We start from the raw sequence: 71,045 nt of genomic DNA, 5'->3' as shown, positions 1-71,045 counted from the left end.
GCCCGCTTTTTTGCACTGGTCAGTGCCCTGGAATGGGACAGAGATTCACCTCCAGTCAGAGACCTGTTCTGGGAGGGATTGAGCAGCGCAGTTAAAGACGAAATTGCGAGGGGGGAGAGACCCCGGAGCACGCAGGAGATCGTTCAGAGGGCGCTGACTGTTGGGGTGCGTCTGGAAGAACATCCGTGGAGCAGGGACGAAGGGCGTGGAGGGCGCGAAGCAGCAAGAGGGTTCTCCTTCGTTCCCAGGGAAGCAGCGCGTGTGCAATCCACGCCTCCGCCAGGAGGGGGAGCGGAACCTATGGAGGTGGGAGGTGCCAGGGCTCAGTCAGCAACCAGAGCCCTAGCGCCGGGAGCAGTCAAAACTAAGCCTCCTAGAGGGAACCGGAAGTGCTACATCTGCGACAGCCCTCAGCACATGGCGAAGGAGTGTCCCCAGAGGAACCACAAGCACACTGCAGCCTCTGCAATGCTGACTGCAGCTACGCAGCACAGAGAACCACAGCAGGGAGACGACGAAGTCTGGCTGGAGACAGAGGTACTGGGGCCCAGCCAGACGAGTCAGTGAAGCAGTCCCCAGAGATTTTGCAACCCACAGACCCCCTCCCGCCCAAACCAGTGGTGCAGCTCACCGCATCGCTCCAGCTACCCAATGGCCTCACAATGGACGTGCCAGTTACTGTGGATTCAGGAAGCAATGCTGACTTTATAGGGCAAGATTTTGTGGAGCGGCACGCTATACAGCTGCTACCTGCCACGATGCCCCTGCAAGTCGTCACAGTGGATGGCAGGGAGTTGCTCGGGGGGCAAGTGGTGAAGCAAACGCCACCGATGGTGATGCGACTTGGGAATCACAGGGAAGTCATCAGTTTTAATGTCACCCAACTGTCGGACACACCCATTGTCTTGGGCATGAGTTGGCTGGACAGACACAGTCCGACGCTGGCGTGGTACCAGCGGCAGCTGATCTTCGGCTCTTCTTATTGCGCAGAACACTGCATCCTGCCCAGGCAGGAAGGGGAAGAAGAGGAATCACAGCTGCAGTTGGGAATGCTGCAAGCGGTCCCCCACAAATACGCAGACTTTTTGGAGGTCTTCTGCGAGAAGGAGGCGGACAAGCTACCGCCACACAGGCCTTATGACTGCAAGATTGACCTCCTGCCAGGGGCGACACTGCCGAAAGGGAAGCTGTACTCCATGTCTGAGGACGAGCTACAGGAACTCAAACAGTTCATAGATCAGAATTTGGAGCGCGGTTTCATCCGAGAGTCCAAGGCAGTGGGGGGCAGTCCAGTATTCTTCGTGAAGAAGAAAGACACGCCCCAAAAAAGGCTCGTGGTTGACTATCGCATCTTGAACAAGATGACCAAGCCCTCGGATTTCCCCATGCCCAGGATCGACGACCTCCTCGCGACGGTGCGCAAGGGACGCGTGTTCACCAAGTTGGACCTGCGAGGGGCGTACAACCTCATTCGCATGCGGGAAGGCGATGAGTGGAAGACAGCCATGTTCACGCCACTGGGCACCTACGAATACAGAGTCATGCCGTTTGGATTGCAAAATGGCTCCCACTGTTTTCAAGCTTTCATGCATCACGTGTTGGCGGGGCTCCTCTACAAGAAGTGCGTCTGCTTCTTGGATAACATCCTCATATTTTCTGAATCGCAGCAGGCACACGACCAAGACGTCCGGGAGGTGCTGCGCAGGCTGCAGCAGCATAGACTGTACGCCAAGCTGGAAAAGTGCCAGTTCGACACGACTGAGGTGGATTTCCTGGGCTACAAGTTGTCGGACAAGGGGCTCGCCATGGACAGCGCCAAGGTTCGCGCGGTGTTGGATTGGAAAAGCCCGCGCAACCGGAAGGAGGTCCAGCGGTTTGTCGGCTTTGCGAACTTCTATCGCAAGTTTATCAGGGGGTTCGCAATGCAGACGGCGGCCATTACAGACACGCTCAGCTCCAAGAAAAAGAAGTTCATTTGGACGGAGCAGGCGGAGCAGTCCTTTCAAGCGCTCAAGCGTCTCTTTGCGTCGGAAGAGCAACTGCTACATGTCGACCCCAGCAGACCGATGCGGGTAGAGACGGACGCGTCAGACAGAGCCGTGGGAGCCGTCCTGCTGCAGCGAGACCCGCAGGGGGCTTGGAGGCCGGGAGCGTTCTACTCCAGGAAGCTCAGCAAGTCGGAACAGAACTACACCATCTGGGACAGGGAGTTGCTTGCCATTCATGCAGCGTTCAAGGCGTGGAGGCACTTCCTGATCGGCGCCAAGCACACAGTGCAGGTCTGCACGGACCACAAGAATCTGGAACACTGGCGCACGGCGCGGTTCCTGAACCAGAGGCAGATACGTTGGGCAGAGTTCTTTGCGGACTTTGACTTCCGAATAGAGTACGTCCCCGGCGACACCAACGTCATGGCGGATGCACTGTCCCGTAAACCGCAATACCTCGAGGAGGAGGCGCCAGCGGCGGCCATGCACATCTTCGCACCGACAGCGTGGGCATGCGCCTCAGCAACGGTGGACCTGGATGCGGTGCGGCGAGCGTTGCAGGACGACTCATTCGCGTAAGCAAAGATGGCAGAGGTGCACAGGGGCACGGCGAACAGCGACGAGTTCCAGGTACGCGATGGATTGCTCATCCGTAAAGGGGCCATCTATGTGCCGGGGGACGAACTTCGCGCTAAGGTACTGCAGCAGCTGCACGACGCACCCACGGCCGGACACTTCGGCACGGAGAAAACGGTGGAATTAGTTGCTAGAGACTTCTGGTGGCCCAGGATGCGAGGGGAAGTCGCGGACTACGTCGCGAGGTGCGACACCTGCCAGAGGGCCAAGCCAGTGCACAAACCGCCGGCGGGACTGCTGGAACCGCTGCAAACACCGTTTGAACCATGGGAGAGAGTGGCCCTGGACTTTGTCACTGATCTACCCAGCTCAAGAGGCAAGACAGCAGTGCTAGTAGTGGTGGACTTGTTCACCAAGATGGCACATTTCATTCCGTGTGCGAAGGTGGCCACGGCGGAACAAACCGCCAAACTGTTCATAGATCACGTGTTCAGAGTGCACGGTCTGCCGCGGTCCATACTGTCTGACCGGGGGCGGCAGTTCATCTCGAACTTCTGGCAGAAGCTGATGGGTTTCCTAAACGTCAAGATCAACCTGGCGTCAGCGAGACACCCGCAGACCAACGGGCAGGCGGAGCGAGTCAATGCCATCATGCAGCAGTACCTGAGATGTTACGCAAATCAACAGCCTGCAACGTGGGTGGATTACCTGCCGCTCGCTGAGTTCGCATACAACAACACGAAGCACGTGTCCACAGGGGTGACGCCGTTCTTTGCCAACAATGGGAGGCATCCCAGAACCTTCCCAGGACTGGAGAGAGTGGGGGAGGGGGAGCCGCAGGCGGCAGACGCCTTCGCGTCAGAGTTGCAAGAGATCCACGATCAACTCCGACGGCAGCTGGAGCTAGCTAAGCACGCGTACAAGGTGCAAGCTGACAGACACAGGCGGGTGGGCGAAGAAATCCAAGTAGGAGACTGGGTCTAGTTGGCAGCCCACGCAGTGCCGACCAGATCGTTAGCTAAGAAGAAGCTAGGGCATAAGCAACTCGGACCCTACCAAGTCGAAGCACAGGTCAACCCGGTGGCTTTCCGGCTGCAGCTTCCGGAGGGTTCCAGAATGCATCCGGTGTTCCACAGATCGGTGCTCACTCCCTACAGGGCACCTCACAGATTCCAGGAGCCGGGAACGGCACCGAGTCCGCTCCGGGAGAGGACCGAGCAGAGGGGGTTGCCACCGGAGGATCCTATCAACGAGGTCACAGAGATTTTGGACTCCAGATGGGGGGAAGAGGGAGTAGAATACCTTCTAGCCAGAGAGGGCACCCGGGCCAGTACCAATAGCTGGGTGCACGACTACACTTTAGAGGAACCTCTGCTCAAGGACGAATTTCATGCCCTCTTCCCACACAGACCCATGCCAGCCAACTTTTTCGACGACTGGCTTTTCACACCCACGCTTTCATCAAGCACATTCCACGGGTTTGACTCGGACGGGGAACCCACATTGGGCGCACGTTCCCCGGAAGGGTCACCCGAGGGATCGGCATCGGACACCTCGTACTGGTGGGACGATCGACCGGAGGAGCAGTGGCGCAGGAAGTGGCTGCAGATGCCAGACCGAGCGACGGACCCAAGAGAGACCGAGGCAGAGACTGACATGGACGTGTTCGGCGAGGATCTTGGGTTCGAGCACGGCGGCACAGAAATGGAAGCGGAGCTGATCAACGTCGACGAACGCGAGGAGGAAGAACAGGACGTCTTCAGTTGGACGCCCGCCATGGGAAGCGAGCTGTATCCGGCGTTCCATCCCATGACAATGGAGCACCCAGCACCCACACCTGAGGGAAGGGAGGGGGGAAGGGGGGCTTCGAGGGGGGGTGGATGTCAGGGGTTCAGGAGCAGAGGCGCGGGAAAGGGAGGAAACAGAGAGCGAGGGGGAGGAGTCCGAAGGGAAGATGAGTGATGACGACGACCCGAGATCCCCGAGTCTATCCAGTGAATCGGAAGATTCGCAGAAAGGAGCGCCAGTGGCTAGACCAAGGGGGAAACCGAGGGGAACTCCCCAGGGAGAAGGAACCAGAGGGGGTTCAGAGAGCAGCAGTTGGAGATCGGGGCCAACGTTCCCAGCAGAGCGTAGTGGGGAGGAAGGGCACCAGGCATGGGGATCCGGCAGCTCACCGCAGGAGGGAGGGCATGAGTCAGGAGTGGCCACACCTCCATCGGGGAGCGAAGAAACGGTTAAGCGAAAGGTGGAAGGTTGGGCGCGCGCGCCAAGTTCAAATACACAGGAAGGCGGCACAGTAAGCAGCCCGGAAAGGGAGCCAGGTCCTAAAGCCCGCCGCAAGGAGGCAGAAGGGTCCGGGGGGTCGTCAGCGTCAGAAGAGTCTAGGAAGGAGGGGACCTCGGGGGGCAGAGGGACCCAGAGGAGGAAGGAAAGACGCAAGAGGTGGAGCAAGGCAAGGGTATTAAGTTGGTGTGCAGGAGGCGGAGAATCAGACAGGACTTCGTCGGTCTAGCTTATAAGACGTAGAGCTGCACACTGCAGTTCGGAAATGGAATCTGTAACTCAATAAAGACTTTTATAAAGTGAACGCTGGCTAGCGTGGTCCTATGTGAGCTGGGATCTGGAAGCAGCTCTGACACATCTGATGGGAGGGCGTTCTACAGGGCGGGCGCCACCACCGAGAAGGCCCTCTGCCTGGTTCTGACTTGGCTTCTCGCAGCGAGGGAACCACCAGAAGGCCCTCAGCTCTGTACCTCAGTGTCTGGGTAGAACGATGGGGGTGGAGACGCTCCTTCAGATATACTGGACCGAGGCCCAAGCAGTTTTCCTCTGCCGAGGCGAAGCTTAAACAACACACACGCTGCTCAGGATTGGCTCCAGGCTACTGCTAAATAATGCTCAAATGTGGGCCAGTCTTTTGTCTTGGCTCTGTCTTTTATCTTGCAATGACCTCAGTGAGCTGTCTGTGGTCCTGATCACCGGCACCTGAACACCCTGCAGGCTTCAGCCAGGAACAAGAGACCTCCCCGATATCAGCATCCCCTGGCAACTGACCCGTGCGGTCTAGGGCTTCTGGTGTTACCTACACAGCTGCACTGCAAGACCTCCATCACCATGAATGCAACATGAAACGGGGTGCTCAGATTGGCACACGTGAAAGACACATTTAAACAATGTTCCCTACTATGAAGGGGCAACTATGGGTGTCCCCAGATCTGTGCTGGTGCTCAAGGTAGCATTTTAAGCTACAATGGGCACCATTAGAAAGCCATTAGAGTAAGCACAATACATTGTTGATTTGGTGCTTTATCACAAAGTTCAAAGACCTTCAAGCAACACTCTGAATTCCACATGAAGGTCACTTTTCTGTCTTTCATCCTTAAAATAAAATTACTGGTTTCTCCTCTCACTAGAAGCAGTGCACATTTGTTCACAATCTGTATCAATAGCTCGCAACCTAAAGTGCTTTAAAAGGTGCCTGTTCTGTGGCATTTGCAGATTTGCAGCTGCCTGAAAGGTTATCATCAAGATTGTGGCGCTCATAGCAACTGAAGCCATTCTACCTGAATAGCTTTTTCCCCAATGAATCCCTTTAAATAGCAGGGGAGTGTGTTATGAAGCCTGGGTAGCAAAAAGTTTCATATTCAATCTAGAGGCAGGCAGTAGCTCTTGACAATGAAGATGATTACTGGTAAGTGTTGGAGGGAACACGCGGAGTTATCTGACCAATGCACGGAGGAGGGCCTTGAACACAATTCTTCAATTCCAGCAATTCTCTTGCATATCCATCTGGATACTTGTCCAGTCATTACAGGTCAAGTTTATAGATTCATAGAATAATAGCATCAGAAGGGGCATTGTAGTTAATCCTATCCAATTCTCTATTTCAGAGGTCAACAAACTTTTTCAACACAGGACCGATCCACTGTCCCTCAGACCTTTTGGGGGGCCAGACTATATTTTGAAGAAAAAATATGAACAAATTCCTATGCCCCTCAAATCACCCAGAGATGCATTTTAAATAAAAGGACACATTCTACTAACACGCTGATTCCCGGACCGGCCACAGACCGGATTTAGAAGGCGATTGGGCCGGATCCAGCCCCCAGGCCTTAGTTTGCCTACCCATGCTCTATTCAATGTTGTTGTTGTTGTTGTTTTTTCCAAAAGATATTTATTAAAGTTTTTTAAAAATATAACAATGAAAAAAATAAAAAGTAAAAAGAAACAAAATACAACATAAAAACAGTTAAAAAACAAATAATTTTCCATACCATATCTTCCTTACGCTTATTTCCCCAGACCTCCTCATACCTCCCTTCTTTGTATTCCACTTCAATTTGTTAGTTCAGCAAATCCTTACCATTAAGCTTTTACCCATTTATAAACCTTTTTTTCGTATCTCCTAAAGCATTACAGCTGGAAACCCCTTAGTTTCTATCCAACATCCTTCTAACATTCATTAATTTTACAATATTTCTGTAAATAGTCTTTAAATTTCTTCCAGTCTTCTTTCCCCAACTCTTCTCCCTGGTCTCAAATTCTGCCAGTCATTTCTGCCAATTTCATCAATGTTGTTGTTGTTGTTTAGTCATGTCCAACTCTTCGTGACCCCATGGACCAGAGCATGCCAGGCACTCCTGTCTTCCACTGCCTCCCACAGTTTGGTCAAACTCATGCTGGCAGCTTTGAGAACACTGTCTAACCATCTCATCCTCTATCGTCCCCTTCTCCTTGTGCCCTCCATCTTTCCCAACATCAGGGTCTTTTCCAGGGAGTCTTCTCTTCTCATGAGATGGCCAAAGTATTGGAGCCTCAGCTTCACGATCTGTCCTTCCAGTGAGCACTCAGGGCTGATTTCCTTCAGAATGGAGAGGTTTGATCTTCTTGCAGTCCATGGGACTCTCAAGAGTCTCCTCCAGCACCATAATTCAAAAGCATCAATTCTTCAGCGATCAAGCCTTCTTTATGGTCCAGCTCTCACTTCCATACATCACTACTGGGAAAACCATAGCTTTAACTATACAGATCTGCAATACAGGATGCAACTGCAATCTCCCTAAGAGATGAACATCACACCATTGAAATGCCTCTTGATGCAATCTGTTCCACTGTTGAACAGCTTTTGCCTTTATGAAGGAGCTCCAAATTTTTAGCTGAAATCTGCCTCCCTGCAACTCCTACCCATTGGTCCTAGTCCTGCCCTTCAGATATTTGAAGAGTGCTATCATGTCTCCCCCTTAATCTTCTCTTCTCCTTACTAAACGTATCCAACCTTTTCAACTTTTCTTCATAGGACTTGGTTTTCCTCACTGTCCTGGGGATTCAAATCACCCCTTACTCAGAATTTTTTCAATTCCACAAAGCACAGTGGTTCTCAAGGTTTTTCCACCATGGACCACTTGAGAATTGCTATTGGTGCTGGCAGACAACTTAATGATTTTTCTGCCTGTTGTAGCCAATCACAATATGCCATGCTCGGTGTAATTGTATTGTTCTTCTTTTATTTCTTACCTTGCATTCCATTGCATTGCATTTCCATAGAATTCAAATTGTAATACAACAAAATGCAATGTAAGAGATAAAAGATGCAATTAAAAATACGACTGAATGAGAACATGCCATGGGTCACCTGAATTAGGCTTGCAGAACACTGGTGGCCCATGAACCACAGTTTAGGAACCCCTGTTCTAAAGGAAGGAAGTAAAATTGATCAAAAGTTATCTTGCACCCCTAGTTTGGACTTGGTGTAACTGTCCTGATTTCCCACAAGTGATTCCTTTCAGACTGATATTGGAGATCTGGTACAGCACAGAAAAGGATGCCCTTCCAGTGGTACACACCCCACCCTCAGCAGAGAGGAAGAGTTGGCAGATTAATGTTCCGTTGCCATGGCAACTTGGCCCAGGAAGCCTTTTCAATGAGAAACTGATGTGACTGGCAAGGCAACTGCGGGGAAAGAAATCCATCCCTTTCCTTGTGCACATCTCTGCCCAGGTGTTTTTAGCTAGGTGTTGTGACCTGTCTGTTTCCAGATCTTCTCCCATTAATTTATGTTAATCCTAAAAAGGAAATTGCTAGGCTGCCGTGCTGCACACTTCTCAGGTGCCAGTTTGAATTCTCAAGAACTATTTATAATAATAAATAATAATAATAGTAAAAGCACCATCCAGCTTCTTTCTCCCCATCCCCTTTAAAATTGCTATGCATTACAGATGTTTGTGTCTTCTGTTTGCGGCAATACACTAAGAAAGGGTACCTGATTAGCCAGGCTATTTTGAGGTAGGGCACAAGGAAAGTATAATACTTCTTTTTAGTGATGGCCCTATAGCTTTGATGGACTTAAAAGTCCCAAAATGTCCTCATGTTGTGATCCATGAACATAACTGATAAAGATGGGCCAGTAGCATAATGTATCTCCATCTCCCCAACACTTGGCGGGTGTCAATCACTTATGGGGCTGCAGAAGGAAACCCCTAGGTCTATATAGACAGGTCTGGGGAACCCATGGCTCTTCAGATGTAATTGGACTACAACTCCCATCATCCCTGCCTAACTCTATCTGCTGGTGCTTCTTTGCCACTACACTTCCCCTGATGATGATGGCTGCTTCCTCCTTCCTGAATTAACCGGAAGGGATCTAGACTATTAGGGATCACATGGTAGATGAAATGATATCACAGTATTGCGGAGTCAGCTAGAGATGGTTTCTTGGGGGCAAATGTGTGAGAGGACAACCAAGGGCAAACTGAATGAAGAAGTAAACAATATCAGGATCCCAGTGCATAGTAACTCAGAGCAGGGCTTTCAGTGGGGCTGCCACCATTTTGTAGGGAAACATCCCTGTTGAGATATTACAGTTGCCTGGTGGTTATAAAGATGTTCTTGCTATGACAAGCTTTCCGAGCTGTGAGGTGGGGCAGCAGGAATTAGATCTTGGCAGTTTATTATTATTATTATTACTACTACTACTACTACTATTTTATTTTTATTATTTTATTTTAAAACATAGCTGATTTATTGTATCATTGTAAATCACCTTGAAATTTATATTGAAGGTGATTAATTAATTAGTTGGTTGGTTTGTTGATGGATTATAAAGCCACTTCCGAGCTAGGGAGGAGGTGGGGTTGCGGGCCCACGCACGTGGGGGCTGGCTCACAGCCCCCGCGAGAGAATGAGGGAATCCTTGGGCGCGTCATCGCCCCGACCAGCCAATCGGCTGGTTGGGGAGGCGTGGCCTAGGACATTTAAGGCTTTCCTCTCTTTCCCGTTCCAGCTGCTAGTTGACGTACTTCAGCAGGACTCCCCCATTGGTGGTTAACCCTTACAGGTCTTCATGCAATTGGGCTGAAGCCGATTAGTCAATAGGAGCCAATACCTCTCAATTCCTGTACTCAATAAAGTTGTGGCCTTTTACGCCCATTAACCTTAAATAAAGTGTCCTGTGTCTTTATTTCACAAGGGGGGAGGGGGACTTGCCACACAATAAATTTCACCATGCCCTTTTGGCTGAACAATTGCTGCAAAGGGCAGAAACCTTTCAGCATGAAAAACTGCTAAGTCATTTAAGCTCAGCTCTATTTTGTATGTATTAGATTTTGAAATAAAATTGGAAGTGAACTATGGTTGGTTTTATTTCCTACCCGTGCCCAGCTGATTTGTGCTGAGGGTTCACTTCTATACATAGTTGTAACTAAAATGCAATTAAATACAAACATTTGAAAAGGGTGCTTTCCATATGTTCAGCTTATAGAAGAGCTCTGTGTGTGTGCATTTTGCTTCCTCTCACCACGTAGCAAATATGTAGTTTTGTGGGAAACTTTTCATCAATATGTAGGAAAGCTCCCGATTTTGCACATAGGAGACTGACTCCGCTTTGGCTATGTGTAGTATAAAACCGAAAACTCTATAGAGTAAAACGCTTCTCTCTCCTCATCCACTTTTCATGCTCTACAGAGAAATGTTTTTTATGCATGGAGTATTATAGCATCAGACAGGAAACTGTAGCCTCTCCAGACAAAAGTTATATTCTATTAACCTCAAATGCACCATGCTGGCAAAGAAACAGCAGCGCAGTCCCCACAAACAGAATATTTCCCTGTTATTGTCAAAGATGCACTGGTAACAAGGAATATGGAACCACCTCCAAGCAGCTGCTGCCTGGTAGCTCTGCTCCAACATGACCTCTTGAAGCACAACTGCCTCACGTACTGCCTCCCACTATGTACTGCCTCCCAGTAAGTTTCTGAGCACAATTCAAAGTATTGGTGCTGACCTTTAAAGCCCTAATCCTGGGGTCGGCAACCTGTGGCCCATGGGTCACAAGCAGCCCACAGGGGTCATTTAAATGGCCCATGAGCCACCCCCAAACCGGCTGCCCACTAGGTGAGTCCCACAGTGCGGACTCGCTTCCACGGTGTCGAAAATCTGGCCCACGGAGTGATATCCGTGGGAGTGAACTGGCCCAGGCAAGGTAAACCTTGCCGACCCCTGCCCTAAACAGCCTTGGCCCAGTATACCTGAAGGAGCATCTCTACACTCATCGTTCTGCCCGGACACTGAGGTCCAGCTCCGAGGGCCTTCTGGCGATTCCCTCCCTGCGAGAAGTGAGGTTACAGGGAACCAGGCAGAGGGCCTTCTCGGTGGTGGTGCGCACCCTGTGGAACGTCCTCCCATCAGATGTCAAGGAAATAAACAACTACCTGACTTTTAGAAGACATCTGAAGGCAGCCCTATTTAGGGAAGTTTTTAATGTTTGACGTTTTATTGTTTTTTAAATACTTTGTTGGAAGCGCCCAGGGTGGCTAGGGAAACCCAGCCAGATGGGTGGGGTATAATTATTGTTATTACTGCCTGTGCAAAAGAATGCACACCTAATCTGTTCCAGCCGTTTAAATGAATGAGGAAGTCCTTGCTCCCATCCCTCCAGTGGCGTAGCGTGGGGGTGCAGGGGGGGGCCGGCCGCACCGGGCGCAACATCTGGGGGTTAGGGTTAGGGGGCGCAAATCCACAGGTTAGGGGGCGCAAATTACTTGCCTTGCCCCGGGTGCTGACAACCCACGCTATGCTACTGCATCCCCCCATCTTTTCCCACACTCATATGGGGGGAAAGTCGCTGAGTTTGAGTTTTGTTTTTGAGCTGAACATCCTCTTTTGGTGGCCATGGGGAGGGTGTCCTACCTCCTCCCACAAAATGAGAAGATTTCTGTATTAACATATCGTGTAGCTATGGTGCTTCCCCATAAAAAGGGCCATGTATATCTGTATCAGGAGTTACTGGTATCTGTGGAAAGGAATGGGGCTCAGCAACCACGGCTCACTCAGTCCAAGATGGAGGCAAGACTTTCTTGACAGCCAGTTGGCAGTTGCTAGGCAACAGATGTCCCCAATGTCCTCAGAGGCAAGGCAGTGGACGCAAGCAGTTGGCTCTTGTTCAGCCCAGAACGGAAGTATTATAAATAACCCTTTTAAAAAAATGGTGCCATTTCATTTTGAAAACTTTTAAATTGAAAAGTGGATTACATAGCATTAGAATTTGGTGGCCTCCTCCTCTCCAACAGCCACAGTGTCCAATGTTTTGCCTTCCTTCAACTGGACCTCGTAAATCTCTTTCTTCAAAACGTACAATCTTCCTCAAAGAAAAAACTCTATTAGAGAGTAACAAAGAGCAGAGACTGTGTATAATCTTCTTCTGTATTTCATTGAGAAATTAAAGAAAAAAGTGAGACGTTTAATGGTTTGAGGCAGATTCAATTTAGATTTCCTACCATGATTGAAAAAGTAAGTTTTTAAAAAAGAAAAAAAGAATAACAGTAATAGGAGTCAAATTAATTATCTCTTGAAATGACATTTTAAAAATACACTTTTGCTATTTGTTCCTGACTACAGGAGCAGTTTATTACAGTCTATGAGGGAGCATTAGAGAGTAACAGTCTATTTGAGAGTATTAGAGAGTGTTAAAGCATACAGACTCTCTATAATTTAGCTTTCTCATCCATAATTTATTTTTATATTTTAAATGAGACTTGTAAAGATTTGGGGTAGGTTCAGATTAGATTATCTACCACGATGGGGAAAGTAAGATGTTTTGATGGTGGTTATGATTGTCTCTTGAAATAACATTTTAAAAATATGCTTGTGCTATTTGCCCCTGACTGAAGTAATATTGTCTCCCAGCTGACAACGAAACACCGATCACAGATGTTTTACGGGCAAAAGTGGCGAGGCGTATCCGTGCAAAAGTTCTTTCCTACAAGAACCGAGTGGAGCTGCTTTGATTTCAGCACACAATCTGATTTTCCGGGCCTGTTGTTTCCCCCCAGGAGCTGTGGCCTGGTTTTCTTTCCTTTTTACACTTCGTTTCTTGACCCACAAAGCCTCTAGTGGTCAGTAACGTCACTGAAAGCTGTTTCCCCCCTCCATTCTGCAGTCCTTCGTCAACCTCACTTTACCTCAACTAACCAAAGTAACTGGGTCGAGAAAAACTTTCCACAGAACACTGCAGGCTGTTTTGCTGCTGGGTTTATTAACGGCTGGGCCCGATACAACATTTAGGGGTGTATTTAATTCGTTTATTTTGTAAGGTAGATGCTCAAGGGGACAAGAAGTCTTGTGGAACCAGTTCTGGCCAAGCTGTGCTGGTTACCAGTTTGTTTCCATGCCCAAACAACGTACGAAATTGCCACACATTGAGCATAGATACTACCTCCCTGGGGCACCCACAAAATTCCCCATGAAGAGGCCAGGCACCCACAAATTTCATTGGCAGGGCCATGCACACTGCATAGCACCCACAGCCCTGGGCACCCACTGTTGGCAATCTTGACATTGAGTAAGGCCATTGGTCTATCTAGCACATTACAGCGGTACCTCAGGCTAAGTACTTAATTCGTTCCGGAGGTCCGTACTTAACCTGAAACTGTTCTTAACCTGAAGCACCACTTTAGCTAATGGGGTCTCCTGCTGCCCCTGCACCGCCGGAGCACAGTTTCTGTTCTCATCCTGAAGCAAAGTTCTTAACCTGAAGCACCATTTCTGGGTTAGCGGAGTCTGTAACCTGAAGCGTATGTAACCTGAAGCATATGTAACCAGAGGTACCACTGTATTGACTGCACCAGGCATGTCCAAAATTTGTTTCGGGGGCCTAATCCAGCCCGCCGGTCAATGTGATCCAGCCCCTGTGGCTGTATATGTCCTAGGGTAAAATCCTAAAAAACGCTCAACAACTTCAATCCTAAAAAAAGCTCATGTGTGTTCACTTCATCAAATCTGGCCCTCTTTGAAAAAAGTTTGGGCATCCCTGGTACACTGACTGGCAGCAGCTGTCCAAGGTTTCAGAAAAGGAACTTTCTCAGCCCTAACTGGAGATACCGAGAATTGAACCTGGAACTTTCCGCATCCAAGGCAGGAGCTTTTCCACTGAGCCACTTCACAGTGCTAGTTTGGAAAGTTTAAGCATTATATGGGTCAAGGCCACCTAAGGACCACTTTTCTCCATATGAACCTGCCCAGAACTGCCAGGTTTCCCAAAGACATTGTCTTCCCAGGTTTTGAAAATTCATGTCACAGATGTGTTCCATTAACCTTTTTGTAAAAATAATCTTATCAATCCAGGTCTCTCACGGTTAGTGGCAAAGAAAATAATCTGGTCAACATGGTACAAAAACCAAAAGGGAAGAAGCAAAAAGAACCATCATCCATTCTTCTTCATAAATGTACCCAAGACTGTTATGAAATCGGTCAAGCTTCAAAAAATACTGTTCTTAAAAAAAAGTTAATATGCATAGATTAAATAAGTAAAGTAGATGTGAGAATATGAATATATGCCTAGTAAGTATAGATTAAAGGTAAAGCAGAGATGAAAATGAAATCAGGAATGGTTGTAAGAGATGAAGATTATTAGAAATGCAATTAAATAATCAAATCAAGATTTAAGGAAGTCAAGCTGTGGTAGAGGAGGGAGGTCACCGGGGGGGCGGGGGGGTAAGGTGTGTTGCTTGAGTTTGTAGGGACTATATGTATTATATTTATATTTTGTTTTGCGGCGTATATGTGCTATTTGTATGTATTATTATTTTTCTCAATATAATTATAAAAAAACAGTAAATAGGAAATCGGTCAAGCTTCTTTGCACCCAAAACGGCTTTCGGGTGAATATTCCAGAATTTTCCAGAAGGCCACCTCCACCGCAGCTTTTGCATACATCCTTGGAAAGGCGTGAGATGAAGTCCTTTCCACATGTTCTGATTCTGGAAGATTGAGACATGTAGGCAAGGGAGAGAATCACTTCAGTCCTGAACCCTGATCACCCAACGATCACAATGTCTGAAAAGGTCTCGTGCGTAACTATATTGAGCGCCTTCTGGAAAATTCCGGAACATGCTCTCCAGAAACCCAAAGAAGAAATGGGCTTGGTTGCTGCGAGGCACCGCCTGGTTATATGAAACATGATTAGCATGTGATAATTTATCATAATTGGGTGAAGGCAAACATAATCCTCACTCCCCGGGGGGAAATTATCTCTCAGATTAGATCTATCTGTTACTTTTATATAGAGCCATTACTGTATCATGGGGTGGGGGGAGCTTAACAAGCTCCAAAAACTGCAGCACAGAATGGTAAAAGTCGGGACTGAAAGAAAAGTACTGCAGGGTTTACATAGATTAATCAAGCCCTGTGGAATATATTCATCAACCGTGCGGAAAGCTGTTCCAGCCTCATTATTTTTCAGATGTTAACAAAATAAGCTGCTTAGTCCTGTGGTGATCTGCTCGTTAATATGTTCCTCTTTCCTAATGAAATTAAAGTAGATTTCTTTCTCTTGGTGGAGCTCACACACACACAAAAACCACACACACCCAACAAATTAAGGAAGCATCAACTGGGACCGGAACAACCATGTTTTAATAAGAAAAAAAGTTATTTGCGGGATGAAACACTTGGGGGCATCAGGTATTGATTGTGACCACCCCACCTCTGCATTCCACAAGACAGACAGATGGTTATGTGGCTGAGTTTTAAAAGTTTTTTAAGAAAAAAAAATGTATCCAAAGATTTACAGAAGTTACCAAACACAAAACAAGGGATAGTCAAGAAAGCAGCCTGCGATAAGACCTGCATCAGTAGCTGGTATTTCTGCAAGGCCAGGGAATAGACTTTCCATCATTGCCTTGCCCAGCATTTGCAATGTGTGATTTTAGAGGAAAGCTTTGCTTTTTGCCCTTTATGTTCCTTATGCTAGCCTTTGGCTATACAGTGGTACCTCTGGATGTGAATGGGATCCGTTCCAGAGCCCCGTTCACATCCTGAAGCGAATGCACCCCGCGTCTGCGCGTGCACGGGTCGCAATTCGCCACTTTCACACATGAGCATGATGTCATTTTGAGCATCTATGCATGCGTGAGTGGCGAAACCCGGAAGTAATGCGCTCTGTTACTTCTGGATCGCCACGGAGTGCAACTCAAAAATGCTTAACTCAAAGCTACTTCAACCCGAGGTATGACTGTATACAAAAACTGAACAACGAACACAATTAATACTGACTGAAGTCTTAAGGTAAAGGTAAAGGGACCCCTGACCATTAGGTCCACTCGTGACCGACTTTGGGGTTGCGGCGCTCATCTTGCTTTATTGGCCGAGGGAGCCGGCGTTTGTCCGCAGACAGCTTCCAGGTCATGTGGCCAGCATGACTAAGCCTCTTCTGGCGAACCAGAGCAGCACACAGAAACGCCGTTTACCTTCCTGCCAGAGCAGTACCTATTTATCTACTTGCACTTTGAGGTGCCTCCGAACTACTAGGTTGGCAGGAGATGGGACAGAGCAACGGGAGCTCACCCCATCACGGGGATTCAAACCGCCGACCTTCTGATCGACAAGTCCTAGGCTCTGTGGTTTAACCCACAGCGCCACCCACGTCCCAAAGACCTTAAGACTGAAGTCTTAAGCAAGTGCTTAACCCTCCCCTTAAAATCAACAGGATTCTGAAATGCTTAGCTTCAGCCGATTCTTCATATCCTACATATTTTGCTCATGGTGCCTAGATCTTGCAATTATTGTGGTAAATAATTGCAAGATCTAGGCACCATGAGCAAAATAGAAACAGTGGGAGAATAGATCTTGGGGGAACTACAGCTGCAGAGAGAACTGAAAACAAGATTTCTTTAAGTCACTGCAAAATATTTGCTGAAGATAACTGTCAGGAGAATGTTGACATGTTAGCTAAGGGGTCAATGGGTAGAGGCCACATTTAATGGATAGGGAGTTCATTGATCAGACAACGAAGCACAGTTCATGACTGGGAGGAATCTCTGCCGGAGAAGAGTGGGTGAGACCTTTAGGCTGAAGTCTGTGTTTAAACCATCTACGGCTGAGACTCGACAAACAAACCAAGGCTGCTTTCAGCTGCAGGCATATTTTAAAAGCCACAGACCCATCACTGGGAACTGACATCTATAAAAGAACTCGCTCCCCATATTCATGTAACTTGAGATGGAAGTTGAGAGTGCAAAAGTTTGCAGTCGATCTCAGCTCAGTGTTCACTGGTATCACCTGAGGTGTGCTCAGATGTAGTCAAGAAATCAAGGATGGACATAAAGCATTTCTTCACACATTGCATAATTGATTTGTCAGCTTTCACTGCCACAAAATGTGCCAATGGCCACCAGTCCAGGTGGCTTGAAAAGGGGATTCAACAAATGCGCATATATCTGATTACCAACATGTTCATTGCCACTCTTGAATAATTATTGAAGCTTGATGACACAGAACTTCCTGGCTTCCTGTTTCCTGTGCGCCAGGGGATGGATGCCTCTCCCACACTGTGGAAATAATCAGAAAATGATGGGAGAATTGCATTTCCTGCATTCCTCTTTGGTTGGAAGAGGGACCTTGCTCTCACCTGCAGTTTGCCTGGCGGTCTGGCACTCACTTTCCCATGGATTGGGAGGGCAGGCAACGCACTGGGTGCATGAAGCACTCCAGCTACCACGACCCCCTCCCCAGCCTGTTCCTGGAAGCACAAGTTATCCTCGGAGTCAGGTTTTTTAATTAGAGTAAGCTACAGTCGTGTGCTGGAGATGCTGAGATAAGAAACTGCAAAAACAACCCAACCAGACTGGTGACTGGGAGTGGCCGCCGAGACCACATAACATCAGTCTTGAAAGACCTACATTGGCTCCCGGGATGTTTCCGAGCATAATTCAAAGTGTTGGTGATGACCTTTAAATCCCTAGACGTCCTCAGCCCAGTAGACCTGAAGGAGCGTCTCCACCCCCATTGTTCAGCCCAGACACTGAGGTCTAGCGCCGGGGGCCTTCTGGCAGTTGCCTCACTGTGAGAAGCCCAGGCAGAGGGCCTTCTCAGTAGTGGCTCCTGCCCTGTGGAACGCCCTCCCATCAGATGTCAAAGAGATAAACAACTACCTGACATTTAAATGACACCTGAAGGCAGCCCTGTTTAGGGAAGTTCTTAATGATTGATGTCTTAATGTATTTTTAATCTCTGTTGGAAGCTGACCAGAGTGGCTGGGGAAACCCAGCCAGATGGGTGGGGTACAAATAAAAAATTATTATTATTATTATTATTATTTATTATTATTATTATAGCGCAGCTACAAGGATTTAAAAGGTTCGGTTTGAGAGGGGATTTCATTTAGTGAAGGAGACAATGAGGGGAGGGGAGCTTATATCAAGTTTTTCTCTACATTTATGGTATAGCAACACTCCCTGGAATGCAGGTTTTTAAAAAAAAAAACTGTACAAGGATGGAAGAAATTGGAATATAAATATGGAATTTAACAAAACTGGAGCTGTGTGTGAGAGAGAAAGGAACTGAGAGGGAGGGGGCACTACAGTTTGAAAATATGGAGCAAAGTCCTCTCTAACCTCCATTATCCACAAGTAATGTGTTTGAGATAAGGACAATTGGCTATAAATCAGCAGCAGGAAGGAAAGGAGTTTACCAGCTGCAGGAATAGAAGCTTTTGGGTTAACTATTTTGCAGTCTGGATTCAGACCATTCTTCCTAGGCTGGAAAAATGGTGAAGACGGCTTGTTTACTGGAAACCAAATCACAGGACGAAGTAATGCAGTGACTTTTGGAAACTGAGATAACCGCTTCTGCCGAGGTATGATGAGAACCATCAACAGTTGTAGGAATGAAGGATATAATACCAAATATGAACAGGAAAACATAAGGGGGGGGGGACTGTCACACGCAGGAAATAATATGGCTTACAGTTAAGAGTTCCTCACTTGAAACTTTATAAATTACCTAATATACCAACACGAATGAAATCACTGCTATATAAGGGATTACTGTATCTGAATGGAATGTAATGGAAATTATTAAGATTTTGGAATGCAGAAAAAATAAAGAAGAATGAAGCCATCAAATCTAGCATGTGGGGAGGCCAGTTTGATTAAATCATAATTTGACATTGGAATAATTGGCATTAATAATTATATTAATTGGGTAAAACTGGTATTGTTACAAGGAGGCTGCTATTGGAACAATATTGGAAAATCAATTAAAAAAATTATTAAAGAAAAAAAAAAGACACAGGACTTCCTTTTGCAGAAGCCATGCCGATTCTTCCTCAGTCGGGTTTAATTTTTTGGTGCGCCTCAGGCCACACCTACACCTGAGGCCAGTGGCATGTACACAAGAAAACAACCTCACCACAAAACTGGTAAGAACAAGTTAAATGGGAATCTAACAGCTTAATGCTAAAGTGAAAAACTCCATATAAGTTACAACGAGGGTTCTGGTATGTACAGTAAATATGGATTGAGTAAGTTGTATTGCATTGGCTGTGGTTGGATGAGAGATGAAGTACTGAGGTGGCAGAAGGGGGCTGGGGGGAGGATGAACAGCTATTACGTATATTTGGCTATGAAATATACTCAGAGTCGCAAAGTGATTTCATGCTCTTTATTCACCTCATAGTGGTGAGGAGGAATGAATTAAAGTCCCATCAAAGTATCTGCTTTATATACATTATTTACACAATGGGTTGCACATGATTGGCTAATTCTGGAATTCTACTGTAAGCCAATCAGGTTGTGGATTCACTTATATCTGGAGCATGATTGGGTGGTTCCTGCCAACCAATCATACTGCTGCATTGTTCTAGGACCAATCAGACTGCTGCATTCTGAATCCTATTGTTCTAGGACCAATCAGACTGCTGCAATTTGGATCCTATTGTTCTAGGACCAATCAGACTGCTGCAGTTTGGATCCTATTCAACTCAGTACATAACAGGCTATATAGCGTGTGTCCCAACAGAAATGCACTTGCAGACTTTGGACTCTGTCCAGTAATGCATTACAGTCATACCTCGGGTTACAGACGCTTCAGGTTGCGTTTTTTTTTGGGTTACGGACCCATCGAAACCCGGAAGTACCGGAAAAGGTTACTTCCGGATTTCAGGGGTCGTGCATGCGCAGAAGTGCCAAATCGCAACCCACGCATGCGCAGACACACTGCTGTGGGTTGCGAACGTGCATCCAGCATGGATCATGTTCGTAAACCGAGCATCCACTGTACTTAATAAACTCTAACCAATTGAGAATTTGGTGTGGCAATGAGGCCAAGGGTACGTTCTACATATGTGGTGGACACCAAATTCTCAATTGGTTAGAGTTTATTGAGTACAGTGGATGCTCGGTTTACGAACATGATCCATGCTGGATGCACGTTTGCAACCCACAGCAGTGTGTCTGCGCATGCGTGGGTTGCGATTATTGGGAAATAATTTATAATGAATTGAAAAAATGTTTAAAAGTACTTCTAAAAAAAACCCAAAACAGAGTCCTTATTATTGGGAATAATTCAGATGGAAATTCCCAGGTGTCAAAAAAGGTTATTTATGGAGCTGTCAAACAAGCTTTTAAAGCTAGAAAAATTTGTTATTTACTATCTCTGAGACTGGATGTGTTACATTTGATTTTAAGTTGTTGGAAACAAAGAAGAAATAATTAATTAAAGTTACTGATTGCTGGAGAAGGAATACTAAGTAACCAGAATCCCCCTGGGGGGATTCTGAGACATTACAATGGCTGCAGATGGAAAAATACAAGCAGAGTTAGAAAAAATGTTCTTTCTCGTGGGAATGCTACAAGACCAGAACATAGCTATGGCTACAAAACTTATGACCTTGAATGCAAAAGTAAACAACCCTGCTGATTGTGTTAAGGACTTGACAAAAAACAACTCTGCAGCTGAATCAGAAGAGATATTTTCAGGACTAGAGGAGAGAGAAGAAGGAGCGGAAATATTGCTGGTGGAAAGTGCCAACCAAAAGCCTACAATTGTGGAATATAAAGAAAACAAGCAAATTGTGGATTACAAAAAAACTGAAATTGAGTATGAAGTAGGGAGTGATCCCTTTATGGGGGGATCGGAAGAACCACGGAGGGAAAATTTGTTCATGATGAAAGGGGAAGCCTTTGGGACATTTGGAACATTGGGACTTAAAAGAAGCAAGAATTATGATTGGGGCTCCCTTTTGGAATATGGAGGACTGGTTGGAAGAAACTTGGATCCTATTGGGAAAGAGCTCCTTCGAGACCCGATGACCAACATAAAGGACTACCAACAAAATCGACGGAGAGGGACTGATGGGGATTTGAAGGCCTTGGATGTGAGAAATCCAGGCTAAGAACTGATATTGTGGACATCTTTTGGGGATCGAAACCGGGAAAGAGGGGGGGGGTGAGAGCTTCTGAATCCAAAAGGAGGAGAATTTTTATGATATTTAATTTTAGTGTGTTTAGTAACTGATACTTAAAATTGGGAAATTTGTGAAAGGGAACTTAGGTCGACCTTAGAAAAGGATGTTAAGATTATAATTGATGTATAAGTTAAAATTGGTTAATTAAGAAGAACTAAGTAAAAAAAAAAAGACTATAATAATATTTTGAAGATGAAAGTAAGAACTTGCTGGGCCAACTATTGGAATTAGGATGTATGAAGGGGAGGCGCGGGGAAGTCAGAGAATGTGGTTAAGAAAGTAAGGATTTGAAATTATGCATGTTTGTCTTTGTCTTTGTGTGTTTGTGATGTCAATGTAAAATGTGAAAACCCAACAAAAATTTTATTTAAAAAAAACACAAAAAGGTTATTTATGTATGCCACTACTGTGGCCCATGTTTTGATAGCCCAAAAATGGAAAACGAGTGAGGTCCCACCTAAAGAAGAATGGAATATACACAGCTTGTAGACTTAACTTACAGAATAAGAGAACAATAAGAATATACGTTTAAAGAAGATTGGAAAATGTTTATTGAATATATGGGTAAAAATTGTGTACATTTGAAAACGTTGGCAGCATTAAGATAAATTCAACAGTGTAAATAAGTTTTGATGGATGTAAAAACATAATACTGAATGGTTTAGTTTATGCAAAATATACAGGGATCTATGGCATGCAAACTGAACCATGGAAAGAAGGGAAGTCGTTGATATTTTAAGGTTGCTTAAATGAATATTCTAAAATGTCAAATAGAAAAACTTTAAATTATACCCCCCCAAAAAAAAAGAATTTGGTGTGAGCCTCCATACTTGAACCCCCAAAGGAAATTTCCCAAACAATCTCTAGCCCATACCCTTCACTGACCTGGATCCCTGCCCACCTCAAGCACCTTGAATTCTGATAATACCTCTTGCTTGCTTATCTGCATGGACCTCTGGCTTTGGTTCAGAGGAATGTAGCCTACTGTGCAAATATAGGAGTCACACCCATTGCCCTGGACACTATTTAGCCTTCAGTGTGATTGTGGTGTCAGAGCTAAAAACTGGCCACTGTTTCTTTAATGCTAAAAGAACAACTGTACGGTGAGTCAGCAGCCTACAATGACTCATGCAACCTTTCATCAAACTCTGTATATATAGAATGGTCAATGTTAGTGTTGGGTGTGGGTTGGTTGGATGGTAAAAAGCTGGTTGCATTTGGTGTGTGTATAAAAGCTGTCGATCGTGGTTGGAGAAGACTTTTTAAGAATAAAAGCAGCAATACTCTGCAAGAATACTCTTTCTCAAAGATTCTTTTGTGCCAGCTTTTGTGCCAGCTAAGGTCTGAAGAGTAAAAAGGAGGTCAGAATCTTTTCTTTTTCAAACACTGACGCAGCCCACAGAAGTTTATCCAAAAGGGAATGCAGTCCTCATGCTGAAATATATTCCTCATTCTGCACTATGCCATATCTCCAGAACTTGTGACTTGCTCTCCTCTTGATACTTTTGACAACTGGCTCCCATTCCAGAGGAAAAACATTGGGATGTAAAAGTTATTTCAGAAGGAACAACTGCGGTCTTTGAATTATTGAGGTTAATGGAGGTACAGCGACTTCTACAGTACTTGGGTCTGGTGCGCTCTTGATTTACCTGACCAAAACAAGGAAACATGAGACTCTCCGGCTTTCTCCGGCCTTCAATTATTCAAGGACTGCTCTTAAAATTTAGGTTATGGAGTTGCCAGTCTCCGTGGATCTCAGAGCCCAGGGTCCTTCTCAAGAAATCAGAACAGGGAATCACTGTGCTTTTGTTGGTGTTTTTTCATGGAGTTTATCTGGAGCTTCAAAAAGCATATTTATTAGGAATTTTGAATAAGGATATTCCCAAAGACAAAATCAACATATTTCTGTATACAACAACAGCAGCGAGAATGTTGGTAGCCAGTCATTGTAAAGGAAATTATATTCCAACAAAGGGGGAATAGTCAAGTAAACTTTGTGAGTACCTGGAGTTAGCAAAAATTAATGGATTTGACTTAATAAGGCATAAGTAAAAAAAATTAATTCAGAAACAATGGAAATGTTTAAATGATTATTTATACAAGCAGGGCTCAAATATGAAAGTTTGGTTGTGTCTAGACTAACCTTGTGAAGAATATAGAGAACATAAAGATTTGATTGATTATGAAAGAATCTAAGGAAGGGAAATGATGTACAGATGTAAATGCGAGCAAGATAACTAAGAGCCGGGTGGTGAATGTGGTGGAAGTCTTTTATAATATTTTAACTAAGATTTATATATTGCAGTATCTGAAGCAAGAATTTGGTAATATCCCAGGTTATGAAAAGTATCTTTTGTCTTTTTTCTTTATATCTTATTTTTCCTTTACTTTTCTTTTTTATTAGTTTTCATTTTGGAAAATTTGTATGTAAGTGTGTTTACAGTGTTATGTGTTCTTCTTTGTTTTTCTTTGTTTAATTTCTATTTCTTGGGGGGGGGGAATTGGGGGGAGGACAAAACAAAAGTTCCATTTAAAACTGTAATTCCAGGAAGTTGCTGCAACTTTGCCTGCCAGCAGAGGCAGCCAGGAATGCTGTACAGGCAAGTCTGCATGTTCATTCCATAATGCTCATTTGTATCCACAGATACAAAGGGGGCTGTCTAGCCCCTCCTCAACGGCTCATATGGGAAAAGGAAGGGTTGTTGCTTTTTCCCTAGCCTTCTAAGGAAGAGGGGAAACAACCCCCAACTAAACCCAACGCCCCAAATCACAAAGGGACTTTAAAGTCATTGTCAAGCCCCTAATGCATGCAGAACACTTGGGACCTGGACTGACAAAAGGCAGCCCATTTTTTAAATGAGACCACCAGCTCTTAATGCAAATCCCATGGCAGATAAGGATGAGCACACTTGCTGTCCTGTGACCACAGCGTCACTTCCCAAAGGTCTGAGCTCTTTCGTCAAAGCTGGATTTTCCACATCAAAAACAAAAAGCGATTTCACGGTCATAATTTCTAATTTCACAATGCACCGCTGAAGAAGTTCCAGACATTTCATCATTAAGGACAAAACATTTTTGAAAGTAGTATTTTTTATTCCCCTCTCTATTTCTTTTAACTAAGTCCGCAGTGCTGTGCATAGTTTGGTAAGTAGCCGTGTTGGTCTGCCATAGTCAAAATAAAAAAAATCCTTCCTGTAGCACTAAGTTGGTCTTTAAGGTGCTACAGGGAGGATTTTTTTTATTTTGACTATAGTTTGGTAAATTCAACAAGGCCGGTTTGGACTCACACCCAAAACCTAGTAACACAGGAAGAGCATGTTTTTACAAGCTATGTTCACAAAGGCAAACCGTGCTTGGGTAGCCCCAAAGAGTCAAGGGTTGCTTCTGCCCCTGGTTTCTTCAAACCTTCACTGGAGAGCCAGTGTGGTGTAGTGGTTAAGAGCGGTGGACTTGTAATCTGGTGAACCGGGTTCGTGTCTCCGCTCCTCCACCTGCAGCTGCAGCTGCTGGGTGACCTTGGGCCAGTCACACTTCTGTGAAGTCTCTCAGCCCCACTCAACTCACAGAGTGTTTGTTGTGGGGGAGGAAGGGAAAGGAGAATGTTAGCTGCTTTGAGACTCCTTTGGGTAGTGATAAAGCGGGATATTAAATCCAAACTCTTCTATTCTTCTCTCCATTTCCCATCACCACCAATAGGGAGGGGAAGGGATTGTTGTAATACAGGGGTGAGGCACAGGGGTGGAGGAAGGGGAGGTGCGGTGAGTGCGAACTGCCCCGGGTGTCACTACTTGGGGGGGTGACAAAATGCCAGGCGGCAATCACCATGGGGCCTGCAGCGTACCTGAGCCACGCATCTCTCCTGGGAGAGACACAGTGGCTTGGGCGCACACAGGATCCCCGCTGCCCAAACTGTCCGCCCGCTGCCTCCCCCCCCCCAGCTGTAGGGTGGCTGAGTGGGAGAAGACAGGCAGACTCTGGAAGCCCTGCGGTGCACCCCGCCCCTATGGGCAGATCATCCTGCCCTCACCCCGCCCCTATGGGCGGATTGTCCTGCCCCAGGCACCCGAGCGGCTTTCTCCGTCTCTGCTGAGGATCCCTGTTCAGCCCAGTGGCCACATTCCCTTCTGGGCAACTTGTGGGATGTGAGAGTCAGATGTCAGTGATGGGTGGAGCCAGAGACAAACATGGATGGAGAAAGGAATGTACATGTTGCCTTTGCACAGTAGGATAATTTTTACGCAGAGAGACCTCCTGTTTTCTATCCTCCATCTAAGGAAGCAAGCGGCATTATCATAGTTCAAGTTTACATTCATAGCCAGGCAAAAACACCCAAGAAGGGTAAGAAGCAGGGCAGGCTATGGCTGGTGGGGTAACAATGGCCTGGGGATAGTCCCAAGTGCAATATAGAAAGAATTGGCAGGGAATGTGCTTCACAGAGCAGTTTGCCCCCTTCCCCCACCATCCATTAAACAGCTCATCTGGGTCATCTGGCAACCTGTCTCCTATTGGGGGACACAAACTGCAGTGTGATGACAGCCTTACATTCTTATGCATATATGAAGATATAGATAGTTGCTCAAAGCAGTTTAGAAACATGAGGCAACAGAGGAAAATCCAGCCATGTGACTGATTGACAGTAGAGCCAGGACCTAGGGCAGACAAAATCAAAGTCCTACAAAGAGGCAGATCCATATAACAATCATCCATAAAAGATCTAAACTGGGACTCCTCCTACCCAGATATAGCACTCATCCCATTATAATGCCCCCTTTCCCCATAGCAATCTGATGAGACCTTCCTCTTAGCTAGGGTTTTTCTTTTTAATGACTTAAGGGAACAAAGGAGTCATCCTTTATCGATTGGGCAAGAAGGGTCTTTTTTCCCCCAGCAAAGAGAATGGAATTTTCATCAGCCTCATGCTCAATCATACAGAATCTCATTTATGTTCTCTGCAGTGAAAAAAAATTGCTCTACATTTATAATGCCTAAGTCATTTGGCATTTTATTTCTGCTAGATTTATGTATAATTATAAAGGATTTTGAATTCTGGTGCTGGAGGAGACTCTTGAGAGTCCCATGGACTGCAAGAAGATCAAACCTATCCATTCTGAAGGAAATCAGCCCTGAGCGCTCACTAGAAAGACAGATCGTGAAGCTGAGGCTCCAATACTTTGGCCACCTCATGAGAAGAGAAGACTCCCTGGAAAAGACCCTGATGTTGGGAAAGAGGGAGGGCACAAAGAGAAAGGGACAACAGAGGACGAGATGGTTGGATAGTGTTCCCCAAGCTACCAGCATGAGTTTGACCAAACTGCAGGAGGCAGTGGAAGATAGGAGTGCCTGGCGTGCTCTGGTCCATGGGGTCACGGAGAGTCAGACACGACTAAACAACTAAACAACAACAAATAAAGGAAGGCTTTACGATCAGGGCTGACTTGCGTTCTCAATTCTCAGGCCCCTCTATACTTTTGCACAGGTTACCGTAAGAAGAGATCTGCTGCGTCCATTGAGTCCAGCAGCCAATCAGTTGCTTTTGGGGAGTTCACAAGCAGGGAGCAACAGCCCTTTCCCACCGTTGTACCTTAGCAGCTGCTATGGGTGGCATCCCACTTCTGAATGTGCCCCCTGCATTCTGTTGCAGCTTCCTTTCCTCATCGACAAAACCGATGTCGCTAAATTAAACCAGAAAGCATGTTTTTGACAAAGCTATCAGAAAAACATGCCAGGGAAGCTACAATCTGACACCCATAATCCCAGTGCATTAAGCTCCAACTAACTTGTCAGAATGACAAGATGAAGAGAAGCTGTGCTGTTTTAGAATTGGTTTCAACACTTGCTGTCTGGCAGCGGCTCAAAACGCATATCACCCGTCAAGTTGCTTTATCTCTTTGCTCCCCACTCTCTATTTACATTGTGGAAAGCAACTGCTTGTTTCATTATAGTACGCACACACGCACACATTTATTCAAAGCACTTCTATCCCTCTCCTTTCCGTTGCATAATAATGCCCAAGGCAACTTACAGCAAACAAACAAAACAGCGCCATGCAGGAAAAAGTAAGTTAACTAAGGGAGCAGCTTGAAAAACGTACATTTGTGTGACCGTATGTAAATTATACAATTCAGCAGAGCCCAACTTCTTGGGGAAATAAAATTGTTCTCGCACAGCAGAGAAATGCCATTGAGGAGGACGCAAAATGGAATCTCAAAGTCTGGGGGCCACCACAGAGAAGGCCCTTTCCCACCAGTTGGATTTCCTATGGTGAAGGGACATAAGGAAGATCATCCCACTGTAACCCAAGTGGACAAGAAGACTCACGTGCAAAAGTGGCTTGTAGCTTCAGTGCAACAAAGGAAGAAAGGCAAAAAGCAGGCTCTGGCATTTGCAACCCTGGTAGCAAGCTAGGCGAAGTACACCAGAGGGGAAAGGCCACCATGTTATAGGAAAAGCCTTACAAACACAGGATCTGGTGATGAAAAGAGTACTCACACCTTCAGAGTAAGACTCAGCTAAGGATGTCTGGCTCTAAGACAGTGTCTGGGGATCTGAGGATCCTGGAAACTTTTGCATGCACAGGGAACTTATCACAGCAAGCAACAGGCAGAACGATATGGTTGCTTTCAGCTCCTGTGTTGCAGCTTCTCTCCTCGCGCACCCCCACCCTGTCAAGTTGTCTTACCCTCTTGGCTTTGTGGAGTGGCACTTAGTTGCCTGTGGAACCTGGTAATCCTTGATTGCTATCTTGAACCGTCTGTTGCACACAGGAAGAAGAGTTTGGATTTGATATCCCACTTTATCACTACCCTAAGGAGTCTCAAAGCGGCTAACAATCTCCTTTTCCCTTCCTCCCCCACAACAAACACTCTGTGAGGTGAGTGAGGCTGAGAGACTTCAGAGAAGTGTGACTAGCCCAAGGTCACCCAGCAGCTGCATGTGGAGGAGCGGGGAATTGAACCTGGTTCACCAGATTACGAGTCCACTGCTCTTAACCACTACACCACACTGGAAGGAAGCTTCCTCCTCCTGAGTCAGGCCATTGGTCCATCTAGCTCAATATTGTCTACACTGACTGGCAGTGTCTGTCTAGGGTTTCAGGCAGCTGACATTCCCAACCCAATGAGTGGAAGCTGAATGTTGGAAGAACCAAGACAGATAAAAGAATGTATATCTTCATGCACTGCATGTTTTAACCACGAAACTCACTCCCACAGAAGGCAGTGATGGCTGCCAACCTAAATGGTTTTAAAAGAGGATTAGACAAATCCAGTGATCTCCTCTGCAGCGAACAGAGGAGGAAGGACCAGTGGGAGGAGCACAGAGAGAAGAAACGCCATGGGGCATCTGCAGCAGCACAACCAGACGTCTTCATCTGCCTCAGCTACATCTAAACAGGTCTCTTCCATATCGGTCTCTGCAGCCACAGCAAACACTGTAACCTTCCAACAGCTTGACCTCACCCCCAAAGGCTTCAGGGAATCGGCTTTCTCCCCACTTTGGCAGTAGATAAGCAGAACAAAAGGAAATGAGTCTTCTTACCAGTTAGTAGCTTTAATGATCAGTGCGAGAGAACAAAGAATCCATTTCTTAGGAATGAAGGTGCTCCCAATTAAGGGTTCCACCCACTTCCTCCCTAGTCACCCACATCAATACCACGTCTTGTAACCTGATCTCATAACCACTGTGCTTTCTGTGCTGCCACCTTATTTGCTCTTCTTGACCTTGGGCTGAGCAGATGAATGCTTTGCAGAGACAGTGAGCCTGTTAACCCTCTCTCTTCCAGTGTTTCTTCTCCTAGGTATTCCCCATCCAGTACTTCCCAGCTTCTGCCTTCTGAACTATGTCCCTCCGCAAACCATTGTTCCAAATCTATACTGTCCTCCTGCTCCTGAGAAGATTCAGGAATGCTGAGCAGGAGCAGAGGGAGAAGGAGGCTCCCACCATTCTTCCTCATTACGGTCCCTGACAATGCTGCAGATTCCACCTAGGGCCTTCTGCATGCCAAGCAAGTGCTCTCCCACCAAGCTACTGGCCTTCCCTACTTCTGACATCCTGAAACAAATGACTCCTGCTTGCTGCTCAGCATGTCACATCCTGCGCCTACCACAACTGCCACCTGACCTTTGCTTGAGAGACTATTTCATCCCAGTTTGGTGTGGCCCTACTATAAATTAATCGCCATGGCTCCCTTTTGATATTCATGACCTAATCAATGGCAAACGGGCCTTATCAGGAAGATCAGGAGGGACCTCTATGAATCGCATTAGCCTGGGATGGCTCCTGCAATTCCCAGAGCAAATAGAAGATGACAATTAGATGCGCTTTACAAAGGGGAGATTGAAAATTCCATTAACTCCAAAGCCATTGTGCCGTAACGAGCAAAGGGAATTGGGGCACAGTGGGGGTGGGGGCCAAGCCTCCAGATTATTATTCCATTCAAACTTTCTGGAGAGAGGTTCTTTATACCTTGCACGATCAATAAGCACCGGAGTGAAAAGGGGGGCAAAACACAGCAGCTTCCTTCGAAAATGGTAGTAGGGGGTTGTGTGTTTGCTGCCTTCCTGCCCTCGGACAAGAAAAGTGCAGTGTATAACACCAGTCTCCTGCTACGGAGGCACTCTGTGCATGCTTAACAGGCAGCCTCAACCGATCATAGCTTTCTAGTTCACACATGTTCACAGTGCAAGCCAGATCGGTTCCACCAATGCGATTGGACTGCAGTGCTTTCCCTGCTGCCTCGGAACTTCCCCACTGCCTCTTGGGCAGCAGCAGCAGCAGCACAGCCAACCAGATGCTGACCCACTGTGCTGTTACCCTTCTAGGAATTTTGGATCGGAAGATGTGGGAGAGTCCCTCCTGTAGACAAATTGCTCATCAGTGGCAACCACTTCAGATTGCAGAGCAAGGGGAGTTGTATGACAGAATACTCAACCACTGGAGGTGAGGAGTGGAGAATCCTTGCTTTCTCAACACAATTCAGAGTGTTGGTGCTGACCTTTAAAGCCCTAAACGGCCTCGGTCCTGTATACCTGAAGGAGTGTCTCCACCACCATCGCTCAGCCCGGACACTGAGGCTCAGGGCCGAGGGCCTTCTGGTGGTTCCCTCACTGCGAGAAGCCAGGTTACAGGGAACCAGGCAGAGGGGCTTCTCGGTAGTGGCACCCGCCCTGTGAAACGCCCTCCAACCAGATGTCAAAGAGAACAACAACTACCAGACTTTTAGAAGACATCTGAAGACAGTCCTGTTTAGGGAAGCTTTTAATGTTTAATAGGTTATTGTATTTTAATATTCTGTTGGAAGCCGCCCAGAGTGGCTGGGGAAACCCAGCCAGATGGGCGGGGTATAAATTATGATGATGATGATGATGATGATGATGATGATGATGATGATGATGATGCAGAAACCTAGGGATCTGGGTAAGTGCCAGATCCAGTAGAATCTGAACCTTGAAAAGCACTTAGACCTGAGGGAAAAGTGGGAAAGAACACCACTTTTCAAATTTCCTCCGTCAGATTCAAGAGAGAAAAAGGTACCCATTCTCACCATTTCTTGGCCAAGCAGGCAGTGGGACTGGGACTCCACAAGCTCAAGGAGAATATCTTAGGGGGGTTGATGCATCCATGGCCACTGAACTGATGGCTCCTATCATAGAAAGTGCCCCCAAATACAGTGGTACCTCGGGTTACATACACTTCAGGTTGCATACGCTTCAGGTTACAGACTCCACTAACCCAGAAATATTACCTCGGGTTAAGAACTTTGCTTCAGGATGAGAACAGCAATCGTGCTCTGGCGGCACAGCGGCAGCGGGAGGCCCCATTAGCCAAAGTGGTGCTTCAGGTTAAGAACAGTTTCAGGTTAAGAACGGACCTCCAGAACGAATTAAGTACTTAACCCGAGGTACCACCGTAGTTAGGAATAGGCTCAGAAGGCTGCTGCAGAACAAAGTCTGGCGTAACATTTGCAAATGTTATGGAGGCACGTCACCGCAGACTGCAGGATGGAAGCTCAACTGTTTTGACAAAGATGAGTGGAATCAGACCAAGATCCCCGTAGAATTTTAGGCACACGTTCTACAAGCCTGTCATTGGCACACACAACATGCAAACAGAAGGTTTTGGCAGGCTTCGTTTTTTGCTGCAATGTGCAAAGGCAAGAGATAGGCTGTGTAAACATGCAATCCTGGCCTGCCTTGTCGAGCTGGGTTTTAATTTGTCAAGAACTCCTATGGGATGCTGTTTGCCAAGGAAGAGTAGGCACGTACTTTATCTGAACAACTTTTAAAAGTCTTCTGCTGTTGAGGACAAGTTATCCCAGGAACGTATAAATCAGGGGCCGCCAATCTTTTCGGGCCAGTGGGCACATGTCGAATTTTGAGAGAGCGCTGGGGGGGCCATTCACAAAATAGCAATGAGGGCGGAAACAACGCAAAATGGTTGCCAGGGGGTGCATAGCACAACTACCCTCAAAAACCGTATGTTTACAATGGAAGTTAGCCATTTCTGACTGGTCCCGATGGTGGAGATCACACAATATTGATTTTCCATACACACATACACTGCTGCTGCAGTCCTCAGTTCCAGGAAAAATATACAAGGAGGTGACCACGCCACACTCACTGAAATCACTTATGTACTGAGTTGAATAGGATCCAAAATGCAGCAGTCTGACTGGTCCTAGAACAGTAGGATTCAGAATGCAGCAGTCTGATTGGTCCGCAGGAGCCACCCAATCCAACTCCAGGTGGAAGTGAATGCGCAACCTGATTGGCCTACAGGAGAATCCCGAAATTAGCCAATTACGTGGGGCCCATTGTGTAAATAATGTCTATAAAGCAGACATTCCAGGGGAACTCCCATTCCTCACTGCTATGAGCTGAATAAAGAGCATGAAATCCACACTCGACTCCGAGTATATTTCAACTTAGCAGATACCTGCATGTTTAGCCCCAGAGCTTTCTTTCTATGTATGAGGCCAACGTGAAGAATATGCCCGCAGGCATGATTGCCACAGCTCTCTGCCCACTTTTGGTTCGCAGTCACTGGTGTTGACTGGCATACTGCATTCCCTAAGCAGTAATAATTCAGGGGACCTGTGGACTGGGTTCAGCGCCAAAAGTAGACAAGACCACCCTCCGGTCTCTTTTTCCTGCCACCCTACTTTCTCTTTTCTCTCTCTCTTCTGCCACTCACTTCTCCCTTTCTCCTGCTACCCCATCTCTTCTGCCACCTCCTTATTCTCTCTCTATCCTGCCACCCCTTTCTCCCTCCCTCCCCACTGCTGCACCCCACCTCAGGACTTATCCTACGCTGAGGGATTCATCCCATTCCTGACCTCTGCCCTGTTCCAACTTCCCTCTCTCACATTCCCACACCCTCCTTCCCTGGCTTTTCCCGACAGAACAGAAATATGCCCAGGCCCACTGAGGGCTACAGTTCCTCCACTTCTGCTTTAAGTCATTGCCGCAGTCCTGTGCTGCCAGCCACAGCGGAGCTCAGTGGAGGGAGAAGCCAGCCAACCAGCCAGGTCTCAGGGGGGTACTTGCCTAGAGGCAGAGTCCATATATATAGTATGGTCAGGTCCAGTCCAGTGCTAAGGGCAGGAGTATCTCAGTTCACATAGTCAGACGATCCAGGGATCAAGAAAGCCAAGGGTCCAAGGTCACCAGGAACAAGAAGCAGCCCCATCTGCTCAGGAACAATGAATGCTGTTTCCAGCAACTTCCTGAGGCTGGAAACCCTCTTTGAGAAAGCTGGAGCCAGCTGCTTCTCATGAGGAGCAAGAAGGCTGATCAGCAGCAGGTGGAGTCAATTCATCTTCTGCTCCTTCAGCAGGTGAAGCCGACTCCTGGCCGGCTCATGACAGTCATCCTCTCGCCATGATTGGGAAGCAAATAAGAAGGGTAGGTAAAACGCAGGTTTGCACAGGAAGTTTGAAAAGCAGTGGTGGGGTGGGGTGGGGTGGGGTGGGGTGGGGTGGGGTGGGGTAGGGTAGGGTAGGGTAGGGTAATTAGAGCATTGGACCAAGACCTGGGTTCTCAACAAATGAACTAGGGCCCAGCTACTGTCTCTCAGCCTATCCTAGCTCCCAGGGTTGTTGTCAGGATAGAATGGGGATGTGGATAACCACATGTGCCACCTTGGGCTCCTTGAAAGAAAAGCTGGGATAGGAGACGAAAGATGAAGAGGTAAAATCAGTCATGATCAAATGGGCACAAGACATAGGTCATAACTGTTACGGAAAAGAAGCAATGCGGCCGCGAGCCGCTGCTAGCTTGGAAGCAAAACATAATGGGAATGTTGGGTACTGTCCCGTGGGAAACAAAGGGACAGTCTTTTCACAGTGCAAAGGGGAGGCAGGAAAGAGTGGTGTGTTCTCTTCACGTTGAGGAGGATCGCCGATCGCGACCTTGCCTGTATCCTGCCGGGGAATGCAGACAGGGAGGTCAACCGGTGATTCAAGCCGGGTGCCTGGAGAGTGGCCAGTTTCTCCTGAAGGCAGGCTTGAATCCCGACAATAACATCATGATGGAGGATTGGGAAAGGTTATGGAAAATTGATTTAAAATTTACAGATTGTTTTTTGTTGAAAGAAAACTATATAAAGATGATATATAGATGGTATATGACACCAGTGCAATTAGGAAAAATGTATAAAACTAGCTCAAATATGTATTGGAAGTGTAAGGAAAAGGAGGGGACATTTTACCATATGTGGTGAGACTGTAATGAAATTTTAAAAAATTGGGAAATGATATACAATGAATTGAAGAAAATGTTCCATCTAACATTTGTTAAGAAACCTGAAGCATTTCTGTTAGGGATTGTAGGAAAAGACCTGCCAAGGAAGTTGAAAAACATCTTCATGTATGTGGCAACGGCGATGAGAGTCTTAATAGCACAAGGATGGAAGAACGAGGAAACCCCGACTAAAGAACTATGGCAAGAGAAACTGATGGACTATGCAGAACAGGCAAAATTGACACATAAACTAAGGGACGAGGATAACTGTGACTTTAAAGATGAATGGGAACCTTTCGCAAAGTACGGTATTTAAAGAAGCAACAAAGCAAACTGGACTCCTTGGCAGGCTTTGAAAAAAAACTCACAATTTTTTTATTGATAATAACCAGTCAGATAAATTAAGGATTTATACAATTTTGTAACATGCAGAGAATAGCATCTATAGAGAAACCAGAGACTGGAAATGAGGGAAGTCAGGGGGAGAGGGGAGGGGTTGTTTTATGGGGGAGAGGAGAGAAAATGGGGGGAATTAAGGATGATATGTTGTAAGCTAGTATGTTTTGTTTAAATTCCTAATAAAAAATATTTTTTTTATAAAAAAAGAAAGAAAATCTGGGATAAAAGTGTAACCAATAATAATAAATGCAGCAAATAGATAACAGGAGAGACCATCAGAAGATAGTGGCATGACCAGGAATTGTTCCAAACGAAAATGCGCCTCCCTTGACGTTCCCTCCATTCCGGAGCATCCCTCTCTGTCAGTCTTAATGGCAAATTGCGCCTCTCTCCCCCCAGGCCCCCGAGATTTGTCAAATTAAATTTTTGAGAGGCGTTTGCGTGAACTTGTAAGGAAATCTATTCTCTGCATTTCAAGCTCATAAATAGTTGACCGGTTTGCAGGAGGGGAGGGGTGGAGGAGTTCTTAATCCTGTTATAATCTATTCAGGCAAAGAAAAATCTGTGAAAGTAACAGCCAGCAAGCTGTTTCTGCAGTACATAGCTTGGGGCTGGGGGTGGGGGCAGGGAAGCACAGAGATGGCTGCAGCCTGCATTAAAATTCATGGCGTCCCTGGGTTTCCAAGGCCGTTTTAGCTGTGGCGTTAAAGCAGTAGGTAGAGGGAGGTCAAGGAAATCTTCTCCGGCTCTCTGTTCGAAATTTTCTAGCAACTTTTTAGGCCACTCAACTCTTCCCATCTGCAGGAAACCAAACAGCTGCGGCCATTTTGACAGGGTAAGTTGGATCCTGCAAAAAAAAGTTGCAGCGTAGCCTGCTCCACTTCTGGGTTCCAGCCAGTCATAATCTTTTCCAGGATACCTCATTTCACTCCACTTCTTCTCATTACTCCCTTCTCCTCTCTCAACATTCACTCAGTATTCTATAGTCACTGAGCCTGCTCAGTCCAGCTGTTTTAAGGTTTTCCGTCTGTAATTGTTGCTGTTATTTTATTCATACTCCACCCATCTGGCTGGATTTCCCTAGCCACTCTGGGCAGCTTACAGCACATATAAAAACATAGTTATGGGCTGGTTGGTTGGTGGGGTGTTTGCTTATTCTTCTGTAAAGCTCAGAGTTCCCCCAAACCTGCCTATGAAGAAAGTTTGCAGCATTTGGGACTTCCTCGTTTAGAGAAAATGTTATGTACTGAAGTTCTCATCCTGGGCCAGCAGGGGGATACTGTAGATAATTTTCACTCAGGTCCACATATGCAAATAAGGAATTGAAAGTGACGTTCAGTGATTGGATAGTTACAGAAAGTTGTTACTGTTGGGTTGTAGTGGAGCTCTATATAAGCAGGCTGGCTGAACCCTTGAGCTCAGTTCTGTTCTGGCCTGTGAACAAACAAGAGCTGTCTGAAGAATCACTGTGTCTTCTGATATGTTCACCCACAATTTAACAGAAAAGGTGAGCAAGAGATGACATCACAGAAGTTTTAAAAAATTATACATGGCACAGAGGATGTGGCTACAGAATGGGGCTCATCCACCTGAGAAGGTAGCCCATCCTAAACCTCTGCTGCCTTGCAGAATATCTTCGGTAGAAGAAAAGGCTAAGATCTGGAGCTAAATCCCTAAGATGGTTGGATGATGCCTTGTACCCTTCCTTCCAGCAACTCCTGCAGCCAAGCTGGTGCCAAACATCTTGCTCTGCTTTCCTTTGGGTTACAATAGCCAGGCCATCTGGGAAGCCCAGGACCTCCATACACACTTGCCCAGGCCTGCAACCCAGGGAGGCCACTTCTGGTGCTGCTAAGGCAGCAAAAACAATGCAGTTAGGCGCTACCAGTTTCTGCAGCCACAGCAGGTGCTGTGATTCTCCAGTAGTCTCCCCAGTGGCACATTCCATTGTCTCTCAGGAAGGCTGTCAACAATAATCCCTACGTTGAAGAACAGCTCCTACCAGAGCCTGAGGGTAGGTGGATACAGGGCAGAGAAGGAAACGGAGCGTTATTCCTATAATTGCAAAAATGGATGGATGGGGAGACAAACCTTTATCCTGAGATACTAGGTTGTGTGCTCCCTCCTGCCCAGTGTCTTGACAAATCTAAAAGGCTAATATTTATTGCATGCGTTTGTCAGGTTTCTGCGGTAGACTGCTGCCCTCTGATGGCTACAGGCATAAATTATGACCTTGATCCTCTTTTAAAGCCAACCAAGTTTGTGGACTTTGTGGGAGCAAATTCCGGTTTAGCCATTTGTTTTCTAAACAAATGCAGCAATCTTTCCTCCTAAGTGAGTCTTCCCTGCACTGGGAAACAAAGGAGGAGTTTGAAAAGGACGTGCTGAAAAGGTTTTCAGCAAATCCAAGAACATTTCTTTTAGTTTAGATTTTTTTTTTAAAGATGGTAAAAGGCGTGTTCTTTGTCATTTTGCAAAATATACTTGCTATATACTTGCACACCCTGATCTTGGTTTAAATTTAACTTCCTAGTTTCCAAAGGACTGAAGATTTTCTGCGCACTTGGGGTCAAAAGAAAGTAATTTGAAAGTTGAGACATCCCAAATTTGCTTGAGAGAGCCAGGCAGGGGATGATGATAAGCTGTCCTGCCCCCAGCCCAACATAAATCCTGGATACACCCATGTATAGCCATGGGCGTAGCCAAGTTGCGGGGGCAAAATCAGTAAAAATAAATACAAAACTGAAATATACTCAGAGTCGCAAAGTGATTTCATGCTCTTTATTCAGCTCATAGTGGTGAGGAGGAATGAATGAAAGTCCCCTCACAGTATCTGCTTTATATACATTATTTACACAATGGGCTGCACATGATTGGCTAATTCTGGAATTCTACTGTAAGCCAATCAGGTTGTGGATTCACTTCTATCTGGAGCAGGATTGGGTGGTTCCTGCCAACCAATCATACTGCTGCATTGTTCTAGGACCAATCAGACTGCTGCATTCTGAATCCTATTGTTCTAGGACTAATCAGACTGCTGCAATTTGGATCCTATTGTTCTAGGACCAATCAGACTGCTTCAGTTTGGATCCTATTCAACTCAGTACATAACAAAAACAATACAAATCTAAGGTTCTGCCCCCTCTAACAAAAAAACCCTGGCTATGCCCATGTCCCCAAATGTGACCTTGTTGTTCTGCTTTGCTTATTTGTTATGATTCTACGATTGACGGGCACTGTATAAGAAAGTCTGCGATTAAAAAGAAAAGAAAGAAAGACAGCCCCCTCATTCATTGCTTCATTCACTCTACTCTGCAAGTGGCTTTCCACGCCCCTGGTTTAACCGCGCTGCATACATTTCCCAGAAGGCTTTGAGGTAGGAGGAAGAGGAGGAACAACAACAGAGGAGTTCCCATGTGCCCAGCAAGAACTACATTTCCCAGCAACCCTTTGGGCTCCAGGCCGGAAGTGGGAATCCCCAGTTCGGCTTCTCTTTCCATGAGTCGTGCGCGGAGACGCTCGGACGATGTTGGGCTTTAGAGGGCGAGGGGCGAGGCTCCTGGTCCGGTGGAGCAATGGATCCTCGGCACCACAGAGAGGTATTTCCCTTCTAGGTCCGCCTGGCCCAGCGCTTAGGCTGTGTGGATTTACTCGGGAGTAAGACCCAGGGCATCCAGTCGGGCTTGTTTCTGCGTGTTGCCCTGCGTCCTGTTCCCACGATCCGTTTTTCAACAGCGCACCCTCAGGTTGCTGTGTTTTTGAAGTGCTGTCCTAAAAAGGGAAAGAGGCGATAGGAGCACAGGGAGCTGCCTTGCACAGAGTCAGGCCATGTGCTTCAGTGTTGCCTACACTGGCTGGCAGCTGCTCCCCAGGATCTCAGAAAGGGGTCTTTTCCCAGCCCAACCTATGAGCCTCCTTCATGCAAAGCAAATGAGCTATGACCCTTCCCCGAAATACTTGGATTTGGAAACGTGTGTGCCTTGCACATTTGCTTTTATCGTGTTTTGTTTGTGTTTTTCTCTTGTATTTTTTATGCTGTGAACCGCCCCTGAGATCTGCGGTTGAAGGGCGGTATACTAATTTTTAAAATAATAATACTACGGTTGTCGGAAAGCTGCAGCTATTAATCGGATACGTGCTTCCCTGTTTACCCCACTGCTGTTTCCTTCTCTCCATTTTGCTGTGCTGTGTCTAATATTATATTGTAAGCTGCTTGGGGCAGGGGCTTGGCTAAAGTGCTATGCAGCTGCAGGTCAGCTGACGCCGACCCAGGACTCCCCACATCACTACCATCTTGCTCAGTATTTATCCAGAGGCCACTACCTCTGGCCCTGACCCCATGAGCCATCACTGCATAGACTTTTTCAGCAGGGGGCCGGTCCACTGTCCCTCAGACCTTGTGGGGGGCCCGCCTATATTGGGGGGGGGGGTGAACAAATTCCTATGCCCCACAAATACCCCAGAGATGTATTTTAAATAAAAGCACACATTCTACTCATGTGAAAACACCAGGCAGGCCCCACAAATAACCCAGAGATGCATTTTTTTAAAAAAGGACACATCTACTCATGTAAAAACACACTGATTCCCGGACCATCTGCGGGTCGGATTTAGAAGGTGATTGGGCCGTATCTGGCCCCCGGGCCTTAGTTTGCCTACCCATGGCATAGACCATATTATGCTAGGTGGGCAAATAATCTCCAGTACAAAGCATACTGTAGGGAAGGAGACATAGGCTTAGCGGTAGAGCAACGTCATTTGCTTGCAGAAGGTTCAGTCCCCGGCATCTCCAACTAAGTCTGGCAGAGACACCCGTCTGAAGCCCTACCAGTCAGTGTAGGCAATAGCTGACATCCCTCTTTCTGGAGAGGCACACCTTTGTAGAATTATAGTGCCTGCTGTGGCTGTAGGGACCGATATGGAGGAGAGGCAATAGTGTGGTACAGCAGTAAAACCACTAGCACGTTTGCAAAGCTAAGCAGGGTCCAGTATGGTTTCAGATTGGATGGGGAACTGCATGTTAAGATTCCTGCATTGCTGGGGTTGGACTAGAGTACCCTTGGGGTTCCTTTCCAACTCTGTGATTCTAGGAATACTGAGCTAAATGGGCCAGTGGCCTGCCGTTGCATAATGCAGGTTCCTGTATTGCTGCCTCACCCGCCAATTAACTGCTAGAAAATCGTACTACTTCCTGCTCTTAAAAGTTCAGCTGTTTTGAATGCTGAAAGCAAGGTAGCCTCCAGTTTGTAGGCAACTCTCAGAAATTTGGGGAAGTTTGGGATAAAGTATACTGACTTTTTTTTTTTTTAAAAGGATGTTGGAATTGATGCTTTGGTGCATGTGCTTGGAAAATTCCTGGGGCTGAAAAGATTTAAGCTGTCATCTTACAGATGCTGTTTGGGAAGTACCGTATTTTTTGCTCTATAAGACTCACTTTTCCCCTCCTAAAAAGTAAGGGGAAATGTGTGTGCGTCTTATGGAGCGAATGCAGGCTGCGCAGCTATCCCAGAAGCCAAAACAGCAAGAGGGATTGCTGCTTTCACTGCGTAGTGATCCCTCTTGCTGTTCTAGCTTCTGAGATTCAGAATATTTTTTCTTCTTCTTTTCCCCCTCCAAAAACTAGGTGCGTCTTGTGGTCTGGTGCGTCTTATAGAGCGAAAAATACGGTAAGTCCTACCTAACACAGTAGGACTTGCTTTCAAGGCAATGCGTGTAAGATTGTACCACTGGGCTTTTTTATGGGTTCCATGGAATGCTCTTAAACTGTTTGGAAATATAAGCAGAGGTTTAAAACTCCTTGTTCTATTCAGGTTTTGCTGCCACTGCTCCAGTGAAGTCATACGACGTAAGAAGAGTCGAAATAACACCACTGGAGCAAAGAAAACTCACTTTTGACACCCATAATCTAGTGCGTGATCTAGAGGCACACGGTGAGCAAAGGGCGTGATCAAGCAACAGTGCAAATTGAACAATGGTGCTTAAACCCAACAAGGATTCCTCAAATCAGTTTCCCTGAATGTCTAGCTTTCTGTGTGCAGGGATCTTTTGTGCATGATGGAGCAATTGGTTTCACCAGCTGCTCCTTTTCTGCAGCCTGAATTGGTACAAACTTCTCAGTAGAAATTGAGCCACAGGCCTCCAGCATGGAAGTCAGGTTTTGCCTCTACCCCAGATTTATCTGAAGGCAGGAATATTTGATCTAGAGCTGAGATGGGGGAGCCTTTTGCAGCTTGGGGGACACATTTTCATCTGGGAAGCCTTCAAGCCAACATGGCCAATGTTCACATGAGAGATGTAGTACAATGCCCAGAGGACCACTGATTCCCCAACATTTCCTTTAGGAAAAGTCCCCCTTTTACATGTTGCACTTTTATCTACCCTTGCAGGGTTTGGGAAGGAGCAAGCCGAAACCATTGTGGCGGCATTAACGTCCTTGTCCACTCTCAGCTTGGATACAGTCTACAAAGATATGGTGACCCAGGCCCAGCAGGTGAGAAGAGGTCTTTGCCCCATTCCCTGCCTTGGCACTGAGAAGATGTCAGGGAAGGCTCTGTAGGCAGACCTTGCTAGGGAAAAGGCGTTCTGCAAACAGGGAGCTGCAACAGACAAGTCCCTCTCCCTTGTCATCATCACTCTCCAAGCCACTTGCAATATAGGTAACGGGACCCCTGACCATTAGGTCCAGTCGTGGCCGACTCTGGGGGTGCGGCGCTCATCTCGCTTTACTGGCTGAGGGAGCCGGCGTACAGCTTTGGGGTCATGTGTCCAGCATGACTAAGCCGCTTCTAGCGAACCAGAGCAGCGCACGGAAACACCGTTTACCTTCCCGCCGGAGCGGTACCTATTTATCTACTTGCACTTTGACGTGCTTTCGAACTGCTAGGTTGGCAGGAGCAGGGACCGCGCAACGGGAGCTCACCCCGTCACGGGGATTCGAACCGCCAACCTTCTGATCGGCAAGTCCTAGGCTCTGTGGTTTAACCCACAGCGCCACCCACGTCCTTGGATATAGATATAGATATGAATAAAATATAGTTTCTGGAAATCTTGCCTTCTTCCCAGTGTAATAATAGGGGTTATAAAAGAAACAGATCAGCGTTGTCCCTTTATTGTTCAGTATTCGCTGATGCACTGGGCACACTTAAAGAAAAGCTTCCTAGGATCTGTCCAAATACATACATGGTAGAAGGATCTGGAAGTTTCCTTTTTGTTTGCAAACGCTTTTCTGTTTGTTTGCAAACTACTCCTAAGTGAACATGCCTTACTGGGTTCTGACACAGAGCAACAGTTTTGGAGGAAACTTCGCAAGAGCCCTGAACCAGGCGTGAATTCTAAAACATTGTTGTTCCACAAGCATGAATTTATTTCTCAACCCAAACTAGGAAGCCCTGTGGCCTGCAAGGTTGCAGTTCCAACAGTTCTGAAGCTTTTACCGGGATTTTTAAAAATTCATGACAGAAAAAGGAATGCTGTACTCGTTTTGGAATTGTTGTTGTTATTTGAGGAGCAAAGGCCCAAAGCCAACAGTGAGACTTCACTGTGCTTTTCCTTAAGGGGGGAAATGGAATATTTGCTAGAATTGAGAAGGCCACATTCACACTATAAAGCTAAAGCGGTCATAGCATTTAAGCTGTCATGGCTTCCTTGAAATAATTCTGGGAGCTGTAGTTTGCAAGGATGCTGAGAGTTGTTAGGAAACACCCTGTTCCCTCTTAGCTACAGTTCCCAGAGCTCCCTGTGAAGAGGGATTGATTGTTCAACCGCTCTGGGAACTGTAGCTCTGAGAGGAATAAGGGTCTGAGGGGAATTTGAGCAGCGAAGGTAGAAAGCTGACAGTGAGGCCTTGCTGTGCTTTTTCTTTTTTATATATAAATCAAACAGAGTAAGTAGGAATACTTGCTTGAATTGACCAAGCTACATTCAAACTATGCATTAAAGCCGTCATGGCTTCCCCAAAATAATTCTGGGAGTTGTAGTTTGCAAGGATGCTGAGGGTTGTTAGGAGACACCCTGTTCCCCCTCACAGAGCTACAGTTCCCATTGCTCCCTGTGAAGAGGGATTGATTGTTAAACCACTCTGGGAACCATAGCTCTGAGAGGAATAGGGGTCTGCTAGCAACTCTCAGCACCCTTACAGCTCCCAGAATTCTCTGGGGGAAGCCATGACTGTTGAAAGTAGTATCATGGTGCTTTACATGTGTGGCGTGACTGACCTAGAGCTTCCTGCTCCCTTCAAGTGCAGTGGTGCTGTGTATCATTCTGCGGCCTGCCTTTTGACACCCAGTAGTCTAGGACTGAGGGACGCGGGTGGCGCTGTGGTTTAACTTGCCGATCAGAAGGTCAGCAGTTCGAGTCCCCGCGATGGGGTGAGCTCCCGTTGCTCAGTCCCTGCTCCTGCCAACCTAGCAGTTCAAAAGCACGTCAAAGTGCAAGTAGATAAATAGGTACCACTCTGGTGGGAAGGTAAACGGCATTTCCGTGCACTGCTCTGGTTCGCCAGAAGTGGCTTAGTCAAGCTGGCCGCATGACCCGCAAGCTGTACGCCGGCTCCCTCGACCAATGAAGCGAGATGAGAGCCGCAACCCCAGAGTCGGCCATGACTGGAATTAATGGTCAGGGGTCCCTTTACCCTTTTAGTCTAGGCCTGAGATTTAAAGTCCTGCTTTCAGTGCATATTTTCAGTGCATAGCTACAGACGTCTCCTTGGCAACCACTTCTGAAGGGTTTCCCAGTTTCCGGGGTAATGACATAGGAACGTGGGAAGCCGCCATGTCCTCAAGTCAGACCAATGGTCCCTCAAGCTGTCTTACAGCAGGGGTAGCCAATGGGATGCCTTCCAGAGGTTGCTGGACTACAACTCCCATCATGCTTTTTATGCTCACAGAGGGTGATGGGAGTTGTAGCACAGCAAAGCCCTGGCCTCAAACGGAAATGCAGGCTGCCCACCCCCAAAGTTATAAACTGAGTTAATGGGTGATCTTTGCCGAGAAAACTCTGGGCAAAAGATCTCTACCCCTGAATTAAAATTTAATTTTCTACAAAAAGAATTGGAAATGTTTCAAAAAGCCTTGGGGCATCTGTGTAGGTCTTTTTTTTCTATTTAGGAAATAACTCTGCAGCAGTTAATGGCTCATCTCGACTCCATCCGAAAAGACATGGTCATTCTTGAGAAGAGTGAGTTTGCCAACTTGAGAGCAGAGAATGAGGTAATTTCCTCCAATAAACCAATTTACTCTGTCACCCTTCCTTTCTCTTCATTTACTTAAGGCTGCTCATCTGCAAAGAAAATGCAGCAATTGGCCTTGTTGTGTTTTAGTAGCAACATTTAGTTCTTCAGAAATGACAAATAATACGGGAAGCTCACAACTTACATTCTGGGGGTCGTGCCTAAAGCCAAAATCGAATATAGTCAAAACCCAAAGGGTTTCAACCTTTCTGAGTCTACGGCTCCCTTGACCAACTACATTCTCTTTTTTTCTTTTTTCTGTTATAAACTTTTTTTGGTTTTTCACAATTTTATACATTTTAACTTTAACCATTTCAAACGTTAAAATAAAAGGTTCTTTTGAACCTTCGGATCTCCTTCACTCCCTCCACGGGTTCTATATTTAAGATTAAATTTTCTGCATCTTTCACCATTATCCATCTGTCTATCCATAGTTACCATCATGAATACCACATTACAAGTGTCATTACATCCCTGCCCATGATTTTAACTGTTTACAGTGGTCTTTTAAATAAAATTACTCCAGTCTTTTAAAAAAACTTGATCTTCCTGGTTTCGAATCTTCCCCACCAGTTTCGCCATCTCTGCATACTCCATCAGTTTCATCTGCCGTTCTTCTTTTGTTGCTGCTTCTCCTTTCATCTCTGGGCCAGCTACATTCTTGCTTTGGCACCCCTGTGGGGCTCAGGAGCCCAGTAACGTCACCCCTTGACTGCAGAGCTGGCAGCCTCTCACCCTTTTTCGGACACCCTCCCTTGGGGAGTGCTCCCTCAGCCTCCTCTCCTCTCCCTTCTCCTTGGGAGTCCTCTGGGCAGCTGCTGCCACAACCCCTGGTCACTGAGCTGCCCTCCCCCCTCCCATAATAATAATAATAATAATAATAATAATAATAATAATAATTATTATTATTATTATTATTATTATTATTATTTATACCTCGCCCATCTGGCTGAGTTTCCCCAGCCACTCTGGGCGGCTCCCAATCAAGTGTTAAAAACAATACAGCATTAAATATGAAAAACTTCCCTAAACAGGGCTGCCTTAAGATGTCTTTTAAAAATAAGATAGCTGCTTATTTCCCTCACATCTGAAGGGAGGGCATTCCACAGGGCAGGCACCACTACCGAGAAGGCCCTCTGTCTGGTTCTCTGTAACTTGGCTTCTCGCAGTGAGGGAACCACCAGAAGGCCCTCGGCGCTGAATCTCAGTGTCCGGCAAAACGATGGGGGTGGAGACGCTCCTTCAGGTATACAGGACTGAGGCCTCTCCACCAAAGGGAGGTGCCTCTTTACACTGCCCCCCAGGGGCCTGTTGTCCATTCCCAACAGCAAGGGCTGGCGGACTGGCAACCAGCACCCCCTGACCAGCCCCAGAGGCACCATTCGCCTGGACAGCTTGTAGCCAGGGCTGGTGCAACAAACAGCCATACAAGGCTTTGGGAGGCAGAGATGTGAGAGGGCATCTGAGGAGGGAGGGAAGGAAAGAGGGACAGAGGCCAGTGTTGCCCGCGGCACCCTAGGGTGCCACGGCACTCTGGTTAAAATCCACTGGTCAAAACCCATTTGGTTCAATGGCGGGTGGGATTGCCAAAGTCATTTTTCCCAGAACTCCACCTACTTTCCGACTCTTTTAAATTGGTTACGGGTTGTTGTTGTTTTTGCCATACACATAAAGCTGAATGTGCACAAGTTAAATTGGGGATTCCTGTATAGCAAAAGAGGTGTTATAAAATGCAAGCTCTCCTTTTGCAGTGACAGTTTTACAGATCCTTTTGCAAATTACACTCTTCTTGGTGAAGGGACTGGTCTTATGCTTTTATGGTGTTCCGGGTTAAACCACAGAGCCTAGGGCCTGCTGATCAAAAGGTCGGCGGTTTGAATCCCCGTGACGGGGTGAGCTCCCATTTCTTGGTCCCTGCTCCTGCCAACCTAGCAGTTTGAAAGCACATCAAAGTGCAAGTAGATAAATAGGTACCACTCTGGTGGGAAGGTAAACGGTGTTTCCATGTGCTGCTCTGGTTCGCCAGAAGCGGCTCAGTCATGCTGGACACATGATCTGGAAGCTCCCTCGGCCAGTAAAGCGAGATGAGCGCCACAACCCCAGAGTCGGTCACGACTGGACCTAATGGTCAGGGGTCCCTTTACCTTTAATAAGATGCATGGTTCGTCATTTTCTGGTGTTTTAATCAAACCCTTCTCTAAATCAGTTTTACCCTTTGGATGCTACCCCATATTCTTACGGTCACAAGAAGCCAGCCATCCTATATATACAGTGTCATGGGAGTTAATTCCAATGAATTGCTTATGAGTTTTGCCTTTATGCTTTCATAATTTGATGTCTTCCACGCAACATGGAAAGTTGTTGCCAAATCTTCACACACACTCCCCATTGCTATAAGCATTTTACTTTTCATTTTTCTTAATTAAGCATCTCCTGACCGGGGTTGTTTTCCTCTCCCTCCCCCCACCCCAATCTTTCTTGATACCCAGAAAATGAAGATTGAATTGGATCAAGTTAAACAGCAGCTAATGGTAAGTGGGCAAGCTTCCGGAGTGGGAGGGAGGATAATATGCCATTTCTGAGGACAACTTCTTTTTAAGGGTACTTTTTGGTGTCTTTCCTTTTAAGAATGAAACCAGCCATATCCGAGCTGAAAACAAGCTGGACATCAACTTGGAGCGAAGCAGAGTGACCGACATGGTGGGCAATTATTTTCATTATTGCACCCCTTCCTTCCTTCTTGGCTCCAGCTTTTCTGAGAATTGACAATTTCATATATTGCTCTTTTTCTTTTTAAAACGTTCCAGTTCACAGATCAGGAGAAAAAGCTCATGGAAGCCACAACAGAGTTTCATAAAAAGGCAAGTCTTTGAGGGGGTCTCTCTCTCTCTCTCTCTCTCTCTCTCTCTCTCTCTCTCTGTGTGTGTGTGTGTGTGTTTACACTTAAATTGTGCCTTCCATTGAAAGCTCTTAGGTTTCCAGAGGTCTCCCATCCAGACATTGATCTGGATTGACAGTAAGAGCTGTTTGACAGTGGAATTTGCTGCCAAGGAGTGTGGTGGAGTCTCCTTCTTTGGAGGTCTTTAAGCAGAGGCTTGACAACCATATGTCAGGAGTGCTCTGATGGTGTTTCCTGCTTGGCAGGGGGTTGGACTCGATGGCCCTTGTGGTCTCTTCCAACTCTATGATTCTATGATTCTATCTGAGCCACCTCAGCATAATTCCGGCATCAAAAGCTTGCAGACCATTCGCTGAGCCCTCTAAAAACCAGCCTGTATGTTACCTTGGAGCCAGTGAAGGCTGGACCATTAGGACAAAGAAACCACTGCCCACACCCAGGACCCACTTTCCTGCTTTCTTACTCACATCCAGCCCAGAGGGTGGTCCTCACTGTCGGTTTCCTCCGCCTTAAGTCTCAGTGTCGCCCTTGAAGAACTCAGCAGGGAGGAGGATGTGGGGGGAGACAGAAGTTGGGTACCACCTACTTCCGACCCGACCTCCCTGCCTTACACCAATAATAATAATAATAATAATAATAATAATATTTTTTATAACCTGCCCTTCCCGGTTCAAAAACCGGGCTCAGGGGGGCTAACGACAAATTTAAAACACTTAATTATAAAAGCAGCATAAAATACAGTATAAAAACATGAATAACAATAAAAATCAAAAATCAAGCATTAGATAATCCCCAGGGCTAGCTGGCTGAATTGGTCCTAACTTAGGCCAGCGAGGAGGCCTGGGGAGAATTAGCTGTGGGGTCTCAGAGTGGGTGATCTTCATAAAAGGGGAGGGGGAGGGAAATAAAAGATCAGGCTGAATTCAAATTAAAGGCCAGGTGGAATAGCTCTTGTCTTACAGGCGCAACGGAAGGAGGTTAAATCCTGAAGGGCCCTAGTCTCATGGGACAGAGCATTCCACCAGGTCGGAGCCATCACTGAAAAGGCCCTGGCCCTGGTGCAGCTGCATTTTTGGAGCTCCTGAGACAACTTTTTATTTTCTGAAAGCAGTTGCAGGGGGACAGTTTGCACCAGGGCGAGCACAGCCCCAAAGGGTAAAGGCCTGCCATGTTTTTGTTTTGTTTTTTTAATATATTTAAAAGACAGATAGGATAAAAGTGGGTTTTTTGCCTGGCCCGAAAAGGATAATAAACATTGGCACCAGGTGGGTTTCGCAGGAGAAGGAATTGTACAATTGGGGCCAACACTGAAAAGGCTCTCTCTCTGGACTTATCTCCAGTGGAAATCATCACTTGCCTTGTTCCCTTCTAGGATTCGAGCACCAACAGCTCCGTTACGGAAGTCAGCAATAAAATCGATGCCGAGATTGCAGCCCTGAAAACACTCATGGAATCGAACAAGCTAGAAACGATACGTTATTTGGCAGGTATGTGGCTGGGCTGTTGAAAAATCATGTTCCAGAAGAGTAAAACGTATAAAGCCAGGATGCTTAAAGCCTTGTTTCAACCTTATGCACCCAGCCCAACACAGTTACCTTCTCAGAAGGCCCATCTTGCATGACATAGGAGCCGGTTTACAAATACCTAAGTACAGACACTCCTTTACCCAGGCCAGATTTAACGTTCTGCCCTCTGCCCTGTTGCTAGGCAGATATGAGGGCAAACCATATGCGTCACGTGTCTGCCCATGTGGCTCATCGGAAGTGGAAACAAGTCTGCATGTATTGCTGCACTGTAGTTACTACGAGGATTTACGCCTGACCTTTATTGCCCCAGTTCTACAAAAGCGTAAAAATGAACCAGAACTCCAACGTATGAGAGCCTTGATAGAAGATAAGGTTCCTGAAATTACGATCAATGTGGCCAAATTCTGTGTAGCCATTAGGCGCAGGAAACAAGAGCTTCCCAATGCCAATATGCAGGCGAAGGCAAATACTTAATTCTATGTATGTTGTCTAATTTTAAATTGCTGTTATGGCCTAATCTGTATTGAAATTGTCCTTTGTTTTTTCCGGTGCTATGCTTCGCTGACTAGCTGTACGAGTTAATCTGGTCTGTGACCGTTTAATAAAATTTGATTTGATATAGGAACCGGGCCTTTCTTGTGGTGGCCCCTGCCTTTGGAGCTGCTTCCCATTACACATTCGACAGGCACCTTCTCTGCTGCCTTTTTGGTGCCCACTGAAGATCTTTTAGGTGGAGATCTTCGTCCCGGTCTCTATTGGGTTTGAAATTGCTTTTAACATGCAAAATGTTCTTTTAATTGTTTCTTGTAAATGGAGCTGCTTTTCTTGTTGGTGTTTTCACAGTGAAAACGCTTAGCTGTGATTCCTGCATTGCAGGGGGTTGGACTAAATGGCCCTTGGGTGTATCTTCCAGCTCTGCAGTTCCATGATTCTATTATTCTGCTTTCCGGGAAGCCAGCCAGCTACCTGTAGCCATTTGGAGCTTCTGCTTAAATCACTATGGAGGTTTCAAGTTCCTTTTTAATGTTTTAAGCGGTGTATACATTCAGTTAATCAATTAATTAATAGGAGATGTTGCGAGGAGTCGGACTATGAACCATTTAGTTGAACCTCGGTTTTCGAACGTCTCAGAAGTAGAATGTTTTGGCTTTCTAACGTCGAAACCCAGAAGTAACTGCTTCAGTTTTTGAACGCTTTCCAGAAGCAGAACATGCCACGCGGCTTCCGTATTGAGTTTTCCATAAGTAAATGCTTCTGGAAATGCATGCTTTGGTTTTCAAACATTTCGGAAGCCAAACGGTCTTCCGGAACGGATTACAGTGGTACCTGGGGTTACAAACACTTCTGGTTACAGACTCCACTAACCCGGAAGTAGTACCTCAGGTTAAGAACTTTACCTCAGGATGAGAACAGAAATTGTGTGCCGGTGACACGGCGGAGGCGGGAGGCCCCATTAGCTAAAGTGGTACCTCAGGTTAAGAACGGTTTCAGGTTAAGAACGGACCTCCGTAATGAATTAAGTTCTTAACCTGAAGTACCACCACTGTATGTTCAAAAACGGAGGCTCCACTGTAATATTTTGGTGAGTAGCAAAAAACAGCAACTTGTGCGCAACTTAAAACCCTTTCGAGATGCTTGGCACAAACTTATTCTTTTCTTTTTCTCTCTGTGTGGCTTTTTGTATTTTTTTACAGCCTCTGTATTCACTTGTCTTGCCATTGCCCTGGGATTCTACCGATTCTGGAAATGAAAAAGCCAGCCTCCGGGAACAGGGGACAGAACAAGCGCTTTTCTGATTTCAATCGACACCATGCTTGGCTGACACAGCTCCGGCAGACTCTTTCAAAGCCTTTTGTGTTGGGTATTGGTTTTTAAACACAAAACTGGGGTGGAGGGGGGGGCTGTTCTCTTCAGCCACAGTAGTCTGAGAAAAACTGACCTAGTTTGCATCTCTCGGGGCTGGTTTGCTGCTCCCACATACTGGAAGCCAAAAGATCTATGGGTGGGAATTTTTTTTAAAAAAAGAAAACCAAAAAAGAAGACGCTTATTTGATGGAGAGATTGCTATGCCCATTGTCATCATTATGTATGTTTTTCTGACACCCTCCCAGGTGGAAGGACTATAGCTCAGCGGTAGAGATTCCGCCTTGCATGCAGAAAGTTCCAGGTTCAATCCTCGACATCTCCAGTTAGGGCTGGAAAAAGCTCCCTGCCTGTAACTTTGAACAGCCACTGCCGGTCAGTGTGGACAGTATTGGGCTATGGGGCCCAAACAGTCTGACTCAGTAGGTATAGCTTTCTGTGTTCCTATGAGGTGCATCCCGCTAGTTCCTCTTGGCCTGAGCAGTAGAGAAATGACCTTGCAACCCAATATGATGGGGAACCTACTGTCAGGAGCTGGAGTCAGGGGCAGGTCAGCAAAAATATTGGTGTGGTGTAAAGTTAATTCTTCATTCAAAGAAACCAAAACAGCACAGGCCTAGTGATGCTAGCAACTCTTCCCAGTAGCAACTCAATGAGGCAGTTGCGAGGACTAAAGGTCCCCACAGCTGCCTATGTCCCCTTCTCTCCTGGGTTTTTCCCCAAGCAACTGGAAATGGTATCTGCGCACAACCAATCTCTCCTCTTTTCATTTCTCTGTGTGTTCTGGGAGACCAGGAGAGAGGGGAGCTGGTCGTAGCAGGAGGGGGAAACCCCCTGGATTCTTCAGCAGCCTGCCTCATCTCTGCCTCCTGGCCCCAGTCCTCTCCAACCTCTGCTTCGGCCTCTGAGCCCGGACTGCTCTCTGCCACAGCTTCTTCCTGCTCACTAAAGCCTGTGCCCCTTCAGCTTCCAACATGACGCTCCCTCCAGGCCTTGCACTGCCTTCCCAAAGCCAAGTAAGCGAGGCGCTGTGCCAGGGGTCGGTAACCTAAGGTCTGTGGGCCATAAGCAGCCCATGGGGGTTGTTTAACCGGCCCATGGACCCCTGCCACCCTCTCAGTCAGCTCCCGTGCACCTCGCTGAACCGGTGCGGAGCAGAGCAGGGACTGCCTTCCGTGCCGCTGGCTGGCTTCCCATTGGCTCAAGGGCTCTGACAGGCAGCTAGAGTCTTCCCACCTCCTTCCCAAAGCCTAGCTTTCAATTTCTCATTTTGGATGTCGGAGGAGCGGGCCTGTATAGAGCTTTACTTTTTCTTCTAAATAACGGAAAAAATAAATGCATACTCAACCACAAGAAATTTACTATTGCGTTTTTTAGCTCTATAAAACTCTCAGGCTGCAGTTCCACCTACAGAATGCTTGAAACCTTCTTGTGCTTTTGATGTTAAACACCTCAAATTTATTGAGTTTGGGTTTCTGGTGCTCTCAAGAGGCCACAGCTGGGATCACTTCCTGGCTAGAATTCTGCCAGCATTGAATGCTTGCATCTTGCAGTTATTTTGTAATCTGCTGGTGTGGGCTGGTGCATCCATAGCTGTAAGTCAAAGGTTGGTGGAATGCAAATAGCAGCTTTGGAGGGGCATATGGGAGCTTCTAACTCCAGCTCTTGTGTTTCGGGGGGAGGAAACCTATTCTTTCCTAATACTGGGGTTGAATTATCATCCTAGGCTACACCAATGCACACTCAGAAGTGAGTTGACCATGCTGTCTGGGGCTGATGGGAACTGGAGTCCAAGAACATCTGGAGGGCCACAGCTTCCCCATCCCAATGTAAGGCGTGGTGTAAGTGTGTGCCCATAGTGCAAGCATGGGCTTGAGTGTGTGCAAGGTGTGGAAGGGAGCCTGATGCTTAGCACCCTTGTCACATTCATTGGCTGTTGCTGGACTCCAACTCCCATCAGCACCAGCCAGCATGGCCAATGTTCTGCAAGAATGAAGAATAAGAGTTTGGATTTGATATCCCGCTTTATCACGACCCGAAGGAGTCTCAAAGCAGCTAATATTCTCCTTTCCCTTCCTCCCCCACAACAAACACTCTGTGAGGTGAGTGGGGCTGAGAGACTTCAGAGAAGTGTGACTAGCAGCTGCATGTGCAGGAGTGGAGACGCGAACCCGGTTCACCAGATTACGAGTCCACCGCTCTTAACCACTAGACCACACTTGGCGTCCATCAACATCCAGGTTCCCCATCCCTGATACAATGGTTCAAAAGAGGTGCCTACATTTTGGCGGCTCCCTTGTGGGGGCATAGAGTCTTTGCAGGCTATCTTGTTGAACTGCAATTCAAACATTTGCCACTGGCGATGACTGCTTTATTCAGCAATAGGCTAGCATTGATAACAGTTTTCTGGAATTCTAGCAGTTGCAGGATGTGATGGGTACTTTTTTTAACGACCTCAGTCTGTTTAGCTGGCTTTATTGTGCATGTTATTACTGTGCATAACACTGAACCGCTTTCTGTGGTTAAGAGCCACTTTAGGAATCTTGGCTGAGAAATAAGGTGGATATTAGATTTTTTATATACATACATATAAAGAGAGAGAGAAGTATTGATGCTTTTGAATTATGGTGCTGGAGGAGACTTTTGAGAGTCCCATGGACTGCAAGAAGATCACACCTATCCATTCTTAAGGAAATCAACCCTTAGTGCTCACTGGAAGGACAGATCGTGAAGCTGAGGCTCCAATACTTTGGCCACCTCATGAGAAGAGAAGACTCCCTGGAAAAGATCCTGATGTTGGGAAAGATGGAGGGCACAAGGAGAAGGGGACGACAGAGGACGAGATGGTTGGATAGTGTTCTCGAAGCTACCAGCATGAGTTTGACCAAACTGCGGGAGGCAGTGGAAGACAGGAGTGCCTGACGTGCTCTGGTCCATGGGGTCACGAAGAGTCGGACACGACTAAACGACTAAACAATAACAACAAAAAGAGAGAGAGTTTAATGAAGTGCTAATGTCTCTTAATTAGCAATACATCTCAGTGGAGTCTTCTCCTGTAATGGCAACCTGCCTGCTACCACGTGCCTCTAGGGTAGTGGCTGGGGAGACCTGTGCCCCTCCAGATATTGTTGGACTACAACTCCCATCACCCTGACTGGGATGTTGTTTGGGGAGGGCAGATGGGGAGTTGGAGTCCAAAACTTGTGGAGGGGCATGGGAGGTCTTCATCCCTGCTCTAAGCTCATATGAAAACTGACATTTGTACCAGATGAATTGATGGAGAAGATATTTTCAGTTCAGGGAAGGAAGTGCATTTGCTTTGGGTAGCTGAGAGCCTAGACGGAGCACTGTTAACCGGGGCGCTTTCATTCTGGCAGCACCTGCATTTTGCAGCCAAACTCTTTCCCCTCTCTTTCCAGCAAGAGGCCTGGAAGACCCTTGGCTCTCCTGTTAGTACAGTCTCACAAACACTCCGCTGGAGCTGCAGAAGGGCTTTTTCTTCAATTTCTTTTTCTCCTTTGCGACTTCAGGGGCTGCTCTACTGCTGTCGGAGGCTGCTTTATCACAGTCGGAGGGCGCTTTGCTCAGATCACCATCCGCCTGCAGAAGCAACGTTGAAAGTGTTAACCCACTGCCATGCTAACTGAAGAGGGGAGAACGGAAGGTCTTAAACATCAGGAAAGCACACCAGTTTGCCTTCCTTGCACATAATACTAAACCATGGTTTACTAAAGCATGGCTTTGCACCACGGGTGAGCCTGGCCCAGCAGCTCAGTTTATGGGTAAAGGTCGTTCATTGGCCAAGGTTGGCATATAAGCCTTTGTTAACATTAACTATAGCTTAGCGTTACCTGGTAACTTGGACTTCCTCCTTAACTATGGTTAAGGACCAGGCACCACCCAAAAGCTCCAGAACCAAAAAATTCAAGCCATTCTATGGTTTATTAACTATGGCTTATTTTCATGGGCCAAGGTTGGGTATTGAACTAGGGATGTAAACAATAGTGCAATTGAAGCCTCCTTTATGTATGTAGTTTCCAGAGGAGCAATAGCCACTTGCTTTTCTAATATTTCTTTGGTGTGCCGGTTTGGTGTGTTTGTTTGTGGAAGCACTTCTTGACCTTTGCAGCTTCAGGCTGGGGATTGGGAAGTAATCTGCAAGGGGCTGGGCATGGTGGAACAGATTAAAGGCTCCCTGCACACAGAAAGATAGCACCACTGCCGTATGCCAGCAGCTACTGTGAAAGTCCTAGGCAGGGATGGGGAATCTGTAGTCCGGCTACACCCAGAGAGTCACAACTCCTACCATCCCTGGCTGTGGTTGATAAGATCCACTGAGATCCAGCGCTGAGGGCCTTCTGGCAGTTCTCTCATTGCGAGAAGTGAGGTTACAGGGAACCAGGCAGAGGGCCTTCTTGGTAGTGGCGCCCACCCTGTGGAACACCCTTCCTTCAGATGTGAAGGAAATAAGCAGCTATCCTATCTTTAAAAGACATCTGAAGGCAGCCCTCTTTAGGGAAGTTTTTAATATTTAACGCTGTACTGTTTTTAACACTTGATTAGGAGCCGCCCAGAGTGGCTGGGGAAACTCAGCCAGATGGGCAGGGTATAAATAATTATTATTATTATTAAATTATTATTATTATAAGGTGTGAATACCAACCACATATTAATGTGACCCACAGGTTCCTCACCCTTCTTTCACCCAGGATAAATACAGTGGTACCTCAGTTTTCGGACATCTCCATCTCATTGCTTTTCGAACGCTGAAAACCCGGAAGTAAATGCTTCGGTTTTTGAACATGCCTCGGAAGTCTAACTTCCTAGACGGCCTCTTGTTTGAGTTTTCCATATTGAGTTTTCGGTTTCCAAACATTTCATAAGTCGACCGGTTTTCCAGAACGGATTGTATTCAAAAATGGAGGTACCACTGTAGAGTTGTGCCTTGGTTCTCAAACGTAATCCGTTCCGGAAGTCCGTTCAACTTCCAAAAACATTGGATAACCAAGGCGCGGCTTCCGATTGGCTGCAGGAGCTTCCTGCACTCATGCAGAAACCACGTCGGACATTCGGTCCAGGACAGGTGTTAGCTGTCAAAAGTCCACTGTTTGGGGACACATCGTCTGCTTCTGCTGGCCTTGCTTTGCATTATCCGAAGAAATTGTGAGCAACACAAGGAGACTCACTGCTGTGATAGCGGGTGTGGGGATCTGGGATTTCTCCTGCTGCTCTGTGAGTTTCCCGATCTCTTCCCGGCACTGATCCAGCTCTGCCTCCAGCTTCTCCCGTCGTAGCCGCTCGTACTCCAGCTGCTCCTGCAGATCACCAATGGTCCTGGAATCATAGGATTGTAGCGTTGGAAGGGGCGCCAGGGGTCATCATAATCCAACCCCTGGCAATGCAGGAATCTCATCTAAAGAATCCATGGCAGGTGGCTACTCAAACTCTGCCTTAAAACCTCCAAGGAAGGAGAAACCCACCAACTTCCGAGGGAGTCAGTTCCACCGTCTTCCACTTTTACCTGCAGAAAACCAAGACGGCGCTGAGAAGACTGGAGAGCAGGGTTTGAATCCCCACTCAGCCAGGAAGCTCACTGGGTGACCTTGAACCGATCACCATCTCTTAGCCTAACCTACGTCACACGCTTGTGAAGGTGCAATGGGGAGGAAGAGAAAAACCATGTACACCAGAAAAAGGTGGTATATAAATGTAATTTTAAGAAACCCTAATGAATACTGCTTCCACCCCACCCACTGAGGAGCACAGGGGCTGCCAAGGTTGTGCTCATGGGCACAATGGTGCCCTTGAAGTCTTCCCTGGTGCTCTGAAGTCTCTTAGCTCCACCTCTCTCTCTCATTTTCTGCTTGATCATGAGTTGATGCAGGTGGTTGTCTTTTCTCTTTCTTGAAAAGTACATAGAGCTGGAGGAGGAAGTCAGAAGAGTGGCGCTCTTTCCCACTTCCTCTTTCAGCTCTATGGCCTTTTCAAGGCTCAGATTGATCCCACTGGGTCCTACTTTTACCCAGCTCCATTGGAGGATTGAAGTGTATTTGTGCACATCGTTGGAGGTTGACCTATTAGGGCAAACGGCACTGCCCCACCAGTCTGCCCCCATCTGCCTCTGTGTGGCTTACAACCAGTCCGTTAGGTAGCACTGCCTATCCATGTAGAACAAAGCGAGGAAGAAAAGGAAGGGGACAAAACCAGAAATGGTTGGCTCAACCTGTCATTGGCACTGACTCCATCTGCAGTTTGGGTTCCCTGCCTTCCGCCTTGCCACTTCCAATGGGCACCAGCCACCACTGGTGCACAATGCATGCATACATACGCACTCTTTCTGATGCTTGGGGTAGGATTCTGATCCAAAGCAGGCCAGCGAAAAAGGACCAGAGTAGGTGGCACCTACGCACACACTCGTGAATCCAAACATGCCCTGGGAACTAAAAAAATTGGTGACCCCTGGTATGGTATCAAAAAAAAACCAAATGACACCTATAAGCCACTGTCCTGACTGCAGAAGACACACAGCAATCTATGTGGCAAAGACCTTTGGCCACACGAACCAAATTAAACCCACTTTTGGTCGTCCAACAAAGCCTTGGCAGCTTATCAAGCAAGTGTTGTGTGTGGCTGGTCTCCCATGCACAATAGCCGGCAGAGGGCAGCAAAGCAACAAAGTTTTAAGCAAGATCTTAAAATTTCTCTCTGCAAGGGACAAGGCAGACAAATACCTGCAATCTGCTAAACGGAGCCTCTTGGCACTGCCATCTCTCCAAAGTCCCGTTCCTCCAACACACACATTTATGCCCAGAGATGCCAACATACTGGTTATTGTTTCTCATTTGTTTTTGAGTTATATATTTTATATATCCTTATGAATGTTGAGGGGCACTTTGGGCACTATTTTGTGGGAAAGTGGCATATAAATAGATGGTGGTGAAGCCACACGAGCCATTGATACATGTGCCAACTTTAGCTCTTAATACCCTCTCTGCTTTTGCAAGACCTTCATCGTTTTGTGCAGCAGCGCCTTAACTTTGGAACTCCCTGCTATTGAGATCAAGCAGGCGCCTTCGCTGTACTATTTTGGTGCCTGCTAAAAACATTCTTGTTTAGACAACCCAGATTCTTAGAAAGTTGAGTTGATTTTAACCAGCTTTAGTATTTTGACTTTTGCATGCTTTAAAATACAGTGGTACCTTGGGTTACAGACGCTTCAGGTTACAGACACTTCAGGTTACAGACTCCGCTAACACAGAAATAGTACCTTGGGTTAAGAACGTTGCTTCAGGGTGAGAACAGGAATTGGCCAGCAGCGGCGCGGCAGCAGTGGGAGGCTGCATTAGCTAAAGCGGTGCTTCAGGTTAAGAACAGTTTCAGGTTAAGGACGAACCTCCAGAACGAATTAAGTTCTTAACCAGAGGTACCACTGTACAGCTGCAATTTTCTCCCCTTGATTTTATTGTCTTATATTTTTGTAAATGGTGTTCGGGTGTCTTCTTTTTTAAAACAATCAAGAAGTGCATAAAATTTTATGGGGCAGGGGGAATTGATACAGCACCACCTTCCCTCGGCACCCCGAGAGTTTCATGAAAACCAGAGGCCGTGCTGCAAAGCTCTTACCTGAGAAGCTGCCTCTCTTTAATCTTGATCTGCCTCTCCTCAGGGGTGATCCCTCCCAGCTGCTTGTAGTCGCTGGTGGCGATTTCCAGGAGATTCTTCAGCTCTTCCATTTTCTGATAGGCTCTTTCTGCAAGAGACCACAGAACATCAGTGGAGCCTGCTGGACCAGGCGAAACCCTATTTTGCCTAGCACTCTGTTCTCACAGCATGTCTGAGGGGAAACTTCAAGCAACACCTGGGTGCAACAGCACTCTCCCTTCACCCTTCTCCACAGCTGATATTCGGAGGCCTTCTGCCTCCAACATCAGAGGGAGAACTAATAAGATGTTGAAATACACATTTGTTAAGAAACCAGAAGCATTTTTACTTGGCATTGTAGGAGATGATATTAATAGACAGGATTGCAAGTTGTTTTTATATGCAATGGCGGCATCAAGAATATTATTGGCACAAAAACGGAAGCAAGAAGAATTACTGACAAAAGAAGAACGGTGAATGAATTTAATGGACTATGCAGAATTAGATAAATTAACAGGAAGGATTCGAAACCTGCGGGACCAGAGATTCTTAGAAGACTGGAGCAAATACATGAACTATTTGAAAAGCAATTGTAATGAACAGATTACGCTAGTAGGACTGCAAGAAGTTCTGTAAGGAGGACTATTGGAAATATTGCAAGAAAGACTATGAAGAGAATTGCTAGTTAATGGTAATTAAGAGTAAATTAAGCACACTCTCTTGGCAACAAAAAATATTATGCAGCAGTAATCATAGCAGTTATAACAGTAGAACATTTGAATATTTTCTGCATTTGCACTAGCAGGAAATTGTGAGCACATGTGTGTGGGTTTCTGCCCGAGGGGGAGCTACCAATGAGATGGAGCCGAGAGGTGCACCCCTATTACCCCAAGGTTCACACATAACTTGGAGTAATTTGAGATTATATTAGGATTTACCAGGAAAATTCAGATTTGTACATTTGTTTATCTTGTATATAGTTTTATTAGGGTCATTAATTTTTACTAAGTTGCATCACTGTTATTATTTGGATGTGTAGTATTCTTCATTATAATATTGCTTTGTGACGATCCAAATGACAAACAGATACAAACAAATGAATCTGAATGTGGGGGGAGGGATAGGGAAATTAAGAAATGCAGAATAAGTGATAAAGAACGGAAAATCGTCAGAGGTTGTTGACGGAAGTCTAAAATACTGTATAAGATAAGTTATGTTAAATGATTGTTGGAAATGATATGTAAAAAACCGATAAAAATGAATTTTTTAAAAAACAGCAGAGGGAGGACTTAGCCACTGTGTCTAGCTAGCATCCATTGCTAGCCTTCATCCTCTTTTTAAAGCCATCCAAGTTGCCAGCCATCACTGCTTCTGGTGGGAGCAAATCCCACGGCTTAACAATGGGCTGTGTGAAGAAATTATTTTGTCTGTCCTGAACCTTCCAACACTGAGCTTCATTGGGTGGCCCCAAGTTCTAGCGAGTTCTCTCTAGGTATCTGGCCCAAACCAGGAGACATCGTCCCCGACGCCTATCCACTAGGAAAACCACCTCTGAAAGAGAAGGGTTATTAGGCAATGCAGGGAGAAGGGGTCTATCAGTGGCCGTTGGCTGTAGTGGCTATTTGGATCCAGCAAGGCTCTTCCTGTTTGGGCGGGGGGCTCCAGAACTTCCATCTGCGTGCAGCTGTCATGAACTGGCTGGATGCAGAGGAGTGGTGGCAGGCACCAGCTGGGGAACCCCCAGGGGAAGAAGGCTCAGAGCCAGGGGAGGTGGGATGACGATGAGTGATCAGAGGGAGCAGACTGGGAGGAGAAGGTGTCGGAAGCTAAAGGGGCAACAGTGTTTAGTGAGCAGGAAGAGGCTGTGGCAGAGAGCAGCCCAGAAGCAGAGGCTGGAGAGGAGAAGGCCCACAATCCTGGCTACAGGCCCATCAAACATGGCTGCCCACCTGCCAGCTGATGCCGGGCAGGTGTCCACCTGCTGGACTTCCTACCCTTCTGTCCTTAGCCCTTTCTTCCCCCTAAATGGAGAGAGGAAGGCCCACAACTCACCACGACTATCTGCTCGGTCCTGTTTCTTGCTATACACGTCACTCTTGCTGTCGGTGCTCCCTTCCACGCCATGACTTTCAAAGAACCGTGGGTCGTCGACATCAATCTCCTCATCAGAGTCGTTCCCCATCTTTTGCCTTAGGTACTCCACAGTGGCCAGCTGGGCAAACCTACGCGGATCAGATTCCCGTTAGGAGGTCATTGGGGAAAGTGAGACGGCAACCGGGGTTTCCGCCACCGATGGCAATTTGTGCTGCCTCCAGTTTAGTGGCAGCTCCCACTTAGAATCACAGAACTGCAGTGATGACCCCAGGGGTCATGTGGTCCAGCTCCCTGCAATGCAGGAATCACAGGTGGCCACCCAAACTCTGTTCAAAAAACTCCAACAAAGGAGAGTTCACCACTTGGAGAACATCCTCCCACCAGCATAGCACAGTTAATTGATTGAAGAATTGGAGGATCATAAAGGGTTAAACCACAGAACCTAGGGCTTGCCGATCAGAAGGTTGGCGGTTCAAATCCCTACGACGGGGTGAGCTCCCATTGCTCGGTCCCTGCTCCTGCCAACCTAGCAGTTTGAAAGCACGTCAAAGTGCAAGTAGATAAATAGGTACCACTCCGGCGGGAAGGTAAACAGCGTTTCCGTGTGCTGCTCTGGTTCACCAGAAGCAGCTTAGTCATGCTGGCCACATGATCCAGAAGCTGTACGCTGGCTCCCTCGGCCAATAAAGCAAGATGAGCACCGCAACCCCAGAGTCGGTCACGACTGTACCTAATGGTCAGGGGTCCCTTTACCTTTACCTTTAAAGGGTTTAGACCCTTTGTTCTTCTGGCTGCACAGCACAGCCTATACTGGCTGGCAGTGACTCACATAACTTTCCCAGCCTTAGCTCAAGATGCCAGGCATGTCGCATGTTGACAGCTTCTAGGAGCCACAAGTGAGAGCTGAGTGGAGGGTGAGGACCAAAGGTGTACACGCTCCCCCAGAACATGTCTCCCAGCAGATCTTTGCAAACTGGATCTTCAATGTGGCAGAGTTAAATCAACCCTGGCGATTTGGCCCAAACTGAAGCCCAGTGAGATTTAGTCCAGATTAGCCAGGACAAACCCCAAGAGAATCCCCAGCCAAGTGTTATAAACGGACACCTCTTGGCAACGTCTTTTGGTGTCTCTCCAGCGTCATTGGGAATGTTGCAGTCTGCTTCCCTGTTGATCAGCCACTCCAGGACATGCAAATGGCCTTGTCCAGCAGCTACAGGGTGAAAGAGAAGGAAATAAAACGTTAAAGGCGGCCATTTCCACTGGGTGCAGCCGTGTTCATCTGCGTGGCAGCAAAGCGACAAAGAATGTTGTGGCACTTTGAATTTACTACATCGTAAGCTTTTTAGGGAAGCGGGTGGCGCTGTGGGCTAAACCACAGAGCCTAGGGCTTGCCGATCAGAAGGTCGGCGGTTCAAATCCCCACGACGGGGTGAGCTCCCGTTGCTCAGTCCCTGCTCCTGCCAACCTAGCAGTTCGAAAGCACATCAAAGTGCAAGTAGATAAATAGGTACCGCTCCGGCGGGAAGGTAAACGGCGTTTCCGTGCGCTGCTCTGGTTCGCCAGAAGCGGCTTAGTCATGCTGGCCACATGACCCGGAAGCTGTACACTGGCTCCCTCGGCCAATAAAGCGAGATGAGCGCCGCAACCCCAGAGTCAACCATGACTGGACCTAATGGTCAGGGGTCCCCTTTACCTTTAAGCTTTTTGTAGACCACAAGCCCCTGTCACCAGATGCCTGAAGCATTCTCCTATACTGGCAAGAATTTAATACACATGGAAGGATGCGAGCGAGTGGGAACAGCGGGAAATTAAATGCAAGAAGGGCAGAAATGCATCCGCTATGAAAACAGGAGTGAATGATTTCGGTAGGAAGAGAACAGCAATATGAAATCCACTAACCTTTGTGCAAGAGTGTGGATCCCTGATCGTCCCTCTCATTAACAGTGATGATACGGTTTTCCAGCAAGGTTCTTAATGTGTCCACGTCCCCTCTGAAAGCAGCATCATGGCCTGGAAATGCTAAATCTATGCAGAGAGACAACAGAAGGAGCTGTAGTAGCCCTCCAAATAGCAGTTTAAGAGCTCCACTAGGTTGGAAAAAGGAGTTCTAGAAAGCCAAACATTTCAACCGAGAGTGATGGAGCCCGGGCAGTCCATGAAAGGCTGGATTCTCTGATCTGTGCAACTTAAGCAAGTTGATCAGTTTTCACTGGGAGGGTGAAAAGAGAGACTTTGTATTCGGTGTTGTATTGATAAATACAGTTGTACCTTGGTTGCTGAACGGAATCCCTTCTGGAAGTCTGTTCGACTTCCAAAAACGTTCAACAACCAAGGCATGGCTTCTGATTGGCTGCGGAAGCTTCCTGCACACAATCAGAAGCCGCGGAAGCCGTGCCAGATGTTTGGGTTCCAAAGAACGTTTGCAAACCAGAACACCGACTTCTGGGTTTGTGGCATTTGGGAGTCAAAACATTCGAGTTGCAAGGCGTTTGGGATCCAAAGTACAACTGTATTAATAAAATAGGCCTAAAAATAATACAGTGGTACCTCGGCTTACATACACTTCAGGTTATAGACTCTGCTAACCCAGAAATAGTACCTCGGGTTAAGAACTTTGCTTCAGGATGAGAACAGAAATCACGCAGCGGCGGCAGTGGGAGGCTCCATTAGCTAAAGTGGTGCTTCAGGTTAAGAACAGTTTCAGGTTAAGAACAGACCTCCAGAACAAATTAAGTTCTTAACCCGAGGTACCACTGTAATTCAAAAAACCTCATGGTTGACTGGGACCAGAAAGAGAGACTTTTCAGTGTTCATTACCAGATTCTGAAATTCTGGCCCTTGCCCCTTCCTTGATGATCTTCCATCATGGTGTAAAGACCTTCCTTCTAGGGAGGCCTTCTGTGATTAGTAATTTCAGTGACAGGTTTTTACTGTTGCTATTATGACCTTACATATAATGATTATATAAAGTGTGTGTGTGTTGGCTGTCAGGGATTGAACCTGCAACCTTGTGCATGCAAGGCAAATGCTCCACCGCTGAGCTATGGCCCATCCCTCGCAACCAGGTACTCACAGTCCCCCTTTTGCAATTCGCCTTTCTGTTTCTCCAGATCGTCAATGTAGTTGACCACACTGTCCTTGTAGAACCTCTCTGCCAGGTCTCCTGGGGTGTCCCCGTGGTCATTTCTGGCTTTCAAGGCATGGAGGAGTGTGGGCATCTTGCTCACCAGGAACTTGAAGCAATGCAAGTGACCCTCCATTGCCGCCAGGTGAACTATTAGGAAGATTGTTTTGACTGTTAATATAGTTTACATAAAAAGGCTTCTTTTGTACTGCTTTTCTAAGCAGCGAGGCTTCTCAAGGTGCTTTACAAGTTAAAAACCCGCAGATTTTTTAAAAAAATGCAGTCAACTAAATAGCAGCGTTAAACGTTCTCTTTCAACACACACACACACACACACACAACACCTCTGTGACAGTTAAAACTACAATTAGCACTGTTACTCGGTGGAAAGTAGAGTGAGGAACACAGTGGTGCAGAGTTCTGCAGATTAGATGCAAAAATGCATTTAACCTTATGTGTAGTTTGTCCCACAGACCAGCAAACTAACAATATTCAAACAGAAAACATATTCTCCAGCACCTGGATACAATTTATGGGATTTTTTTCCCAGTGGCAGCAATAACATCCACCTATAAATTGAATGGGGTGTATGGGATGTTAGGGGAAGGATGTGGGATGTGGTGGGGGACACGTCATGCTCCTTCTGGGGTAGTTTGTCCACCTTTGGTCCCCCACCATGCACTCAGCTCTCACCTGCGGCTCCTAGATGCTATCAGCATGCGACAATAACCACACCCCAGGAAACAGCTCTGACTGGCCGGCTAAACCAGGTGAGGGTAGCCGATGGGTCTCAAACACTCGGGGAGTTAGGAGCTTCCCATGCATGCAAAGATAGACTCTGGAGTTTACAAGACCAATAGTAGATTCAACAGTTATGAAGCCAGTTTCTGCACAAGCAGAAATGAGGGGCAGGTGAGGCTCATCAACCTGGGAAGGGAGCCTATATAAGAGAGGGAAAACTCTGATCCTAAACCTCTGCTGCCTTGTGGGGTATCTTCAGCAAAAGAAAAGGCTAAGGATCAAACCCTACACAAATCTGGAGCCAAGTCCCTAAGACGGTTGGTTAGTGCCTTGTACGCCTCCTTCCAGCAACTCCTGCATCCCAGCTGATGCCAAATGTCTGGATCTGCCTTCCGTTGGACCACGTCAACAAGGCCGAAATGGGAGTCTTGGCGTCTGGGCAGCTCAGGACCTCCCTACACACTGGCCAGGCTTGTTGCCCCGGGGAGATCACTTCAGTACTGCTAATGCAGCAGTTTGACTTCACCCCCAGAAGGGCACTGTTAAGTTGTGGGTGAACATAGCAGACGACACAGAGATTCTTCAAACAGCTCTTGTTTATTCACAGGCCAGAACAGAACTGAACTGAAGGGCTCAGTCAGCCTGCTTATATAGAGCTCCAGTACAATGTAACTGTAACAATTTTCTAAAACTATCCAATCACTGAACGTCACTTTCGATCCCTTATCTGCATAACTATCTACAGTATCCCCTTGCTGGCCCAGGGTGAGAACTTCAGTACATAACAGGCACTCCATTGTCTCTTGAGACCAATGGATGCAAACAACAAGAAAATGAATTGTTGTGGGTTGTTGAGAAGAGAAGGAGAAAGATTATTACCCAAGTGGAATTCTGCTGCACAAGTGGAGGGGCAGCATTGGATATGACACAAATTTTGTAAAAAGTACACATAGAAACATTGCACTTTCCACCATCACTGACCCAGGTTATTCTCGCTATCTGTCTCTCTGTAACAAAGAGATTCCCCTCTTATCATTATTCCCCAGTCCATTACAATGATCATCTCCCCCCCCCCCTTTCTGTACCTGGAAGATTTCCATTGTTGTCCACATCATCTAAAGTAGCTCCCCATCTAAGAAGAAGCTGGATGCAGCCCAGCCGGCCGTGGAAAGCAGCCTTGTGAATTGGCTTCCAATCGTACTTGTCAGAAATGTTGACGTCCTGGTTTCGAAGAGGAAAAGCAGATTCTTTAAATCTCCAGATTTTAAGTTGGGGAAGTGGATGTTGGTAGACCTCAAAGAACTGGGCATGGAAGATGCCACCATTCCCAGAAATGGGAAATTTCAGCCTGACATCTAAGCCTCCGGAGGAAGGCCTGCCCCCAAAATGGGGGTCAGGCCACTGCAGACCCCAAACCATTGAGTTTCCCATAATATTGTAGCAGAGTGGAGCTTGTTACAGCCCATTCCCCCATGAGGTCAGAGCATGAGACCATAAAAGAGTCCTGCTAGATCGGACAAAAAGCCCCCTAAAAAAAGGCTTGCTAGATGTGCCTAAAATTACTATGCAGGCCACTAGCCCTCTTCCCATATTGGCCAACCAAATGCCTTCAGAAAGTCCCAAAGCAAGACGTCCCAATTTCATGCTGCAATGCCCCCCACACACACACCCAAAAAAGCGCTTTCTACAAGGCAGCAATCTTAAGTGGCACCCCAAAATGCAAATTTTTGGACGCTGTGTTTGAAAAAGCACTTTTTTCCAAGGGGAAACCACAGCGTGAAATCGTGTGAGATCACGGCATCCAAAATGGCCGCCGTTCTCTTGCAAGAAAAAAATGGGAAGATGGCTTCTTGGAAGACTGTGTCCTGAATTTGGCCGTTTAGATGTTGGAGGGTATGTTATTTTTAATCACAAAGGAGGGGCAGGATTTTCACCAGGACTGCAAGTTAGGTAAAGCAGGCTTAACCCTTTCCTCCTCTTCACCTCCACCTTCCAAGGTCCCAGCAAAAATTTCCAGTAGCACCTTTTAGCCCCAAAACGAGATTATTTTCATTGGGGCCACAGTAGCAGGCAGAACACTTAACTCTTTCCTCTCCTTGACCGACAATCAGGTCTCCCGTTTGGTGGCTATTAAAATGTTTAAAACAACCATGGCATTTGACGTGGCATGTTTAGCATCATGTTGACTTTGGCCCTCTGCCATGAAGACCAACGAGTGGCCTTTGGCCAGACATGATCTCTCAGCCTAATCTACCTCACAGGGTTGTTTTGAAGATAACTTGGGGGAAAGGATTGACCTTTTCGGGTGCTTTGAGATCCATTTAGAGGAAGAGCATGCTAGAAAGGCATAAATGAGTCAATGGAAATAGAAGCACGCCAATCCTCAGGAGAGGAGCGCGGGAAGGGCAAGATGAGCGTTTTTCTTACTACTCCGCTCCGCAGAATCGTTTGCAAAGTGTATGACTGCCCGTGGGTCGCTGCCAGATGGGCGGGAGTGCAGCCTCGGTCATCTTGAGTTCCAAGATCTACTCCATGAAGAAGAAGGGACTGTGAATACACAAAGCAAAGTTCCTAGTCTCAAATTTGATCCTGAAACACAAATTCCTTAACCTAAATTATAGCATTTAGTAGAGACACTTTGATGTTATACAGTAGTAACCAAAGAATACCCCTCTTGTGGGCTTCCCATAAGCATCCTATTGGCCACTCTGAGAACGAGTTGCTGGACTAGATGGGCCATTGGCCTGATCCAGCATAAAGTAAAGGTAAAGGGACCCCTGACCATTAGGTCCAGGCGTGGCCGACTCTGGGGTTGCGGCTCTCATCTCGCTTTACTGGCTGAGGGAGCCGGCGTACAGCTTCCGGGTCATGTGGCCAGCATGACTAAGCCGCTTCTGGCGAACCAGAGCAGCGCATGGAAACGCCATTTACCTTCCCGCCGGAGCGGTACCTATTTATCTACTTGCACTTTGACGTGCTTTCGAACTGCTAGGTTGGCAGGAGCAGGGACTGAGCAACGGGAGCTCACCCTGTTACGGGGATTCGAACTGCTGACCTAGAACCTAGAGTCCTAGGCTGTGTAGTTTAACCCACAGCGCCACCTGCGTCCCTGCCTGATCCAGCATAGTGCTTCTTATTTTCTTATACTTTGTCCATTTTACAACGTAAGATAGCAAGATAGGTAGCTGTATATATATATATTTTCTTTTCTTTTTTTGATAATTAATTTCCCAAATTCTGTTCTGTCGCACAGCCTTCCTCTGGGCCCTGACCTGCTCTCTTGGAGCACTAGCCGCTGTGGAGTAGGCTCAGGTCAGGCCTGGGTTCAGCCACGTGTCCTTGCCCTCCCGGTGCTTCCCTACCTCTTGTCCTCAGTTGCACGGCAAGGTCGGGGCTCCCCTCATTTTTCTCCTTCCTCTTTCTCTCTCTTCCTTCTCCTCCTCTCCTCCTTCCCCCTGTGTCAGCTCCGGAGCACAGCTGGGTGGGTGGCTGGGTGCTCCCGCTCCTGGCTCGATTTGGGTCATGGGGGGGGCAGCGGTTCCCCCAGTTGACACGGCGGGCGTCCCCAGTTCCCCCTTGGCAGTGGCGGTGGCAGCAGCAGTCTCAGCAGCCTGGAGCCAGCCATGTAGCGCAGTTGGCTCTGTCTGGCTGGTTTCAGGAGCTGCTCGCTGCCGTGGCGCCCACCATTTTGCCTCGCCAGAAGTCCCCATATGATGTGTCTTGTGCTGCTGAACCAATCATGCACCATTCATTCCCTACTAATAAATCTACAACACTTAAAATATAAATCCAGGGACATATTTTGTCCAGGGACAGATTTGTAAATCCGGGGACTGTCCCCAGGAAACGGGGACGTCTGGTAACCATTGGCTAGGGAGAGTACCAAGGGCCAGATAGACAGACTGGGGGGGGGCACATTTGGGCCTGAGATTCCCCACTCCCAATCGAATCCACTTACAAAGCCATCAAATCTAGTGGCCACCACCACATCCATGTGTGAATTGTGTGAAGCCATCCTCTCTTTAATCTGCCTTGAATCTTCTGCTATCCATCGTCACAGCCTTATATTTTGAGAAAGGGAGATGCGTTTCTCTCTATCCACCCACCCAAGACCAAAATCCCAGAGCTTACAACAGTGGCAAATGTAAAACGAGAAGGGGTTTATAAACCCCGTTGTCTGAATCCAGCCTCGACCACGAGTGAACAAAGACGCTTACCTGCATACAGGCATCCTGACCTTTGATGGCAGCAAGGTGAGCCGCTGTCCAGCCTCGGCCTGTCACCGCCGTCTTATCAGCTCCATTCCAGAGCAGCCACTGGAAGCACTGCAAGGACAACAGATTTGCAACCCTTGTAAGGGATGCTGGGCATTGTAACTCTGCAAAGGGCTAAACTACAGTGCCCAGAATTCCTTGAGGAAATAATGTGCTCTGAATGTGCCTTAAAGGGAAGCGGGTGGTGCTGTGGTCTAAACCACTGAGCCTCTTGGGCTTGCCGATCAGAAGGTTGGCCATTCAAATCCCCGTGATGAAGTGAGCGCCCATTGCTCTGTCCCAGCTCCTGCCAACCTAGAATCATAGAATAGAATCATAGAATCATAGAGTTGGAAGAGACCACAAGGGCCATCGAGTCCAACCCCCTGCCAAGCAGGAAACACCATCAGAGCACTCCTGACATATGGTTGTCAAGCCTCTGCTTAAAGACCTCGAAAGAAGGAGACTCCACCACACTCCTTGGCAGCAAATTCCACTGTCGAACAGCTCTTACTGTTCGAAAGCAGTTCGAAAGCACGCCAGTGCAAGAAGATAAATAGGTACTGCTGCGGTAAATGGCGTTTCTATGCGCTCTGGTTTCCGTCACAGTGTCCTGTTGCGCCAGAAGCGGTTTGGTCATGCTGGCCACATGACCCAGAAAGCTGTCTGGACAAACGCCGGCTCCCTCAGCCTGAAAACAAGATAAGCGCCGCAACCCCATAGTCGCCTTTGACTGGACTTAACCGCCCAGGGGTCCTTGACCTTTTACCTTAAAGGCATAATGTGTATGCAGCCTCAGTCTTTACCCTGGCAAAGCCATAGGTCTCTTTGTTGTTTTCTCAGACATTTAGTAGGGTCCATAGAGACTGCATAATGATATCCCTTCTTCCCTTCACAGTAACCTGGGACAATCTCTTACCTCCAGGCTCCCAGAATGGGCCGCCCAATGCAAGGGTGTAAAATTGTAGACCGGATCCACTTCATTAATGCTCGTTCCACATTTCACCATCTCCTGAAGTTGTTCTACGTTCCCAGCTCTGACTGCATCATGGATGCTCTTGAACTTGGGCTTCTTCTTCGGAGCTTCTGGAGGAGAGCAACAGACCCCCTACTCACTAAGTAGCACAGTTGGGGGGGGTGACAGTAGAATAGGGCAAAATTCAGTGGTGGCCGTTGTGAAGCCATGACGAATGCCCAACTTTCCTTTGACTCAATCCATCACCAGAATTCATAGAATCATAGAATCATAGAGTTGGAAGAGACCACAAGGGCCATCGAGTCCAACCCCCTGCCAAGCAGGAAACACCATCAGAGCACTCCTGACATATGGTTGTCAAGCCTCTGCTTAAAGACCTCCAAAGGAGGAGACTCCACCACACTCCTTGGCAGCAAATTCCACTGTCAAACAGCTCTTACTGTCAGGAAGTTCTTCCTCATGTTTAGGTGGAATCTTCTTTCTTGTAGTTTGGATCCATTGCTCCGTGTCCGCTTCTCTGGAGCGGCAGAAAACAACCTTTCTCCCTCCTCTATTCATGGAAGTGGTGGTGGTGACTGATATTGATATGGACACTGAGGTCCAGCGCCGAGGGCCTTCTGGCTATTCCCTCATTGCGAGAAGTGAGGTTACAGGGAACCAGACAGAGGGCCTTCTCGGTAGTGGCGCCCTCCCAGCAGATGTCAAGGAAATAAGCAGCTATCTTATTTTTAAAAGACATCTGAAGGCAGCCCTGTTTAGGGAAATTTTTAATATTTAATGCTGTATTGTTTTTAACACTCGATTGGGAGCTGGGAAAACTCAGCCAGGTGGGCTGGGTATAAATTTATTATTATTATTATTATTATTATTATTATTATTATTATTATTATCATTATTATCATTATTATCATTATTATTATCATCATCATCATTATTATCTATTATTATTATTTTAAGTAGTAGTAGCAGCAGTAGTCGGACCTACAACTAAGGATATAAAATCATAGCATCATAGAGTTGGAACCCTGAGGGTCATCTAGCCCAACAACCTGCAATGCAGGAATCTCAACTAAAGCATCCATGGCAGACGACCATCCAACCTCTGCTTAAAAACCTACAAGGAGGGAGACTCCACCAGCAGAGAGTCCATATCAGTGGTGCGGAATTGCAGTGAAGACGAGAACAGTGTTTTTGTTGTTTCCTGGATTTCTTTCTTCTTTCTAATGCTAGAGAATTTAAAGGAAAGTGTATGCCCCACTGGGATACACTCTGTACATGCTCAATGCACACATCGTTTCCTGCTGGAAAGTGCAGGTTCTGTAGATCCATTGGCACACTTTGTCCAATGGCCCATTAAAAAAAAAAAATCATTATTATTGACTCACATACTTATTTTTTTATTTTGTTCATGAATTTCTCCACTGCCCTTCAGCATCAAGGGGTTCTAGGGTCACTTAACAAAGAGAATAAGAAAAGCAAGGAGTGGATCCAGAGTTTGTCCTCCTCAGCACTGAAATTAATGGACACGGCTAACTTCAATGGGCCTCCTCTGAATAGGACAAACATTGTCTACAACCTACCGTAAAGGAGCCAACAAAGCAGTAATTAATAGCAGGGTTTGTTTGTTTTGAAGGCGGGGGGGGGGGAGAGACATAGCGAACCAATCGATCCACAGAGGGGGAAACACACTCTGAATATGCTCAGAGGAGCTTGACAGGAGGAGGTGGAATTTTTTTCAGGAACAAAAAGGGGGTAGCCCTCTACAGAGTAGGAAAACAGGAGGAGGAGGAGGAGATCTTTTGTGGTTGCTGCCCACCCATACCCACACCCCAAAATATAGGAAGACAAGGCAGGTCTCACCCGCTGGGGTACCCTCATCAGGCATGGTGCTTTGTTCAGGGCAGAGCCCCTCAGCCCTCAGTTATCTCAGCCTCCTTCTTCCTCCTCTTTCTGGCTCCTTTGCGGTTGCTGCTGCAGGAGCGTTGCCATGGAGACAGTGTACACTTCCTGCGATGCTCCCTTGGCCTGCAGCCTAGGCTCAGGGGAGCTGTGGGGTGTGTGTGGGTGGGTGGGTGGGTGGGTGTAGATGTGGGGAGCGAGAAAGGGAATCAGTTGGCACCAGCTAAGCCTCAGGCAAAGCAAAAGCATAGCTTTCTCTAGTCAAGGGACAGAAAGTCGATTTCCTCGCCTCAACCCCTACAGGGAAAAGCCAAAATGATCACAGGTGGCTCACCTTTTTCCACCAGTCCTTAGTACAAGCTCT

The 71,045-nt window shown here is 46.8% G+C and overlaps 2 protein-coding genes across 3 annotated transcripts; one reads left to right on the top strand and one right to left on the bottom strand.

Annotated features, from left to right (window-relative positions):
* The first annotated feature begins 37,884 nt into the window (after positions 1-37,884).
* CCDC90B (coiled-coil domain containing 90B) lies at positions 37,885-51,310 on the top strand. The gene is made up of 9 exons (XM_082219598.1): positions 37,885-38,038; positions 40,250-40,369; positions 40,826-40,929; positions 43,544-43,645; positions 46,155-46,196; positions 46,294-46,365; positions 46,473-46,526; positions 47,937-48,051; positions 49,785-51,310. The coding sequence occupies exons 1-9, from the start codon at positions 37,966-37,968 to the stop codon at positions 49,838-49,840; spliced, it is 738 nt and encodes a 245-aa protein (XP_082075724.1). The 5' UTR covers positions 37,885-37,965; the 3' UTR covers positions 49,841-51,310.
* Positions 51,311-52,302: 992 nt separating this feature from the next.
* Positions 52,303-70,789, bottom strand: ANKRD42 (ankyrin repeat domain 42). Of its 2 annotated transcripts, none has more exons than XM_082219375.1 (12): positions 70,643-70,789; positions 68,726-68,892; positions 67,771-67,878; positions 65,981-66,100; positions 64,639-64,774; positions 62,762-62,962; positions 61,588-61,713; positions 60,793-60,898; positions 59,647-59,816; positions 57,577-57,703; positions 55,140-55,287; positions 52,303-53,553 (listed from the first exon to the last, which is right to left on the bottom strand). In XM_082219375.1, exons 1-12 carry the CDS (start codon positions 70,665-70,667, stop codon positions 53,404-53,406), a joined length of 1,584 nt encoding a protein of 527 aa, XP_082075501.1. In that variant the 5' UTR covers positions 70,668-70,789; the 3' UTR covers positions 52,303-53,403. The 2 variants fall into 2 exon arrangements, with proteins under 2 accessions (XP_082075501.1, XP_082075502.1); XM_082219376.1 differs by having other exon boundaries at positions 70,655-70,761.
* Between the last annotated feature and the right edge of the window lie 256 nt (positions 70,790-71,045).

Source organism: Podarcis vaucheri (assembly GCF_965113315.1).
Source record: "Podarcis vaucheri genome assembly, chromosome: 4".
NCBI classification, from domain to species: Eukaryota; Metazoa; Chordata; class Lepidosauria; order Squamata; family Lacertidae; genus Podarcis; species Podarcis vaucheri.
The sequence above is the reverse complement of the archived record's forward strand: the minus strand, read 5'-3'. Positions and strand labels throughout refer to the sequence as shown.

Bases quoted from the DNA above. Each gene is read 5' to 3' on its own strand.
- CCDC90B (XM_082219598.1), top strand. From the start codon at position 37,966: ATGTTGGGCTTTAGAGGGCGAGGGGCGAGGCTCCTGGTCCGGTGGAGC. The intron at 38,039-40,249 runs GTATTTCCCTTC...TGTTCTATTCAG, and splicing joins ATCCTCGGCACCACAGAGAG to GTTTTGCTGCCACTGCTCCA. The intron at 48,052-49,784 runs GTATGTGGCTGG...ATTTTTTTACAG, and splicing joins AACGATACGTTATTTGGCAG to CCTCTGTATTCACTTGTCTT.
- ANKRD42 (XM_082219375.1), bottom strand. From the start codon at position 70,667: ATGCCTGATGAGGGTACCCCAGCGG. The intron at 64,775-65,980 runs GTAAGAAAAACG...CTTCGAAACCAG, and splicing joins CGATTCTGCGGAGCGGAGTA to GACGTCAACATTTCTGACAA. The intron at 53,554-55,139 runs GTGAGTCTCCTT...TTGCTTCTGCAG, and splicing joins CCACACCCGCTATCACAGCA to GCGGATGGTGATCTGAGCAA.